The following is a 72,089-nucleotide window of genomic DNA, read 5'->3' as shown; positions in this document are numbered from 1 at the left end:
GTGATACAGTGAATTATAAGTGAAAATAATCTGTCTGTAAACAATTGTTGGAAAAATTACTTATGTCATGCACAAAGTAGATGTTCTAACTGACTTGCCAAAACTATAGTTTGTTAACAAGAAATTTGTGGAGTGGTTGAAAAATGAGTTTTAATGACTCCAACCTAAGTGTATGTAAACTTCCGACTTCAACTGTATACCCAAAATACACGTAAATCTATGTAAGGAATGGATTAAGAATATATATACATATATGTCAGAGCGGCATTGAACTAAAATACAGTGGCATAGTATAGAGTACAGTATACACATATGAGATGAGTAATGTTAGATACGGAACATTTTTAATTTGGCTAGTGTTCCATTTCCTTAAAGTGGCCAGTGATTCCTAATCTATGTCTAGGCAGCAGCCTCTGATGTGCTGGAGATGACTGTTGTCAGTGGTGTAGTATAGAATACAATACAGTATATACATATGAAATGGGTGATGCAACATGTAAACACAATTTAAAAGTGACCAAGATACTGTAGAATAGTGTGGAGTGCAGTTTATACACATGAGATGAGTAACGCTAGATACGGAACATTTTTAATGTGGCTAGTGATCCATTTCCTTAAAGTGGCCAGTAATTCCTAATCTTTGTCTATACAGTACGCAGTAGGAACACACGTGACACACCTCTACCTCCCTCACCTCACCGATGCCATCACCGTCTCATACATCAGCCAAGGACATGAGAGAAATTAATGTGATTCCTTTTAAGGCTTTTATGTGCCCTGTGTTTTCCATGTAACATACGTATGAGCACACATGCAGCTCCTAAGTGCCCCTGTCATATTAATCACAGTTATTGACTTGCAGGTGGCACGTATAACCTTTATTCATCTCATCCATCTCCAAGGCCTGGTAAAGTCAGACACATATCATGAATACAAAGAGTAGCGGAATGTACACACACAAGCACACACACACACACCTGCATGCACAAATGCAGACACACAGAGGCATAGGCAGGGCCGTGGACACTGACATGTACAGTATCAGCTCATATAAATACACAGACATTTCACACATATTCTCCCTTTTAAATCAACCTATATGCAATCATCTGAGTTGAGGGCGGGTGACACTTCTCTTTAATTATATTCTCTTTCTCTCTCATCAGCAATGCCTATTCAACATGACCAAACTAACATGTCTTCAGCGTTTGCAAAAGTATATCCTAGGAGTATGGGGGGAAATCATTATCACAGCAGTGAGATAGATGACAGCACAGGCCAAGGGTCCAGGTCCAATTCTCCAGTCTACCTCACCTGATCCTGCATCAAACCACCTTATGGCTTCATGTCCATCCTGCATTATCACTCTAATCAATACCCCAATGTGTGGGGTGTGTCTTGAGAACAAATACTCCATAGGCAATTAATGCATATAGTGCCTGTTCTGTGTGATGCCAATTGTAGGCTCGTCATAACTTTGAAAAACAATTCATTGCACAAATGCTACTAGGCCTTAAACAAGGTTGATCTCTCCTGCCATCTGTGAGAGTTACTATTTTTCCAAAAAGTTATGCAATCCCTCCCCCCTCTGGCCATAGATTTATATTGCAGCCGGTGAACAATAGAGCGTCTTCTGTAAAACAATCTCAATCTAACTCTGTGTTGCTTGAGACATTTTTTTAGCTCACTTTGAATGTACAACAATTTTACTGAGTAACAGTTCATATAAGGAAATCAGTCAATTTAAATAAACCAGGCCCTAATCTATGGATTTCACATGACTGGGAATATAGATATGCATCTGTTGGTCACAGATACCTTACAAAAAAAGGTAGGGGCGTGGATCAGAAAACCAGTCAGTATCTGGTGTGACCACCATTTGCCTCATGCATCGCGGCACATGTCCTTTGCATAGAGTTGATCAGGCTGTTGATTGTGGCCTGTGGAATGTTGTCCCAATCCTCTTCAATTGCTGTGCGAAGTTGCAGGATATTGGCAGAACTGGAACACGCTGTTGTACATGTCAATCCAGAGCATCCCAAACATGCTCAATGGGTGACATGTCTGGTGAGTACACAGGTCATGGAAGAACTGGGACATTTTCAGCTTCCAGGAATTGTGTACAGATCTTTGCGACATGGGGCTGTGCCTTATCATGCTGAAACATGAGGTGATGGCGGTGGATGAATGGCACGACAATGGGCCTCAGGATCTCATCACGGTATCTCTGTGCATTCAAATTGCAATCGATAAAATGCAATTGTGTTCATTGTCCGTAGCTTATGCCTGCCCATTCCATAACCCTGTCGCCAACATGGCATGGTTACACATGGTTACGTGGTCTGCGGTTGTGAGGCCGGTTGGACTTATTGCCAAATTCTTTAAAGGGACGTTAGTGGCAGTGACAAAATGGAACATTTTAGAGTGGCCTTTTATTGTCCCCAGCACAAGGCGCACCTGTTAATGACCATGATGTTTAATCAACTTCTTGATATGCCACACCAGTCAGGTGGATGGATTAACATGGCAAATGAAAAATGCTCACTAAAACGGATGTAAACAAATTTGAGAGAAATAAGCTTTGTGTGTATGGAACATTTCTGGGATATTTTTGTTCAGCTCATGAAACATCCTCCTTTACATGTTGCTTTTACATACAGTATATCCTCCTGAATGTGGCTAACTGGATGTGGCTCGCTGGATGTGGCTAGCTTTTTAAGTGTTCGCTAAGGATATTTGAATTATGATTGTTAGTAATTATTAGCAATCATTATAATTTTAGCATAACACAGTGTGTGAACATGGAGTACATTTAATGAGATGAAAAACAGAACAAAGCAACTACTGTAAATGTTTTCCTATAACTAGACACCCAGAATGCAGACACACACTTCCCAATGCAAGGATTGGTTTACCAGGGATCTATTTACACAAATGATAGATTTTTCAATAGAAGTACATTTATATCATCATCCAAACACTAATACATGCACATAAATTCCTTCCTTGAACATCTTATGCAAAATAGACCACTGGTGGTCAACAGCAGCAGAAGGCTGATAAGGTACACACACACACACACACACACACACACACACACACACACACACACACACACACACACACACACAATCTTATAATACTACCATATTTCTATGCTTTGTGCAATGTGATATTACATCTACACAGACTGTCAATCACTATACACACAAGCATGTAACTTTACATCCACACTAGCACATTCACACATTTATTGAAACGGTGTATGCCAATAGAGTACAATACAATATCTATAAGTCTCCTGTTGCATTAACATAGAACTTTCAATAGAAAAGAAATACAGTATATAAAAAACAAGAGAATATCAGTAATTATAAGCAAGAGCCAAGGAAAGGTCTGTTTCGGTCACATTCTAATCATTCTTAGTCAATATCATTATTCAAATGACAAACTCAAAAAAGTATTGAATTTCAAAGTAAACTACTGGTTAATAATTTCATGAAGAGAATATAAAGTTTGAATTTTAAGAGATATAATTTATTTTGCAGGTAAAAGGCTGGTTGGGGATATCAGTGAGTAGGATTAAAGCAGTGAGCTGCTTGGTAAGGATCAGGTGGTAGACAACTACAGACAGCAGTACAGGGCTGTGTCAGGTATATATGGTTGTAACATTTCCAAAAATTCCCATGTTTTCCAAAAATCCTGGTTGGAGGATATCAGATATCTTGCTTATTCCCTCCTGATTCTGTGAATCCTCCAACCGGGATTTCTGGACTACCTGTAAATGTTGGGAAAGTTACCAGAATTTTGCAACCCTTGTCAAGTATGAGGGCCAGGCAGGCAGGTCAGACAGCGTAGTGTTTGTTAAGGCGCTGTAGGGCGTCGCCCACGATGTCCAGTTCATGTCTCAGATCCTCCACCATGCTGTTGATACTGGATGTGTCCTTCAGCACGTCCACACTGTGGGTGTAAGGGTTGTACCTCACTGTAAACGGACGCTTGATGGTCTTGGCAAACTCTCTGTGTGCATAGGAACAGATGATGACAAAACATAACACAGCCCAGGTTTGGAAAGGTGAAAGAAGAGTTTATTAGCCCATTAACAGTTTATTTTCCCACAGAACAGCCAAGAATAAAACGTCATGAACAACCTACCTCATCTTGACTTTGGCCTCTTCAAAGCTCTCTGACACAAAGTAGACATCTTGGAATGTCGTGATAATGCACTCCTGCTTGCAGGTGACTTTGGGGTCAAAGGGCATGATCTTTGCATTGTCAGAGAGTGCATGCTGTATGAGGGAAAAAAGTATCTTAGGATTCTTTCTTTGCATCGGATGGTATTTTTACGCTTTAAATGGTGTTTGAATATGAATATTAAATGCTTTTTACCTTCAGCTCACTGATAGAGGAGAGAAGTCCTGCGCCGTAGGCTCTCATCTTTCCCTCCTGTTTACACAGGCCAAACTCTACTGTGAAAAAGTAACACTGTAAAACAAAAACACAGAAAGACAACAACGTTTAAATATATCAGTTAGACAAAAAAACAGTTAAATTCAAGCACAGTGTTTGGATATTGGTAACATGGAAACAGCACTTACGGTGGCCAGCGTCTGGACAGACTCATCTGAGGCCCCCAGAGAAGCCAGACCTATCTCCTGGGAGAACTGGGCAAAACTAGGCTCCGCCAGCAGAGGGACATGACCCAAAAGCTCATGACATGTGTCTCTGTAATGCACACATAAACACACACATACATACAGTATGTGGATTGTTAAGCTTGTGGGCAGATATGTGCAACTTTGTGACAGTGTAACCAAGTATTCTTCCATTTGATTTTTGAAACAATCAATGAATCGTGGACTTCAGGAAACAGCAGAGGGAGCACCCCCCTATCCACATCAACAGGACAGTAGTGGAGAAGGTGGAAAATTTTAAGTTCCTCGGCATACACATCACTGACAAACTGAAATGGTCTACTCACGCAGAGAGTGTGGCGAAGAAGGCAAAACAGTGCCTCTTCAACCTCAGGAGGCTGAAGAAATTTGTCTTGTCACCTAAAAACCTCACAAACTTTTACAGATGCACAATTACAAGCCTCCTGTCGGGCTGTAACACCACCTGGCACGGCAACTGCACCGCCCACAATTGCAGGGCTCTCCAGAGGGTAGTGCGGTCTGCACAAACATCACCGGGGGCAAACTACCTGCCTGCCCCACAGGACATCAAAAAGATCATCAAGGACAACAACCACCCGAGCCACTGCCTGTTCCCCCCGCTATCATCCAGAAGGCGAGATCAGTACAGGTGCATCAATGGTGGGACCAAGAGACTAAAAAACAGCTTCTATCTCAGGGCCATCACACTGTTAAACAGCCATCACTAGCACAGAGAGGCTGCTGCCTACATACAGACTTGAAATCAGTGGACACTCTGATAAATGGAACACTAGTCACTTTAATAATACCACTTTAATAATGTTTACATATCTTGCATTACTCATCTCATATGTATATGCTGTATTCTATACTATCTATTCCATCTTAGCCTATGCCTCTCTGTCATTGCTCATCCATATATTTATATATTTTTGTTCCATTCCATTCCGTATTCCATTAGGTATTTGATATGGAATTGTCAGATATTACTTGTTGGATATTGCTGCACTGTCAGAACTAGCAGCACAAGCATATCACTACACTCACAATAACATCTGCTAACCATGTGTATGTGACCAATAAAATGGGATTTGATTTGAATGATTATGTAGCTGTGGATAATGTCCTTTTGAGTTGCAATCAGCCAGAAGAGTTAAGTTTGCTTAGGGATGTGACAGACCAGGCTTGTTCAATCAAATACAGACTCTTTATATGAAATGATACTCTATGATCCTTTATGATGATTTTTGGTATGGTGACATACTGCTATGTTAATGTGACTATGAACATCACACTAATATACTCAACATCAGATGGATGTGTTCAACAATGAGAAGACCAACTTCTCCTTATTAATGTAGCATGTGTCAAGGGGTACTTACGGCTCAGGTGTGTAGAGCGGGTCAGAGCTGTGGCGAACATACTGAGTGCAGTGGAAAACCCGGAAAGCCAAACCTGCCAGAAAGTCTCGTGGGGAGAGGTAACCTGCCACGGGCCGAATGATAAAGCCTGTGCGTTCTGATGAAACACGCACATAGGTTTTTACTCATGTAAAAGGCCACAAAGCATTCAGCAACATCTAATTTGATACCCCTTAATCCACACATTTTACAATAGCCTTCATTATGCTGATAAACCTGAGCATCAGACTGAATGACTGTGTGGTGTCATGTACAGAGGCAGACTCTGCCTGTCTCACCTCTGAGGAAGTGTGACACATCTTCCAGCTGGGGGATGTTGTCCTCCCTGCAGTCACAGTGCTTGGAGAGCAGTGGCAGGTTCTTCAGGTACTCCCGGCAAGCATGGGTTGGATACAGCTTATTGAGCTCCCGATAGACCACACCCCAGGTCTTCACCTCCTCCTCTGTGAACTCAATATGCGGAATCGGTTCCCCACTAAAAGAGAGGGAGAAAGAGAGAGGAAGAAAGATAATGAAAGAGAGTAGTGCTACAATGATGCTGTAGGCCATCATTGTAAATAAGAATTTGTTCTTAACTGATTTGCCTAGTTAAATAAAGGTTACCTTTTTCTTAATACAGTGGAAATGTATAATTATACCTGTGTGCATTAGGATATTGAAGTATTAAATACACATAGTGTCATAGCTTTCCAAACCAGATCTCACATAGCATAATAATATGACCTACTGTTTGTAGCTCATGGCAAGATCAGCGAAGTGTTTCCTTCTTTTGCGATAGACGTTGTCCTTGAAGCCCTGCAGACAGAAAAGATAAGTAATTGAGGTGTGACAGCAACTCATGCACTGACTTACTGAGTGGCTATTCCGTAAGTGTTCCGCTTATCACAATAGAAGTATTAGTCTAATCCTCCATCTGCCACTCTAATAGAGTCAGTGTAGTTCTAACTGGCTTTGATAGTTATACCATTGTCACAAGTTTGCCTCCTGTTTCAGTATGTCAATGAGAGTCTGTGACATAGAGATCCTATATTATGAATTATATTATTATATTATCTCATGGCCTACGGTGGTCTAAGCCGCTGACCCTGGCACACATGTATACCAGAGTCAGCATGGATTCAAATCAGGCCCACTGGCCTTTGACTCCCCCTATCTTCCCTATGTTCCCTGTCTTCTCTGTCTTCCCTGTCTTTCCAACAGTGTTCTTTCTCTTCAATAAAAGGTCTACAATTACAAAAGGAGTTATAGGATATCTATGGTCAGACAGGCTTGCAACTAGAATGGAACATAATTGACCAGAGCATATTAGAAGCTATGCCTACTGGGTGATCAGCATCCAGGTCTAAGCCATACATCAAGACACGGTTAGCACACATGTCCAGGTCCGAGATTGTCTTTGGAAACCAGGGAATATCTTCAGTGTCTGAAAAAAAAACATGGGATGATCTGAGATGGTCTTTACAGTAAATTTTAGTCATGTCCAGAGCTATCCGGGATCCTTGGGACATCCTTATCCCACTGAAGTTTATATCTAAAATGGTTAAGGTAAGGGTTAGGGTTATGGATAGGTAAGGGATATGCTTATGGTTCGGGTAAGGGTAGGGGTTAAGATTAGGGTTTGGGGTAGGGACGTCCCAAGGATTCCAGATAGCACTGACCCTTTAGTAACGTCATACAACAATCTGAAAGTCTCTCTTTCGCTACACACAGCGGTAATTAGTCTGGCAATAGGTAATAGGCCTACCCGGCTAGACTTTAGGAACTCTGAAATAATTTCAAAAGTAGCAGCTAGGCCTACCTTCTTCAGGCAGGCTGGAATTGTCAGGTTGGTCATGGTCCATATCAACTACGTTGGCGGCGTGCTTATGTAGCAGCTCAGTGAGCTCCTTGAGTTGCTCGTGGCTGCTGTCACAGTCAACAAAGATCTCAAACTCTGAGCCACGCCGCCTCGATTTTCGGGACTCGATGTGAACAAGGTTGACGTGGTTCTCCTGGTGATGATTATAATAACAAGACATTTAAAGTTATGTAATTTATGTTGATGTACATGATAATGTCTCTACCAGTGTTGGGGAAGTTACTCTGAAAAAATTGTTTACAAAGCTACAAATTACTTCACACTGGAGGAAGTTAATCTACACTAAAACTACCCTTAAGGAACATTTTGTTTAATTAACTAAAGTTACTACATCCAAACTACTTTTTGATAAATGATCATATCAACATTTGAAATGTCATAGACTACAAGTTGCATGAACAGATCACTTTGGAGTCAGATGTTATCAGAATGTGTAATTCGGCCTATTAGACACAAAAACTATGTTTCAAGTGAGAATTAGGCAAGTCCAATGCTGAAAAATTAAGGAAATGATTTCCTACTTCACTCATATTTTATTTTTTGCAACAAAAAAAATAGTCTGTAGTTCCAGTACTTAGCTACACCGCTACATGCACCAAAAAGTACTGCAAATTCTACCAAGATTTGAATTGTGGTCAACTACCACCAAACTACTGCAAAATGCAGTTAAAGTACTAGTGGAACTACATGTAGTTCATTACTTCCCAACACTGGTATCTACCATCACCCGTTTGGTATGTGATAGCCTACTTTAAAATATTCAACCTTACTTGAAAAAGTTTCAGTGCCTTAACTAGCCCGCCAACTTCATTCTTGAGCGAGAAGGCAATGGCCGTGCGACCCTTTTCTAAAGACCGACCATTCTCCCAAGATGAACTCTTGTTGTCCTTGTTCTTGTCGATCTTGCTGAATGTACATTTTTTCATCTGTTGGGAAAAGCGGGAAAATATTTATGAAAAACCAACCTCGGAGCTGGCTAGACCTTTTTGTAGAAAGTAAGGATTTAGCAGTGTTTTGGGCTATGATACACCATTTATCAAGGCTGAACAGGAAGTTAATTGTTTTGGAAAAGCACATCACCTCCGATGACAATTTGTTTGAAAGGACAAGCTGCGTTTTAGATGAACTGATAGTCATATGGATTTGTTCAATATCCTGTGCATAATAGCCGTATTTGAACAAGAGTTTGCTAGCCTCACAAAGAAAGGGCAACTAAATCAAACAATATATTTACACAACCAAAGCCCCCAAAGTGTAAATTAAGAGTAAACAATCACAGCATTCACTGCAGCTGAACGCAAACTGAATACTCCGCCTAATCAGGCTACTTCGAGATTTCAGCACTGGACAGCGACAACACTTGGCTGCGCGCAGTCGCAACTTTAAAACTGACGGCAAATAAAGTATAGGGACAAACTAATAAGATCAGCAATTAGACTAATATTGTTAGGTCTAAATATTTGCCACACACTTAATTAGCCTATAGATTGGAAGCGTTAAACTGCCGAATTTTTTTCTGGTAGGCAAAATTTATTTTGGCAATGCTGAGTTGTTTCTGTCTCATTGTAAAGAGATCTGCTGCAGTAATCGCATTTGGTGACGAATGATAGCGCTCTCCAATCCAAATCCAACTCGGGATTATAGATGGTTACTTTCAGCGCAGAAATAAATCCATCAAGGTAACATATCCTGGACGTATTCTTTTATCATCTTTAGGCGTTCAAATAGTTTATTTTTGTCGGTTTGATATCAGTTGATGCCACATGTCTTTTGGGGCCAGTCTATGTCGATCATCAGAATATTTGAAGCATTTTTGGAATAGACTAATTCATCTCAATTAAATGTACATTTACTGACAGGAAATACAATTAAAATCAACATGTTGCACACAAACTTGCAAATGCTTATCATTTACGTGCGTGGTTTTAGTGTATATGTCAATGATATGCCTAAATCAAGATGCAGTGGCTCGTTGTGAACGCAGACAAATAACTTTATTTTACCTAGTCTGATGTCTGCGAAGATCTGAGGCGTAAGCATTCTGAAAAGTTATGACTGCGAGCTCCTGTATTTCACTTTAATTTATATTACAATGACCTCCTTATTGTATTACGTAGGCTACGCATCTCATTTGTCTCCAGATTTAGGTGGCTTATGGCACACCTAAGAGAGCTAGCTAAACCGAACCAGAGGGGAGGCGAAAACTCTGATTAGAACAGAAAATAAATTAACTAATGAAGTTTAGGGTAAGATTACAGATTGGCGCAACAAAAGTAAATCCTTTATGTGTGATAATTGAGATAATTGAAGACAAAAGTAAAATGTTTCAAGTTTGATTATTCAATCATTTGTCAAAATGTTATTAATGACACCTAAATACAAGTCACAATTCAACGTAAAATAACTGTTCATTTGTATTGTTCCATGAATTTTTTCCCGTTTAGTTTAGACAGTTATTATTTACTTATAATATAAATATAACTTACCTCATTATTCAGTTGCTTTTCCTCGTAACAAGTGTGCAATGAAGAACTCATAGAGTCGAAAGACCTTCCTCTGCGCGGCCCGTCAATCTTGTTTGAATACATGTCAAAGTCCTTTGATTGAAATATTTGAGTGAGAATAAGTAAGGCAGTCCACTGCTGCGGTAGCTGCTAGGATATACCTATATACCTCTCACTCAAAGCACAAGGCGCCTCAGTATTTATGAACACTGAGTGGAAGGTGGGGGTGGTGATGTGGTGGGGGTAGGGGAGGAGGACACGAGTCAGGACGACGCGGAAAATATCACCACTATATGCCTAAATGTAACATGGTAATAGTTATACAACTAATCTCACATTAATGTCACACACTGATGATTACAACATATTCACTTTCACGAAGGGAATCAGTAGACTTTAATAATGAGGTACTGTTGGTGTAGTTGTGACTGCTGGCTAATTGCCACGAGGGAAATGTAAGCCTATCATACAGCCTACACCAACAGCAAAACATCCCAGGTCTAAGGGTTTTCATATCGATGTCATATCACATACTGAACATAGTATGTTTAACAACACAATCCCAACTACTCATCCCTATAATAATTTCAGCACGACAGCGTAATGGACAGTTCCCCCCCCTCTGGACGGTTTTGCGGCTTCCAAAATTAGAGCTCTATCTATAACGCACACACAAAACGTGACCTGTTGTAGACCTTGACATTTTCACATTTGTTTGGTATACAATTAGTCATTGTAGTCGTCCTCTTGTTGTCTGTTGAGTGGGGTTAGATAACGTTTTGAAAGACACCTGCTGAGTAAAGGCCACAGAAAAGACCAAACATGAATGTAACTAAGAGTATATTAAATAGTGGTGACAGATACTCTTGCCTCGCTTCCCATCGCAGTCTAGGCCTATACAGTCCATTCGGAAAATATTCAGACCACTTCACTTTTTCCACATGTTGTTACTTTACAGTCTTATTCTAAAAAGGATCAATCAAAAACAAATCCTCAGCAATCTACACACAATACCCCATAATAACAAAGCGAAAACAAGTTTTTAGAAATTGTTGCACATTTATAAAAAAAATATTTAAAAAATACTTAATTTACATAAGTATTCAGAACCTTTGCTATGAGATTCGAAATTGAGCTCAGGTGCATCCTGTTTCAATTGATCATCCTTGAGATGTTTCTACAACTTGATTGGAGTCCACCTGTGGTAAATTCAATTGACTGGACATGATTTGGAAAGGCACATACTTGTCTATATAAGGTCCCACAGTTGATAGTGCATGTCAGAGAAAAAACCAAGCCATGAGGTTGAAGGAATTGTCCGTAGAGCTCCGAGACAGGATTGTGTCGAGGCACAGATATGGGGAAGGGTACCAAAAAATGTCTGCAACATTGAATGTCCCCAAGAACACAGTGGCCTACCTCATTCTTAAATGGAAGAAGTTTGGAACCACCAATACTCTTCCTAGAGTGGGCCGCCCAGCCAAACTGAGCAATCGGGGGAGAAGGGCACTGGTCAGGGAGGTGACCAAGAACCCGATGGTCACTATGACAGAGCTCTAGAGTTCCTCTGTGGAAATGGGAGAACCTTCCCCGCAGCAGAAGGACAACCATCGCTGCAGCACTCCACCAATCAGGCCTTTATGGTAGAGTGGCCAGACAGAAAAAACACTCCTTAGTAAAAGACACATGACAGCCCGCTTGGAGTTTGCCAAGACCATGAGAAACAATATTCTCTGGTTTGATGAAACCAAGATTGAACTCTTTGGCCTGAATGCCAAGCTTCACGTCTGGAGGAAACCTACTGTACCACCATCCCTACGGTGAAGCATGGTGATGGCAGCATCATATTGTGGGGATGTTTTTCAGCGGCAGAGACTGGGAGACTAGTCAGGATCAAGGCAAAGATGAACGAAGCAAAGTACAGAGAGATCCTTGATGAAAACCTGCTCCAGAGCACTCAGGTCCTCGGAATGGGGCGAAGGTTCACCTTCCAACAGGACAACGACCCTAATCACACAGCCAAGACAACGCAGGAATCGCTTCCGGACAAGTCTCTGAATGTCCTTGAGTGGCCCGAGCTCGGACTTGAACCCGATAAAACATCTCTGGAGAGACCTGAAGATAGCTGTGCAGCAACACTCCCCATCCAACCTGACAGAGCTTGAGAGGATCTGCAGAGAGGAATGGGAGAACATCCACAAATACAGGTGTGCCAAGCTTGTAGCATCATATCCAAGAATATTTGAGGTTGTAATCTCTGTCAAAGATGCTTCAACAAAGTACTGAGTAAAGGGTCTGAAAACTTATGTAAACGTGATATTTCCTTTTTTATATTTAATACATATTTTTAAAATCTAAAAACCTGTTAGGTTTGTCATTATGTGGTATTGTGTGTAGATTGATGAGGAAAAAAACAACTGAATCAATTTTAGAATAAGGCTGTAATGTAACAAAATGTGGAAAAATTCAAGGGGTCTGAATACTTTCCGGATGCACTGTACTTCTTGAAAAACTCCAGGACCCAGTCGCACATGTTAGGTATGACGAACCTGCGGGAGCGGGGGCGTTATGTTCCTAAGGGAGCTTGGTACAACATCATAAATGTGTTAATGAACAGTGGTCTTATTATAATAATGATGTGGATGTTATGAGCAATTCTTGTGTTTACAAGCTCACACCGTTAGTAATTGCATTAAAAGTGCAAATAATGATGGTTTCCTTTAGGAAAATAAATGCAACACATGACTAATCTTTTATTCAGACATTCTCACGCAACCGCTCCTGCTTTATTGGTCTTTGTCTCCACCTCCACTTCTCGCTCACTAGACTGAGAGACTGACGTAGGCTAGCCATGTCTGCCGGTAAACAAGACTGACCACGCGCTGCTTTGTGCGTCTCAAATACCCATCTAATTAGACCATGTGCAAAGAGGCTACTCAGCGCCCCAATTCACTTCTACCTCCGACTGAATTGGAAAAGAGCCAGTTTTAGCCGGATTTGCGGAAAATAGTTAAATACTGATTGTGTGAAGGGTTCTGTGCAATGTAGCCTGTATACATTGTAGGCTACACACAATTTGGGTGGATTTGGGTTGATATGTGTGTGTGCCTGTGTGCTTGTATGTGTGTGTGTGTGTGTGTGTGTGTGTGTGTGTGTGTGTGTGTGTGTGTGTGTGTGTGTGTGTGTGTGTGTGTTAAATGAGAGGTCTAGGACCTCTGTAAGTGAGGGGATACAGAGACCGGAGGATCAGGCTGGGTGTCAATCTAGGAAGACCTCTGTGAGTGAGGATCAGGCTGGGTGTCTATCTAGAAATGAGGATATGGTTTCATGTGTAACCTTATTAGTATAGATTGTCTGAGGGGATGGATATGGTTTGACCTCTCTTCAGTTTGTGTGGGAAAATTGCAGTAATGAGCCCAGGAAACAAGTAATATCCCAGAAATTATTATAGTTCTAGGATATATTTGTGTGAAGCCTACTATAGTATACTGTTTACCTGATTAGGTTCTCACACAAGACAAACTCACTTGCACTTTTTTTAATAGCAAATAAATATAATAAAACAATTTACAATTTCACATTTTGCTAGCCAATAGGTTTACCATTAGCAGCCTGACATATTTGACATATATTTTGTAATGTACAGAGCACACATTTTTCTGTCAATTATCCTTAGGAAACAGCAGCCACATTCACATTCACAACATCACATCCTGTCTGTGGGAAACTCAATATGAGACCTGGCCCATTTAAATATACGTACTCACAATTCAGAGTCAAATCCATCACTATGATGTCTAATGTAGTTATGGAGCTCAGTCCCTCCACACTCCAGCCAATAGAACTATGAATCCTTGTGTGTATTCATGTTCTCTAAAGTAGCCTTGGAGCCTGAACCATCTTCATACAGTCTAATGATCAGTATCCGGTATAATGCAAGACAGCATATTCATCATTATCCCCTCATTCATGTTAATTTACGCTCGTATTGGTTTGCATCAGGTTTCATTTAGTCTTTCAATTGCATGGACCATTGTCTGGACTGGATAGATTACTGCAAGTTGATTTTGGTTCAACATTTAAGTCTATCAAAATATAAAGCCCAATGAAATAAGGGCCTATTTTGACTCCTTTATTGACAATGCAATGATGGGTCAGGGTGCAATCAGATTTAATCGTTGACGTCTTTGTGTTGGACAACAGACACCCTTGTGATAAATGCATGGTGACATTATGAGTTGACATTGAGAAGACCCAGATTTCAGACAACTGTGATGTCCTTGTTTAGCACCTTGAAGGGATGAGCCTTTTGAGATGCATTGAGATTGGAGAGCAGGATTATTGCACAGCATGAGATTTACTTAATCTGTGTCTCTCTCATCTCTTCCACATCGGCAACAACCAGGTTGAGTCGTGAGTAACCATGTCAGAGAAGCTTCCATGGCTACCATGACCTTCACACTGAAGAAGTTTAAAAGATTTGTCTGTTTGAATCTTTACCAAGCATTGAAAAATGTATTCGAAAATCTGTATATTGACTGGTTGCTTAAACCTCTCTTTTCATCTGTCAGATTTTTCTTTGAAGGGACACATTTGATGTACAATAGGTCCCCCCATCTTTAATGACCCTCTGTTAACCAGACTTTCAATCTTCAGAAAAGCTCAAGCTTGTCTAAAACCTAGCCCACGTGAGAGGTCAGTCTGAGGAGGTGAGGATGATGAGAGCGAGCCAGAGGCTGAGAGAGAGTCTCATTTTAGGAGGGGCTGCATGGGGATTACTGGACTCTGATCCTGTTCATCGCTACCCATTGACCCCCACTTTCTCCACTCTACACTCCTTCGCACCCTTTCAGTTAATTTGGCCTCAGTATATAATGACAGATGAGAATTGAATTCTAGTTTAAGGTGTGTTATTAAAATCATGCACCAATTCTCTCGCCATTTCAAATGTCTTAATGCATTTCCTTATTATGATACAACACATGAAAGAAATTGAATGAGAATAAACAGCAATGGAACATACACTCCCATATACGTATGTATTTATACAGTGAAGGTAAAACTTTTAATTTAGCTCTGTACTCCAGAATTTCGGATTTGAGATCAAATATTATATTTGAGGCGACAGTAGAAAATTATATCTTTTATTTTAGGATATTTTAATACATACAGTGTGATCCGAAATTATTGACAAAAAATATATATATAGATATATATATTTATACTATTTACACTAATACAATTGCTCAGAGAAAGGGATTTTGTTTAACAAGTCATCTTTTGTTTCTCAAAAAGGTAGGGGTCAAAATTATTGACGCCCCTGTTTTCAATATCTCACCTTACTAGAACAACGTCACTGAGCCTTTTTCTAATATGTTGGAGAACACATTGGGAAGGATCTTAGACCATTATTCCATACAGTATCTGTCAAGATCCCTGATATCTTTTGTCTGCGCCTATGGACTGCCCTCCAATTCAAACCACAGGTTTTTAATGGGATTCAAAACTGAGATGAGATTGCCATTGCAAAATGTTGATTTTGTGGAATTTGATGTGTGCTTAGTGTGAATGATGATAAATATCACACCAAATATTATGTTTTGGGGGCATGATCTTCGTGCATCTGTAACTTTCTCACTCATCATTATTCATGATGCATTCATGATTATCCATAATCATGGTAGCATCTACATTAATGTAGAAGTGTTCAAAAAAATATTGTATTCTTATTTACAATAAAAGTGACTCCAAAATGTCCTATTACATTATTTATCATTAATTTCTATTGGGCAGAAAATAATCCGAAACACAACCAAAACAAAATGCAAATGCATCCAACAAGTTCGTAGACACAAGCTTGATGTAGTCATTGCTTGCTAGGAAAATGAGACCAAATACTAAAACTTTGACTACATTTAATACACTAAAAGGGTACATTGTCCAATTTTCTTCTGATACCTTCAAATAGGAGGACTAGAGACATAAAGTGCTGTCATTTCTAAACGGGTAAACAGATACAGTGGGGCAAAAAAGTATTTAGTCAGCCACCAATTGTGCAAGTTCTCCCACTTAAAAAGATGAGAGAGGCCTGTAATTTTCATCATAGGTACAACTTCAACTATGACAGACAAAATGAGAAAAACATTTTTAGTTTAGGATTTTTAGTGAATTTATTTGCAAATGATTGTGGAAAATAAGTATTTGGTCAATAACAAAAGTTTATCTCAATACTTTGTTATATACCCTTTGTTGGCAATGACAGAGGTCAAACGTTTTCTGTAAGTCTTCACAAGGTTTTCACACACTGTTGCTGGTATTTTGGCCCATTCCTCCATGCAGATCTCCTCTAGAGCAGTGATGTTTTGGGGCTGTTGCTGGGCAACACAGACTTTCAACTCCCTCCAAAGATTTTCTATGGGGTTGAGATCTGGAGACTGGCTAGGCCACTCCAGGACCTTGAAATGCTTCTTACGAAGCCACTCCTACGTTGCCCGGGCGGTGTGTTTGGGATCATTGTCATGCTGAAAGACCCAGCCACGTTTCATCTTCAATGCCCTTGCTGATGGTAGGCTTTGTTACTTTGGTCCCAGCTCTCTGCAGGTCATTCACTAGGTCCCCCCGTGTGGTTCTGGGATTTTTGCTCACCGTTCTTGTGATCATTTTGACCCCACGGGGTGAGATCTTGCGTGGAGCCCCAGATCGAGGGAGATTATCAGTGGTCTTGTATGTCTTCCATTTCCTAATAATTGCTCCCACAGTTGATTTCTTCAAACCAAGCTGCTTACCTATTGCAGATTCAGTCTTCCCAGCCTGGTGCAGGTCTAAAATTTTGTTTCTGGTGTCCTTTGGTCTTGGCCATAGTGGAGTTTGGAGTGTGACTGTTTGAGGTTGTGGACAGGTGTCTTTTATACTAATAACAAGTTCAAACAGGTGCTATTAATACAGTTAACGAGTGGAGGACAGAGGAGCCTCTTAAAGAAGAAGTTACAGGTCTGTGAGAGCCAGAAATCTTGCTTGTTTGTAGGTGACCAAATACTTATTTTCCACCATAATTTGCAAATAAATTCATTAAAAATCCTACAATGTGATTTTCTGGATTTCTTTTCATAGTTGAAGTGTACCTATGATGAAAATTACAGGCCTCTCTCATCTTTTTAAGTGGAGAACTTGCACAATTGGTAGCTGACTAAATACTTTTTTGTCCAACTGTATGTATATAAAATACCACCAAACATTCTGTACTATCACCTCATACCTCATAAAACATTTGATCTCAAATCCAAAATGCTGGAGTGTATAGCCAAATTAAATGTTTTAGCTTCACTGTCAAGATAATTACATAGGGGAGTGTACATAGCTCTTGACTAAAACTGGGAAATACTGACCAGTGGTTCCCAAACTTTTTATAATCTCGTACCCCTTCAAACATTCAACCTCCAGCTGCGTACCACCTCTAGCACCAGGGTCAGCGCACTCGCAAATGTATTTTTTTGCCATCATTGTAAGCCTGCCTCACACACACTATACGATACATTTATTAAACATAAGAATGAGAGTGAGTTTTTGTCACAATCCAGCTCGTGGGAAGTGACAAAGAGCTCTTATTGGACCAGGGCACAAATAATAATATAATAATAATCAATCATTTTGTTCTTTATTTAACCATTTTACATGTAAAAACCTTATTTGTTTATCGAAAATTGTGAATAACTCCCCACAGGTTAATGAGAAGGGTGTGCTTGAAACTCTGCAATGTTGGGTTGTATTGGAGAGTCTCAGTCTTAAATCCTTTTTCACACGTATTTAGTTTTCATGCTAGTCAGGGCTGAGAATCCACTCTCACATAGGTACGTGGTTGCAAAGGGCATCAGTGTCTTAACAGAACGATTTGCCAAGGCAGGATACTCTGAGCGCAGCCCAATCCAGAAATCTGGTAGTGGCTTCTGATTAAATTACATTTTCATAGAACCGCTTGTTGTAATTTCGATGAGGCTCTCTAGTTCAGATATCGGTAAGTGGACTGGAGGCAGGGCATGAAAGGGAGAGCGAATCAATTTGTTTGTGTCATCCGTTTCAGGAAAGTACCTGCGTAATTGCGCACCCAACTCACTCAGGTGCTATGCAATATGACATTTGACATTGTCCGTAAGCTTGAGTTTATTTGCACACAAAAAATCATACAATGATGGAAAGACCTGTGTGTTGTCCTTGTTAATGCAGACAGAGGAGCTCCAACTTCTTAATCATAGCCTCAATTTTGTCCCGCACATTGAATATAGCTGCAGAGAGGCCCTGTAATCGTAGATTCAGATCATTCAGGTGAGAAAAAACATCATCCAGGCCAGTTGTGTGAGAAACTCATCATCGTACAAGCAGTCAGACAAGTGGAAATGATGGTCAGTAAACTTTAAGCTTGTCTCTCAATTTAAAAAAATGTGTCAATACTTTGCCCCTTGATTACCAGCATGGTCGCTGCCCATATCATTGCATAGAGCAGAAATTACCATTTCCACTGTAATGTTAACCATTTTCACTGTAGTGTCCAAAACGTCTTTCAAGCTGTCAGGCATTCCCTTGGCAGCAAGAGCTTCTCGGTGGATGCTGCAGTGTACCCAAGTGGCGTCGGGATTAGTGTTGCACATTTTGGGGAATATTCAGAGGTGGAACCTTTCCGTGGGAATTAACAGGAATATATGGGAATTAACGGAAATATATGCAAATTAATATGAATACCATTTACATGTAGATATTTTTGCATTGCATAAATTTACCATATCATATGGAGACAGAAACATAAACCTTTTACCTTATCATAAGTATACATAATTGCAAATGATTAAATACATCCAATAGAAATAAAAATCAGACTCTGTGGCCTCATCTTCACAGTCACTTTCCAACCTTGTTAAGGATGGCTCGTTGTCAGGCTCAAAAAGCCTCAGATTTGCCCGGATAGCCACCAGTTTTTCAACCCTTGTATTGTTCAGCCTGTTGCGTGCATTGGTGTGTGTGTCCCCAAACAAGGACCAGTTGTGCTCTGAGGTGGCTGATGTTGGTGGGATTTGGAGGCTGATGGAGGCAACAGGGGAAAGAGCCTCAGATCCACAAAGTCCCTTCCATCAGGTGGCTGATGAAATATGTTGGCTCGACTGCCATATTGCATCTCCATCCCAAAGCCATTGCTTGGAAGTGTACTTCGCCAGACTTCCAAGAACCTTGCCCTCATCCAGGCCAAGGTGGAGAGACGTGGTAATGATGACACCATAGGCCTTGTTGATCTCTGCACCAGACAGGATGCTCTTGCCAGCATACTTGGGGTCCAACATGTACGCTGTGGCATGTATGGGCTTCAGGCAGAAGTCTTCGTGCTTTTTGATGTATTTCAGAACTGCAGCTTCCTCTGCTTGGAGCAACAGTGAAGTGGGCAGGGCAGTACGTATTTCTTCTCTTACATCTGCAAGCAGTCTGAACATCAGACAGGATGGTATTGTCTCCCTCAATCCGTGCAATGGCTACTGCTATAAGTTTCAGGAGTTTCAGGCTGTTTACCACTCTCTCCCAAAATACATCATCCAGGAGGATCCTCTTGATGGGGCTTCCATATTGGCAGACTGTGATATGGCCGTTTCTTGGAGAGACTCCTTCCCCTCCAGGAGACTGTCAAACATGATGCCCACACCACCCCAATGGGTGTTGCTGTGCAGCTTCAATGTGGTGCTTTTATTCTTCTCACTTTGCTTGGTGAGGTAGATTGCTGCTATAACTTGATGACCCTTCACATACCTAACCATTTCCTTGGCTCACTTGTAGAGTGTATCCATTGTTTTCAGTGCCATGATGTCCTTGAGGAGCAGATTCAATGCATGAACAGCACAGCTAATGGGTGTGATGTGAGGGTAGGACTCCTCCACTTTAGACCAAGCGCCTTCATGTTCACAGCATTGTCTGTCACCAGTGCAAATATCTTCTGTGGTCCAAAGGTCATTGATGACTGCATTCAGCTCATCTGCAATGTAGAGACTGGTGTGTCTGTTGTCCCTTGTGTCTGTGCTCTTGTAAAATACTGGTTGAGGGGTGAAGATGATGTAGTTAATTATTCCTGCCCATGAACATTCGACCACCCATCAGAGATGATTGCAAATACAGCTTTCCCTATGATTTGCTTGACCTTCACTTGAACTCTGTTGAACTCTGCATCCAGCAAATCAGTAGATAAGGCATGTCTGGTTGGAGGGGTGTATGCTGGGTGAAGAACATTCAGAAATCTCTTCCAATACACATTGCTTGTGAGCATCAGAGGTGAACTAGTTGAATACACAGCTCGAGCAAGACATTCATCAACATTTCTCTGACTACGTTCCTCCATTGAGTAAAAAAAAACATATTATTCCAGGAGGACCATGAGCTGTTGCTATAGATAAGGTGTTTGATTCTCCTCAAATAGAAGTAGAGGGACTTTTGTCAGAGGTTTCTTGTTGTCAGAGCTGAGGAAATGTTATGCACTAGGCCAGATGATTATGCATCTTTGTTGCATTCTTCACATATGATTTGGCACAGTATTTGCAAATGTACACAGCTTTTCCTTCTACATTAGCTGCAGTGAAATGTCTCCACACATCAGATAGTGCTGGTGGCATTTTCCTGTAAAGATTAGAAAGAAATTAGTAAAAAAAAACTCAAATACAATTCCATGTACAGATAAATGGTTAAGCAGTTAGATTAAACAACTTCTTTGTAAGATAAATGTTTAACATGAAACATGTGTGGAAACAGGTGAATTAACACTCCTCAGTTAGCAGGCTCAAGCAAGCTAAAAACCCACATGGTATCAAAAATTAACTAGCAGAAATTGTTAACAGGTTAGAAATGATTTAAACACACTTTGCTGTAGTCTATATTTACTAGTTAACAAAAAATCATGTATGTCAAATAAAATATATTCACCCCACCCAGTATTGTACTTGAAACCTACCAGAAAGCATGTAGTCCTTGGCTCAGACAGTGTAGTAGTGTGGACTCAATAGCATCTCATTAGGGTGCAAGATCTTGAGAATCAGCTGTACATGTGATGAAAGAGTCCACTGCACATGTGATGGAAGAATGCACTGTGCATGCAGAGTTGCAATTCCATTGAATTGGGGATAGTTTAACCAAAGACCTAGAATTGCCTTATGTGTATCCCACAAAAAAGGTTCACTGTTATAAGTTAACTTTTTTTTAATGAATTTAAGCAAAAATCCCCAAATTCCAGAGTTGAACTTCCCATGGAAAATTTCCCGAAAAGTTTCCGACCATTTGCAACCCTAGCAACTGCTTGCACGCGTACGGACCGTTAGTGGAATTCCCGCGAGATAGTAACGGTTAATGTGATTGGATGTTAATTATTTGATCAGCCTACCTGTATTTGACACCGTGTTGTTATTTCGCTGAACTCTAGATGGTTTAATTTTTATTTTTGGCAGTGAAACGAGGCTACTCAGGCGAGAAAAAACCTCACCCAAATGTATAGCCTAGTTGAAAAATATAAATGGACTGTTTGAATATGTGAAGAAAAAAAATGTAAAAAATAATCACATTTTTATTTGGCATACCCCCGAAGGCATTGCACGTACCCGTACCCCAGTTTGGGAATACCATGTCGAGACGAATAGAATAATAGGAACAGACTTTGGTAAAATTATGTACATTAACCCTACTATGCAAAGGTTTGAAAATGATGTTTAATTGTAAGATATAGTACTAGATTATTTGTGCTACATTGTCAATGTTTTTTGTATACCTTGGCTTAGATTCACGTGTAGAGGAGATGTTAATTAAAAAGACTGAGTGTATGCATCTCTCTTTCAGCAGGAGAGTGTCTTTTGTCAGAGCCCTTTTTGAAGAGTCTTCTATTATGGGGGAGGAAAGCTATGCTCACCCATCTGATTATCAGAAAACCTGCTTTTCATCCTGTGCCTCTGCATCTATCACCCATGTGACAACCATAATGAAGCTTCTATTCTCCCCCTGTATCCATTGGAACCTATTTGATAAAAATTGAACACCTGTCTGTCACCTTTATATAAGATATAGACTTGTGTAAAACAAATACCTCTTACTGTAAACATCTAAAAAAAAACATGTTGGCCAACTGTCTAGATCAGATTACACAATAAGCATGCAAATCACTGTTCCAGGAACATGGTGTAATTATAGGACTGTTGACACTAGATATGCAGTATGAGCAGACTTCGTAAATTACGTGGAGGGACCTAATTGAAGTGCACTGTATTTGTCACTGATGTTGGAATGGCTGATACGGGCATGAGTCTGGGTTGATAGGTAAGGGAGGATCTCATGTACGCTACATGAATACATTTGTATTCAATAATTGACTGTCTGTATCAGTTCAACTGGACAATATTTTCCTTATTCTGTGAGAGCTGCATCTTGTCTCGCCATAACCGTTTTCCATATAAACAGTATAGCCATGGCTGAGCCACGTGAAAGCAGAAAGACAGGTTTGACGTAGGAGGGCAGCGGGCAAACATGTGCAGTCAAGAGAGTGGACATTATGAGAAAATATGAATGCATGGTTCAATGGAAATTCAGGCTGTCAGGTCCATTTTGTGCAAGACATGGATCCACAGGATGAATGACAGCTAAAGGAAAGCTCTGGGGCAACAGTGTACGGGAAGTCAAATCATATTAACTGTATGGCCATGAACCTGACGGTGGCCGTTTAATTCAGTCTCTCTTCCTTCTGTAGGCAAATAGGGGTCCATGCTTTAGGAAGAGGAACAGAGATGGGCCCTACCACTGTCTCGAATTATAAGACTGCATCATCATTCATGAAATGGTGCATGATACAACTGCCCCCAGCCCCCACCCAGAGTTTGTGTTTGCATGCAACCATACTCTATTTAACAACAAGATTTCCAAAAGTGGTGACAGCAGCACCACCATGTGAAGGACCAAGGAAACATTTTTTTCAATCTCAACATGGACACACATTTCACACATGAAACTTGTTGAAAATTCTCTCAAAATAAATACATACTGAACAGGCCTGCAAGATACAAAAAAGGGATAACTTGCACATAGATTGTAGTACCATGCAGTCAAAATGACTGAATCCACATAATAAAGTGACATGTATCTGTGTTTATCCGTCAATTTGTTGTTGTTGCTGTCTGTCTCTCTCTCTTGTCTGTCTGCTAGATTATACTAACTAAAAGTATTTCAGAAACAACATTCACCATGCATCAATAACACCAATCACTGTACTTGAAATGAGTGGCCTACTGCACCACTTTTCACGCCCTAGGAATCTTGAGTTGGCTCATTCACTCTAAAAATGCCTGTTCTCTGACGTTTACACATCCTGAGTCCGAGTCTCTACTGGGCATGTCTCCGCCTCTTTAACAGAATCCTACTCCCGAACAACTGAAATAAAGTTTATTGACTGCAGAGAATAGACTAACAAATAAATATCGCGTGGAACAAAATGCCTGCAGTCTCTAAAGGAGATGGAATGCGTGGCCTCGCTGTGTTTATATCGGACATTAGGAACTGTGAGTAGTTGATGTTGACTTGTTGATTAGCAAGCTAACGTTACAGTTCATTTGGGAGGAATGCAAGGCTAGCTATGAAACAAGCTATCCCACGTAAAGGCACACGCGCGCCATGTTTAACTAGCTTGTTACTTAATTAACACAAATAAATAACGCGTGGGTAGTTAGCTAACTACCCAGTTGCCTAGCAAATAGCTATCCTGCCAACGTCAGTTAACGGTACTGTAGCTAACAGAGTTAACAGTTAGCTTGCAAACTGACGTTAGCCATAATAGATAGCCAACGTTAGCTAGATATTGAAGCAAAAATAGCCCGCAAAGGACGGTAGCTAACTCTGTTTTCCTAAACAAACTTCCAACATGTGAAATAAAGGTAAATAGCTAGCTACAGACCGCCAAGTCAAGATTTTACTGTACTAGTTATACTTAGCTAGCTGGTTTAATGTCAAGCTAAGCTAGCTAGTTTAGCAAACTAGCCAATGGGCGTGGGTCACACAGAGTCAGGAAATAAAAAAAATGCCATTCATCATTTTGGCTGGCTAGTGTCACATCGTTGTAGATTGATAATTTACTAATTTTTGGTGCTGTAGCAAACTAGTTACCTCCTACAAATGTTGACTGACTAGCTAACTAATTAGCTACCTTTTCTCTCTAGCAACTAACATCATGCTCTGTGTATTCCTTCGACAATAACAATACTAGTCGCTGGATTGCATACACTACCATCAAAAAACTCAGCTGCAGTGCAGGGTTTTATGGTGGTGGGACTGGAAACTTTCACCTAGACTAGAGCCATTGAAGTCTAAATGTGCTCTGTGAGAAAATTAGTCTATTTAGAGCACTAGTTTCCCTGCGTAAATCCATAGCAGAGACAGTGAAGGTTACCAACTTTCTATAACTTCAATGTAGGTGTGAATGAGGCATGCTACAGAGCCATGCAGAAAAACTGATCCTAAACCATAGGTCTGGGTCTGATCCTCCTGACCCAGGTATGCTCTCCTGACATAAATCCATACCGTAATTTAGACATCTTACTACTAAGACCATTGCTCCTGAAGGGTATCCAATTTATTTCCAGACCTCACCTCCCTAGTTCATGGTGCATAGGCACATCAATACACATACTTTGCAGAAAAGAAACAATCAACAATTTAGCTCAGTCTATGAGTACTGTGGTACAGCCAAACTGTTCCATTCCACAAGTGCTGTCGTTCAGGATTGCAACTGCAGAACTTATGGCCCATACAGGTGACGTTGAACATATAACTTGTTTTATTTTCCATTTCAGGTAAAAGTAAAGAAGCAGAGATCAAGAGAATTAACAAAGAGTTGGCCAACATCCGCTCAAAATTTAAAGGTAAGTCAAGCAAAAGCCCTTAAATCTGGGTGAGAACACACTTTGGTGTCTGATGGTTCCACATAAAGTTTGTGGACACAGACACTAGTCACTTAGATTAATAGTGCCCTCACAGGAGATCACCATGCAGCTACGCTGAATGTCAGAAGTGTTTTCTACCACCTGTTCTATCTAGCCTAAAATAAGTCTGCTGTTCCAAAGTGAAAATGGATAGTGGCTTCAATAAAATCAGGTGACTTGTGTTTTGGTGGGTAGAAAACATGTAGGGCCTACCTGCAAAGTTGCTTTTGATGGGTTTATGGGCCAGCTCATTTTTATCATGAAACAACACATTTGTCTGCCTTCCAAACTGATGGAGTACTTAGACTACCACTGAGGCAGGCTATTTGGTTAAAGAATGACTACCCCTAAAAAGCAACTTCTTATTTGGAATATGTGTTCTAGTGTCAAAATGTACCACATCGTAAATAAGATAATTTTGGTCATGAAATCAGTCTTGTCCAAAACAGAGTTGCGAGATGATTAGATAGTAAAAAAAATATCTCATGGAATGAAGGGTACTGTAAGTTTTCTGTGGTTTGGGTTTATTTTAATCCTGCCCACAGCTGGCAGTACCCAAGTAGGCAAATCATAAATTTGGAGCACAACTGTACATGACCCAATCGTAACACCCATGATCAATTTGGTTTCACATTTGAAATCCCTCTGGGACATGGGACAATATTTTAAAAGGTCAATACCTCCAAATTTCAATGACATAAAATGCACCCACCAACTATAAATTGTATAAATTCATAAAATATTGTGCAATTTACATTGTATAATTTGACGGTCCCTAACTATCCCTAGAGATAGGCTATATAGGTTCAGTGAGGCAGGGAGAAGCTAAAGGGCATAGCCGGACAGGGAGAGTTGTTGAGTCAACTGTTCTGTCAGGAAACTGAGGGGGGCACAGTATGTCAGCAGGCTGGAATCCTTTCCTCTGTTTTCCAGAGGAACTTCCTGTAGAGCTCTACAGAAAATCGTTCATGCTGTTTTTCTCTCTTCTCTTTTTTTCTCTCTGTCTTTCTGTCTTTCTCTCCTTTTCTTTCTCTCTCTACACACATTCATTAAAGGTTTTATGATTGTGATGTAAACATCTTCATGTTTATCTTTCTTTGAACCAAATAATACTTAGTTTATGTGGAAAGTTCATAAACGAGAGAGAGAATTATAGCCTTATTTTAGAGAAACTAATCCTTAATGTGGAGCCCCTCCTAATCTCTCTCATGGGACAAAATCCCACACACAGTGGAGGTGGGGTTCCAGACAGGGGTGGGGGCTCCATTAAACCCCCACTTTCAGGATGCTGTTTCAGCTCTTCATGCTATAATGTGCGTTGGTCTACATGTTTCCTGTAAGCAGCATTGGACATACTTTATTTATTTGTACAACATTCTGAATCCGTCATTATTTTCATTGCACAGCTGCACTCATTTGGCCTCCCACCATTTGCCCTCTTTCACCAAGGTGAAAAAAGTGCTGCACTCAGCTTCCTGTCTTGTGGTGCTGACTCACCCTCTCCTCAACTATAGTCGGTTGTGGGATTGATTTACCTAGCAACGTGGAATGTCATACTTTTATCTATTCCTAAGTGGGTTTCACATTTTGGTTCCCTTTTATAGGAGTGGTTAGCATGTTGCTCTTTTAGAAGGGAAGAACACTAATGCTCCGTGCTCTCAAACACATGTGATCAGTCACGGTGACTTGGCTTGCTTTAAGTATTCTTTCCTTCCATTTTTTTTTGTGCTTCTAAATCTTCATAGTCATGACAATGACCTTTCTGTTTTGCTGCAGGAGACAAAGCACTAGATGGATACAGTAAGAAGAAATATGTGTGCAAGCTGCTTTTCATATTCCTTCTTGGCCATGACATTGACTTTGGCCACATGGAGGCAGTCAACCTGCTCAGTTCCAACAAGTACACAGAGAAACAAATTGTGAGTAGAGAAGTCTTTGAATTTGTTTGTATGATTGTGAGTGGATTAAGTTATGTATCTAATTCTGTTATAAACAGTGTTTTGTCCAATCTATTCTCAAGGTTTATGTTAAGCTATTATGATAACTTCCATTTAATTCCTTTCAGGTTTGATGATAAACGCTTTGTTTCTATCCAAATCCACAGGGTTACCTGTTCATCTCAGTGTTGGTCAACTCAAACAGTGACCTCATCAGCCTTATCAACAATGCTATAAAGAATGACCTGTCCAGCAGGAATCCCACTTTCATGAACCTGGCCTTGCACTGCATTGCCAATGTGGGCAGCAGGGAGATGGCTGAGGCTTTTGCAGCTGAGGTGCCCCGCATCTTGGTGGCTGGGTAAGAAAGGGTAGGGGTGTGGAGCAAACTTAGCCTAATGACCGAGGTACCCTCTCTGTCAGTTTAATGTTTGAGGCTGTAACTTTCAGTCAGGCCTTTTCATAAAAAAAAAAAAAAAAAAGCTATGTGCCAGTTAAGTGATGCTGATGTGCTGTCATAATTTGCCAGGGTTTGTCTTGCAGGGACACTATGGACAGTGTGAAGCAGAGTGCTGCCCTGTGCCTACTGCGTCTCAACAGGACCTCTCCAGACCTAGTGCTCATGGGGGAGTGGACCGCCCGGGTGGTTCATCTGCTTAATGACCAGCACCTGGTATGGACTGCCATGGGGCCAGGGGTTATTGTGCGAGGACTATGGACCTTTGGTTTTAGTGAGGGAGATTTGGATCGGTGTGGAGGAGAGGATTCTTTCACCATGTCTTTCTGTCTTCATTGTTAGGGCTATGTTTGAGCTAAATTAATAGTTTGTAGGTGTGTTGTAGGAGTGTTTGTATATAGTGTAATATTAATGATTAGCTGTTTGTGTGTAATGGCACTTGTATTACTTCCCTTTTGCGCAGGGTGTGGTGACCGCTGCCACCAGCCTGATTACCACACTGGCACAGAAGAGCCCAGAGGACTTCAAAACATCTGTCTCCTTGGCTGTAGCCAGACTCAGCAGGGTAATCATATGGCTGTGTGCAGGACTTTTCTTTCTTCTTCTTTCATCAATATGTCACTTTTTATTTCAGGTTTTGTACTTTTGACCATTGAATATCATTATTAACCTTAGATATTAGTCAGTTGTTTGCTTGAGGCTTAATGTGTTAGTCATGTCTCATGTCCTCCTGTTCTCTAGATCGTCTCTTCGGCCTCCACTGACCTGCAGGACTACACCTACTATTTTGTTGCAGCTCCCTGGCTTTCTGTCAAGCTCCTGCGTCTCCTACAGTGCTATCCTCCGCCTGGTAAGAAGCTGTGTGAGCATGATGGCATGCGTGTTGAGTGTTTGACTGTATGAACATAATATTACTCAGAAAACGGCTGTAGTGTTAACGGGATGAACATAGTTGTGCTTTCATCTGTGATCCCCTTCCTTTCCTGCCCCCTCAGAGGATGGTGCGATCCGGGGCCGTCTGACCGAGTGTCTGGAAACCATCCTGAACAAGGCCCAGGAGCCTCCCAAGTCGAAGAAGGTGCAGCACTCCAACGCTAAGAACGCTGTGCTGTTTGAGGCCATCAGTCTAATAATCCACCATGACAGGTCAGTCCCTCTCCCAGTTGCAGCAGCTACAGAGGACCAATGTATTCAAGAAATGCAGTTTGTATGTGTTGAGTTGAACTGTCTTGGTGACAATGGCACCAATGTCTTTCTCCCAACAGCGAGCCCACTCTGCTGGTGCGGGCCTGTAACCAGCTGGGCCAGTTCCTCCAGCACCGGGAGACTAACCTGCGCTACCTGGCCCTGGAGAGCATGTGCACCCTAGCCAGCTCCGAGTTCTCCCATGAGGCCGTTAAGACACACATTGAGACGGTCATAAATGCCCTCAAAGTACGCTAACACACTTGTACCAGCATTCACAAGCTACATATGCCAATCCTAGTACTCACAGTGTCTTCTTGAGTACATTGTGTATGTATGCCTGTGTCTGTTTTTGTTCCTGTTAATGTGAATGCTTTAGTCCTGATGTTCGTGTTTGACCTGGTTGAATCCTGCAGTCAGAGAGAGATGTCAGTGTGCGTCAGCGTGCTGTGGACCTGCTCTATGCAATGTGTGACCGCAGCAACGCCAAACAGATTGTAGCAGAGATGCTCAGCTACCTGGAGACGGCAGACTACTCCATCAGAGAGGAGATAGTGAGTTCTAACCCAGTATCTAACCATTTCTCTAATAATTTCACCACCCAAAAGTTTATGATAGCTTCATGTTTTAAATGCCACTGAGGTAATTTGGAAGAATACGTTCCACAGAACTAAATAAAAACATGAATGCCATCGTTCTTTGATCTGTTAAGACTACCTCTCACCACAGGTGCTAAAGGTGGCCATCCTGGCAGAGAAGTATGCAGTTGACTACACCTGGTATGTTGACACCATCCTCAACCTGATCCGCTTCGCTGGGGACTATGTCAGTGACGAGGTCTGGTACCGCGTCATCCAGATCGTCATCAACAGAGATGAAGTGCAAGGTTATGCTGCCAAGACAGTGTTCGAGGTGCTTATTTTATTTTTGTGAATAATCTGTCTTTAACCGAGCCATGGGGGAACATCTACCTAACTAATTTTAACCTAATGTTTGTCTGTCTGGATTGACTAATGGTGCTTCTGTTCTGATGTAGGTGCGTTTCCTTAATCATATTAGTTTTAAGCAGTTCACTTCCGTTGCTCATCACAGGCGCTGCCTGTCTGGATGTGACCTGTGAGGTCGGGGATGGAGAGCGTCATTCACTATTCACCACTAAAACTGTCTTTGTCTTCTCAGGGAGGAAACTATGAGCCCGCCTTGTGCTTTGGTACAGCAATATGAGATGACTTAATTCTCTCTTCAGTCTCTCTGCTTGTGTCTGTCTCACTGCCTCTCACTGGTAGGTCACTGTAAGATCCTAAAACAGACACATGCAGACTGCTGCTCCATCCCTCCATCCCAGTTTTGTGGAAGTGTAGTCTTGAGCCCTCCCTCCTCTTCAGTGTCTTTCCTCCTTCATTGCCCGTTATCTCTACCACTGCATCCTCTGACATCAGATACATTGATGTCTACTGCAGATATACATCCTTTCAGAACCAGTGAGACGCCTTCCCACTTTTCCTTTCACCATAGTTTCAGCTGTGTTTTGTTTTAGTTACATTTGTCCCCATGTTCAGACTTGCTACCCCACATACTGGTCTGCCCAGATTGAATCTCAACTTCATGACATACCCATCATGGAAATGCCCTCATGTGCATGTTAAGATCTGCTGACTGATATGTTCTCAGCCCTGTATCCTTCCACTCTGGTAGGGGTTTGTGTGGGATTCGCTTGATACTGTTTTGTTGTGTTGCTCCGAAATCCCCAACCACCCACACACTCCAATCCATTATCCTATTTCATACATAAAGTTGCAGTCAGAAGTTTACATACACCTTAGCCAAATTCATTTAAACTAAGTTTTTGACAATTCCTGACATTTAATCCTAGTAAAAATTCCATGTTTTAGGTCAGTTAGGATCACCACTTTATTTTAAGAATGTGAAATGTCAGAATAATACTAGAGAATAATTTCATTTCAGCTTTTATTTCTTTAATCACATTCCTAGTGGGTCAGAAGTTTACATACACTCACTTAGTATTTGATAGCATTGCCTTTTAACTTGGGTCAAATGTTTTGGGTAGCCTTCCACAAGCTTCCCACAATAAGTTGGGAGAATTTTGGCCCATACCTCCTGACAGAGCTGGTGTAACTGAGTCACGTTTGTAGGCCTCCTTGCTCGCACACGCTTTTTCAGTTCTGCCCACAAACTTTCTATAGGATTGAGATCAGAGCTTTGTGATGGCCACTCCAATACCTTGACTTTTTTGTCCTTAAGCCATTTTGCCATAACTTTGGAAGTATGCTTGGGGTCATTGTCCATTTGGAAGACCCATTTGCGACCAAGCTTTAACTTCCTGACTGATGTTGCTTCAATATATCCACAGAATTTTCCTGCCTCATGATGCCATCTATTTTGTGAAGTGCACCAGTCCCTCCTGCAGCAAAAGACCCCCACTACATGATGCTGCCACCCCTGTGCTTCACGGTTGGGATGGTGTTCTTCGGCTTGCAAGCCTCCCCTTTTTCCTCCAAACATAGCAATGGTCATTATGGCCAAGCAGTTCCATTTTTGTTTCATCAGACCAGAGGACATTTCCCCAAAAAGTACGATCTTTGACTCCATGTGCAGTTGCAAACTGTTGTCTGGCTTTTTTATGACGGTTTTGGAGCAGTGGCTTCTTCTTTGCTGAGTGGCCTTTCAGGTTATGTCGATATAGGACTCGTTTTACTGTGGATATAGATACTTTTGTACCCGTTTCCTCCAGCATCTTCACAAGGTCCTAATGCTGTTCTGGGATTGATTTTCGCACCAAAGAACGTTCATCTCTAGGAGACAGAAGGCGTCTCCTTCCTTAGCGGTATGGCGGCTGTGTGGTCCCATGGTGTTTATACTTGCGTACTATTGTTTGTACAGATGCACGTGGTACCTTCGGGCATTTGGAAATTGCTCCCAAGGATGAACCAGACCTGTGGAGGTCTACAATTGCTTTCCTGAGGTCTTTGCTGATTTCTTTTGATTTTCCCATAATGTCAAGCAAAGACTCATTGAGTATGAAGGTAGGCCTTGAAATACATCCACAGGTACACCTCCAATTGATTCAAATGATGTCAATTAGGTTATCAGAAGCTTCTAAAGCCATGACATCATTTTCTGGAATTTTCCAAGCTGTTTAAATGCACAGTCAACATAGTGTGTGTAAACTTCTGACCCACTGGATTTGTGATACAGTAAGTGAAATAATCTGTCTGTAAACAATCGTTGGAAAAATGACTTGTGTCATGCACAAAGTAGATGTCCTAACCAACTTGCCAAAACTATAGTTTGTTAACAAGACATTTGTGGAGTGGTTGAAAAATGAGTTTTAATGACTCCATCCTAAGTGTATGTAAACTTCCGACTTCAACTGTATACCCAAACTACACGTAAATCTATGTAAGGAATGGATTAAGAATATATACAGTGGGGCAAAGAAGTATTTAGTCAGCCACCAATTGGGCAAGTTCTCCCACTTAAAAAGATGAGAGGCCTGTAATTTTCATCATATGTACACTTCAACTATGACAGACAAAATGAGAAAAGAAAATCACATTGTAGGTTTTTTAATGAATTTATTTGCAAATTATGGTGGAAAATATGTATTTGGTCACCTACAAACAAGCAAGATTTTTGTCTCTCACAGACCTGTAACTTCTTTAAGAGGCTCCTCTGTCCTCCACTCATTACCTGTATTAATGGCACCTGTTTGAACTAGTTATCAGTATAAAAGACACCTGTCCACAACCTCAAACAGTCACACTCCAAACTCCACTATGGCCAAGACCAAAGAGCTGTCAAAGGACACCAGAAACATAATTGTAGACCTGCACCAGGCTGGGAAGACTGAATCTGCAATAGGTAAGCAGCTTGGTTTGAAGAAATCAACTGTGGGAGCAATTATTAGCAATCATCTTTTTAAGTGGGAGAACTTGCACAATTGGTGGCTGACTAAATACTTTTTTGCCCCACTGTATGCATACAGTGCCTTGCGAAAGTATTCGGCCCCCTTGAACTTTGCGACCTTTTGCCACATTTCAGGCTTCAAACATAAAGATATAAAACTGTATTTTTTTTGTGAAGAATCAACAACAAGTGGGACACAATCATGAAGTGGAACGACATTTATTGGATATTTCAAACTTTTTTAACAAATAGAAAACTGAAAAATTGGGCATGCAAAATTATTCAGCCCCTTTACTTTCAGTGCAGCAAACTCTCTCCAGAAGTTCAGTGAGGATCTCTGAATGATCCAATGTTGACCTAAATGACTAATGATGATAAATACAATCCACCTGTGTGTAATCAAGTCTCCGTATAAATGCACCTGCACTGTGATAGTCTCAGAGGTCCGTTAAAAGCGCAGAGAGCATCATGAAGAACAAGGAACACACCAGGCAGGTCCGAGATACTGTTGTGAAGAAGTTTAAAGCTGGATTTGGATACAAAAAGATTTCCCAAGCTTTAAACATCCCAAGGAGCACTGTGCAAGCGATAATATTGAAATGGAAGGAGTATCAGACCACTGCAAATCTACCAAGACCTGGCCGTCCCTCTAAACTTTCAGCTCATACAAGGAGAAGACTGATCAGAGATGCAGCCAGGAGGCCCATGATCACTCTGGATGAACTGCAGAGATCTACAGCTGAGGTGGGAGACTCTGTCCATAGGACAACAATCAGTCTTATATTGCACAAATCTGGCCCTTATGGAAGAGTGGCAAGAAGAAAGCCATTTCTTAAAGATATCCATAAAAAGTGTCATTTAAAGTTTGCCACAAGCCACCTGGGAGACACACCAAACATGTGGAAGAAGGTGCTCTGGTCAAAATTGAACTTTTTGGCAACAATGCAAAATGTTATGTTTGGCGTAAAAGCAACACAGCTCATCACCCTGAACATACCATCCCCACTGTCAAACATGGTGGTGGCAGCATCATGGTTTGGGCCTGCTTTTCTTCAGCAGGGACAGGGAAGATGGTTAAAATTGATGGGAAGATGGATGGAGCCAAATACAGGACCATTCTGGAAGAAAACCTGATGGAGTCTGCAAAAGACCTGAGACTGGGACGGAGATTTGTCTTCCAACAAGACAATGATCCAAAACATAAAGCAAAATCTACAATGGAATGGTTCAAAAATAAACATATCCAGGTGTTAGAATGGCCAAGTCAAAGTCCAGACCTGAATCCAATCGAGAATCTGTGGAAAGAACTGAAAACTGCTGTTCACAAATGCTCTCCATCCAACCTCACTGAGCTCGAGCTGTTTTGCAAGGAGGAATGGGAAAAAATGTCAGTCTCTCGATGTGCAAAACTAATAGAGACATACCCCAAGCGACTTACAGCTGTAATCGCAGCAAAAGGTGGCGCTACCAAGTATTAACTTAAGGGGGCTGAATAATTTTGCACGCCCAATTTTTCAGTTTTTAATTTGTTAAAAAAGTTTGAAATATCCAATTAATGTTGTTCCACTTCATTATTGTGTCCCACTTGTTGTTGATTCTTCACAAAAAAATACAGTTTTATATCTTTATGTTTGAAGCCTGAAATGTGGCAAAAGGTCGCAAAGTTCAAGGGGGCCGAATACTTTCGCAAGGCACTGTATATGTCAGAGCGGCATTGAACTAAGATACAGTGGCATAGTATAGAGTACAGTATACACATTTGAGATGAGTAATGCAAGATACAGAGACATTATTAAAGTGGCTAATGTTTCATTTCCTTAAAGTGGCCAGTGATTCCTAATCTATGTCTATAGGCAGCAGCCTCTGATGTGCTGGAGATGGCTGTTGTCAGTGGTGTAGTATAGAATACACTTAGGTTGTATATACTGTATTGTATGTAAACTTCTGACTTCAACTGTAACTCTGACTCTCTTTCATTTCCACAGGCACTCCAGGCCCCAGCCTGCCATGAGAACCTGGTAAAGGTCGGAGGGTACATTCTAGGGGAGTTTGGGAACTTGATAGCAGGAGATTCAAGGTCAAGGTTAGTAACCAATCAATGCCATATATTTCAGTGATCTACTGTTATTCTCAGTTGGAGACAGTGGAGGCTGCTGAGGGGAGGACGGCTCATAATAATGGCTGGAATGGTATCAAATGCATGGTTCCATGTGGTTTATTCCATTACATTGTCTCCATTCCAGCAATTACGTACCGTCCTACCCTCAGCAACCTCCAGTGGTTGGAGAAATGTACAGTCAATAATATCCTTTGGAGTAGAGGTCGACCGATTTAATCGGAATGGCTGATTAACTAGGGCCGATTTCAAGGTTTCATAACAATCGGTAATCGGCATTATTGTGCACCGATCATGGCCGATTTACATTGCACTCCACGAGGAGACTGCGTGGCAGGCTGACTACCTGTTATGCGAGTGCAGCAAGGAGCCAAGGTAAGGTGCTAGCTAGCATTAAACGTACCTTTATAAAAAACAATCTATCTTAACATAATCACTAGTTAACTACACATTGTTGATGATATTACTAGTTTATCTAGCTTGTCCTGCATTGCAAATAATCGTTGCGTTGTCTGTTCATTTATCATTGAATCATAGCCTGCTTCACCAAACAGTGATTTAACAAGCGCATTCGCGAAAAAAGCACTGTCGTTGCACCAATGTGTACCTAACCATAAACATCAACGCCTTTCTTAAAATCAATACACAAGTATATATTTTTAAACCTGCATATTTAGTTAATATTGCCTGCTAACATGAATTTCTTTTAAGTAGGGAAATTGTGTCACTTCTCTTGCGTTCTGGGTAACAGAGTCAGGGTATATGCAGCAGTTTGGGCCGCCTGGCTCGTTGCGAACTGTGAATACTATTTCTTCCTAACAAAGACGGCCAACTTCGCCAAAAGGGGGATGATTTTACAAAGCGCATTTGCGGAAAAAAACTATCGTTGCACGAATGTACCTAACCATAAACATCAATGCCTTTTCTTAATATCAATCAAATATTTTTAAACCTGCATATTTAGTTAAAAGAAATTCATGTTAGCAGGCAATATTAAACTATGGAAATTGTGTCACTTCTCTTGTGTTCATTGCACACACAGTCAGGGTATATGCAACAGTTTGGGCCACCTGGCTTGTTGCGAACTAATTTGCATTCATTCCAACAGCACTTTCCTGCGTTTGCCAGCAGCTCTTCGTAATGCTTCAAGCATTGCGCTGTTTATGACTTCAAGCCTATCAACTCCTGAGATTAGGCTGGTGTAACCGATGTGAAATGGCTAGCTAGTTAGCGGGGTGCGCGTTAATAGCGTTTCAAACATCACTCCCTCTGAGACTTGGAGTAATTGTTCCCTTTCCCCGTGCCTTTTGTGGAGAGATGGGTAACGATGCTTCGAGGGTGGCTGTTGTCGATGTGTTCCTGGTTCAAGCCCAGGTAGGGGCGAGGAAAGGGAAGGAAGCTATACTGTTACACTGGCAATACTAAAGTGCCTATAAGAACATCCAATAGTCAAATGTATATGAAATGCAAATGGTATATAGAGAAATAGTCCTATAATTCCTATAATAACCTAAAACTTCTTACCTGGGAATATTGAAGACTCATGTTAAAAGGAACCACCAGCTTTCATATGTTCTCATGTTCTGAGCAAGGAACTTAAACGTTAGCTTTTTTACATGGCACACATTGCACTTTTACTTTCTTCTCCAACACTTTGTTTTTGCATTATTTAAACCAAATTGAACATGTTTCATTATTTATTTGAGGCTAAATTGATTTGATTGATGTAATATATTAAGTTAAAATAAGTGTTCATTCAGTATTGTTGTAATTGTCGTCATTACCAATAAATACAAAAAAAAAAATTTAATCGTCCGATTAATCGGTATCGGCTTCTTTTTTTGGTCCGCCAATAATCGGTCTTCGGTGTTGAAAAATCACCATCAGTCGGCCTCTACTTTGGAGCTGAGAACAGACGTCACTCACTGTGTGTCATCCACTGTTCCTTCTTGCTCTAACTCCTTAGTCCACTCATCCAGTTTGACCTGCTCCACTCCAAGTTTCACCTGTGCTCGGTGCCCACCCGGGCTTTGCTGCTCTCAGCCTACATCAAGTTCATCAACCTGTTCCCTGAGGTGAAGGGCACCATCCAGGAGGTGTTGCGCTCAGACAGCCAGCTCCGCAACGCAGACGTTGAGCTACAGCAGCGTGCTGTGGAGTACCTGCGCCTCAGCTCTATCGCCAGCACTGACATACTGGTCGGTGACATTCCACCCTGCCTTTGTGCCATTATAAGCCTGATTGATTGCATTTATTAGATCATTAAAAGTAGTATTATGCTCTGCTGGAGACATTGCATGCATAAAAAAATTAAGCCTGACTTCTTATTTCCATTGTGGTCCTCTGGCAGCAAGCTAGCAGTTGGGCAAGATTGACACTTTTACTTTTAATGTATTTAAAAACAGTTTTATATTACACTTAGCTGTTTAGCGTTTAATTGTTCAGAATACATCCCACAAAAAATCTTTGTTGGTAGATAGACTGTAATTCAGAAAAGGACACTGTAGAGCCTCCAGTTCCTCCACCTCAGGTCATGCTCTTCATTCCCCATTTATTCTGTGCTCCCCTCAAGGCCACGGTGTTGGAAGAGATGCCTCCCTTCCCTGAGAGGGAGTCATCTATACTGGCCAAACTCAAGAGGAAGAAGGGACCAGGAAACCTGCATCCCGATTTGGATGAGAACCGCAAAGAACGCAGTGCCAATGGGGGTACTGCAGACCATAGCAGCACTACCTCAAATGCTAAGGTATTACTGTTGTCATGTGTTGTTTACTTATTAGAGCCTCCTATTTCTGTCCTTTCAGTCTGTACATTTCCTATTTTTCTGTCCTGGTGTTTTCTGCTCTTTTCCGTAACTGTCCTCAGCTCTCTCGTTCTGTCCTGCCTTCACTGTTTCTTCCTCTGTTCATTAGAGCTCTCCTCTCTCGTTTGTTGGGGATCTTCTGGCCCCCGCCTCGACCGCACCCCCCACCAACCGGCCACGTCCGGTCTCTTCTTCCTACCTCCTGCAGGCCCCCCTCACCCCCATTCCCCCCCAGGCCTCTGCTGTCCCTGTGCTGCTTTCTGCTGGGCCCCTCTTTCAGGTTCTGGATGCTCATGCTGGGTTTTTCACTTGTCACTTCCCTAACCTTAGTACACTGTCCTAACAACATCATGTAATCTGATCTGCTCACAGAATAAAGACAATTCCAGATGCTAAGATGACGCATTGCTTTTGTGTGAGCTTGATAACTTAAGAGTATATACTGCTAGGTATTTACAGATCATTTTTATTTTTGAATCCTAATTATAGATTCTCCCACAGAGGTTTGTTTTGTTTTGCATGGTGTGTGTGTGTTGCACTGCTCTGTACTTTCATCAACGTAAGACCAATTGGGGCGGTTGATTGGTTCAGATCTTGAACTTCCGGAGTGAAGTAATTGTGACCGTTACCTCTCCTAAGGTGGCCGCGTCCCCCACTCCCTCCACAGACCTGCTTGGCCTGGGCAGCACCATCACCACTCAAAATTCTGCCCCTCCTGCCTCCAAGGGGACAAGCCTGCTGGTGGATGTCTTCTCTGAAAACATAGCAGCCTTTCCTGTAGAGACACCAGTGGCAGTGGGGCCTGTTGCAGATGAGAACTTCTCCAGGTAAGAGGAAGAGGGGGTCAAATATCAGAGGGAGGGAGGGGCTTTTTAACTGCATTGATCCGTCATGGAGCTTACTAAAAACCTGGTGTGAATGTGCTCCTCTTGCCCTTTACATTCTCGCTGTGCATCTCACTCTTGGCTTCAGTTTCCTGCCGAATACTCCACAAGTAGCATATGCCAACGCTACTCTGCCCATTGCAGAGGAACCTGAAGACAAGTAAGAGACGTGATCAGTGGAGTTTGTTCAAAACACTTGCATGCTCACAGCAGATTGCACTGGTGAAAGGGACATTAGTTACATCCCTACTGTACACTGGGGGACTCTTGGCATATTTGTTGGAATCCAATCCTGGCAGTCAATACAGTTCATTAACCCCAAGATACCAGATATGAGATGCTTACCACTTGCGCCATTCCCTTCCAGGTTTGTTTGCAAGAACAATGGTGTCCTATACGAGAACCAGCTCCTCCAGATTGGCCTGAAGTCTGAATTTAGACAGAATTTGGGTGAGTAGGCCTCAGCAAAAATACATATGCACCTAAGTGTGATTATGGTCAGGTTTTGACCATTAGATCTTAGGGTTTATTTAATTATCTTTTTTTTTTCAACGTACAGGTCGGATGTATGTGTTCTTTGGTAACAAGACATCAACCCAGTTCATGAATTTCGCTGCCTCTGTGGTCTGCCAAGATACTCTGCAGGCTCATATCCTTTACTAGAAGCTGTTATGTCGTTTTCATCAATCATTTCCGAATGCTGTTTTAATAAATCCCTCCCAGTTTATATTATGTATTGTTTAGGGGTGGCCATTTACTGCTCCCTATTGTGCCTTTTTCTTAACTGTTTCCCTACAACTGAATGTCCATGCCAAGCCTGCAGACCCCACTGTGGATGGGGGTGCACAACTCCAGCAGATACTCAACATTGAGTGTATGTCTGACTTTGTGGATGCACCTGTGCTCAACATTCAGTTTAGGTAAGAACTTATTTTCTTCCTTTTATATGCTTTTATAATACATTGCATATTGGAGTTTGTTTCAGGGTGCAACTATTTGCTAGATTGGTGATAAATGTTTGCATGAATGTTGTTGGAAATGCTACGTTATTGAGTGTTTTACTCTTGTTTCTACCCACAGGTACGGGGGAACTCTCCAGAACGTTGCTGTTAAACTGCCTATTACGTTAAACAAGTTTTTCCAGCCTACAGAGATGACATCGCAGGACTTCTTTCAGCGCTGGAAACAACTTGGAGCGTAAGGAGACCTATCTCTGCTATATGCTTGGTCATATATGACATGTTTTTCTCTTTTGATATGCACACAGTATTCCCTCTGACAATGTGCCAGTCTACTCTTCCTCATATTCCGAGGACACAAAAGGGTTCGTTCATTCAGATTGGCCTGCATGTGTAAATATTGATATAAATAGTGTGTATTGTCTCCTACTGTATATTTAAATATGAAGGAAATGCCAACAGAATAGGTACACAGTGTCTTGTGAAATTATTCCATTATAGCTTGAGCAACATTGCCAAGAGAAATAGATCAATGTTTCCCTAGGAGTGTGCAGTCTGTGGCGACTATTAAACAATTCACTGGTATTCCAGAAAGCGCTTCTTCCAAATATTGATTTATGTAGGTGGTATAGGTCAGTGAAATACATCTTAGTCTAATGCATTTTAATTAAATGCAACTAAATGTGAAAATTGTGCAACAACGTCAAAACGTTCACATGGAAATACATTGATCTATTTTCCATCATTCAGCAACAAGGTGAAAACCTAGTGTAGTTACACATCCTTAACAGCTGAGGGTGAAACTGCCAGAGGTATGTGACTGACTTTCTCTACCCACAGCCCTCAGCAAGAGGTACAAAAGATTTTCAAAGCAAAGCATTCCATGGATACAGAGGTTACCAAAGCCAAGGTGAGATCCCTTTATGATTAGAATTGCTATGGAGATTTTGTCTTGACTTGTGTTTTTGTTGTTGATAGAAATGAAAGACGGAAGTGAAGAAACTGAATGAAGGTCACCCTGACTTCACTAGCAATACTGTGTAACATGCTGACCACACTTCCTGCGTGGCATGGACTCTACAAGGTGTTGAGCGTTGCAAAATTAAAAAAATTTGGGGGGTGTAGTAGCCATTTGACTAGCTGTTCAGGAGTGTTATGGCTTGGGGGTTGAAGCTGTTTAGAAGCCTCTTGGACCTGGACTTGACACTCCGGCACCGCTTGCCGTGCGGTAGCAGAGAGAACAGTCTATGACTAGGGTCGCTGGAGTCTTTGACAATTTTTAGGGCCTTCCTCTAACACCGCCTGGTATAGAGGTCCTGGATGGCAGGAAGCTTGGCCCCGGTGATGTACCGGGCTGCACGCACTACCCTCTGTAGTGCCTTGTGGTCGGAGGCTTAGCAGTTGCCATACCAGGCGGTGATACAACCCATCAGGATGCTCTCGTTGTTGCAGCTGTTGTCGGAGTAGAGAACACACAATTTTGTGTGACTCAAAATTCTACAAAGATCCAGGAAGAAAATAACCTTCTGCATTTCATGTAAAATAACAACCCAATGTTTATATCCCAGGACAAATTAGCTAGCAACAGCAAGCTAGCTAAATGTCCATGAATGTTTCATGTGTTTCGACCTGTCCCCAAATTAATATAGTTGATTCAGAGTTTGTTTTGATATTTCAACATGCGTGTCCTGATCGCATCTGGTGTGAGTTGACAAAATCAATATGCGCGTGATGACGCACGCGTGCCCGGTCTAGTCAGCATGTTGGGCTGTGTTGTCGATAGTCTTAACCTTGATTTGGTGTCTGTTTTTGTTTTCCAGATAATGGGGTTTGGTGCTGCTTTGCTGGACGGGGTAGATCCAAACCCCTCCAACTTTGTGGGCGCTGGTGTCATCCATACAAAGACCACCCAGGTTGGCTGCCTCTTGAGACTGGAGCCTAATACTCAAGCACAGGTATGTAGACCTCACCTCCCTCCAGTGAGAATTACTCTCCACCCCAGTACCCTGTCACCAACTCTTTCCTCAAACAACTCTTTTTCAATATCCAGACAAGGTATTTGACCCACCTATTTCAAATCAAATTGTATTTGTCACATGCGCCGAATACAACAGCTGTAGACCTTACAGTGAAATGCTTACTTACAAGCCCTTAACCAATAATGCTGTTTTAAGTTAAAAAAATAATCATTAAAGAGCAGACGTAAAATAACAATAGCGAGGCTATATACAGCGGGTACCGGTACAGAGTCAATGTGTGGGGGCACCGGTTAGTTGTGGTAATATGTACATGTAGGTAGCGTACCGCTTGCCGTGCGGTAGCAGAGAGAACAGTCTATGACTGGGGTGGCTGGAGTCGTTGACAATTTTTAGGGCCTTCCTCTGACACCGACTTGTATAAAGGTCCTGGATGGCAGGAAGCTTGGCCGCAGTGATGTACTGGACCGTACGCACTAACCTCTGTAGTGCCTTGCGGTCGGAGGCCAAGCATACCAGGCAGTGATGCATCCAGTCAGGATGCTCTCAATGGTGCAGCTGTATCATTTCTTTTGAGGATCTGAGGACCCATCCCAAATCTTTTCAGTCTCCTGAGTATAGGCTTTGTTGTACCCTCTTCACGACTGTCTTGGTGTGTTTGGACCATGATAGTTTGTTGGTGATGTGGACACCAAGGAACTTGAAGCCCTCAACTTGCTCCACTACAGCCCCATTGATGAGAATGGAGGTGTGCTCGGTCCTCCTTTTCCTCTAGTCAGCAATCATCTCCTTGAAGGAGAGGTTGTTTTCATGGCACCACATGGCCAGGTCTCTGATCTCAGCCTATAGGGAGGTCTCAACATTGTCGGTGATCAGACCTACCACTGTTTTGTCATCGGCAAACTTAATGATGGTGTTGTAATGATGGTGTTGGAGTCGTGCCTGTCCATGCAGTCATGAGTGAACAGGGAGTACAGGATAGGACTGAGCATGAACCCCTGAGGGGCCTCTGTGCTGAGGATCAGCGTGGCTGTTGTGTTGCTACCTACCCTCACCACCTGGGTGCGATCCGTCAGGAAGTCCAGGATCTAGTTGCAGAGGAAGGTATTTAGTCCCAGGGTCCTTAGCTTAGTGATGAGCTTTGAGGGAACTATGGTGTTGAACGCTGAGCTGTAGTCAATGAACAACCTTCTCACCTATTTAACCCCTCTCTCTCTTATTTTTTCAGATGTACCGCTTAACACTAAGGACAAGCAGAGATACTGTGTCGCAGCGCCTGTGTGATCTGCTCTCAGAACAATTCTGAACTGCTTTCAGATCAGGTCTTCTTAACTGATATACTACAGAGCTGTACAAGCTCCCCCTGCCACTTGTGAAGACACCACATGGTTCATTACAAACAGGTCACACTTATCCTTCCCGTCTGTCTCATTTAAATTGGAATTGATACAGTGTACAGTGTAAATTCTTTTTTATATTTGACTTATTATAAATGTACATCAAATGACTTTCACTCACTACTAATATTTCACTGAGTTAAATCTGCCTTATGTCCATGTGCGCACAGAATATTTACGGCTTTGCTTTTGTTGTGGAAAAAGCTTAGTCCTCTCCCTGTTCTTTTAAAGACATATTGACTGGAAGAATTGGAGTTCATGGGAGTTCACTGGCAAGAAAATGCCTTAATTGTCTGACCCTCTTTTCCAACTGAGCAATTATTGTGTCCATAGATGTTCCTATTTTGTGTTTCAGATCCAGGGTTACAGTTACACAAGCATACATGAAAAGATGTCGTCTTATTTAGTTCTAAGGATGAAAGCTGTCTTCTCTTACCTGAAAACAAGCCCTGTCCCTGAACACGTCATGACCCTATTGCAAACCCTAGCCATTGTGTATGATTTTTTTGTGTATGGGGATAAGATTTTAAATTGCAGCGGTCATTATGTAGATATTAAGGGACTGTTATGAGAAATTATCTTCTTGCTAGTAATGTGTGTGTGTGTGTGTGTGCTTATGTTCAAAAACAAACCACTAAGGAATTAAGTGGTGGCATTATATTCAAATATGCATACAATTGTGTGTCCAACCAAAGTTGTTCTCTGTCCCAAATCAGGGGGTTATTCGTATCTAAATATGTCTCTCGGACATGTTTTGTATCGAATTAAATATATATTTTTTAAAGATAGGCCATTTAATAGAGCACTGAATAACTATACGTGTACACAACGCCCAATTTACAACAGGGTTTCTTGATGCCTGTGGCCTTTGCAGTCGTATGGCTGTTGGCTGTCTAGTTTAACTTGTAGGTACATACTGAATCACTTCCTGTCCTCCCAGTGCCTAAGTTATATGGGTTAAAAACTATATATGTATCAACGGCCAAGGCTTCTCTGCTCCCAATGATATTACATGTGTTGCCAATTAAAGTTGATTATGTCACTTTTACTCTTTTGACCTAGATATGTCCTATTGTTGAAGTGCTAATGCACGAGGAGCCAGTGTTTGGAGGATATATTGGCACAGGTGTTGTTAGGTCCGAGGCGAAGTCGAGGGCTGGCAAACCGTGCCAATATCCTCCAAACACCGGCTTCGAGGGCATTATCACTTTTATACAACAGGTTAACAACATTTTCAAATAATGATTGACATATTTTGATTAAAAAGGTTATTTTTATGAATTTATTCATACTATTTCATCCTTCCACAAAATATACACTGCTCAAAAAAAATAAAGGGAACACTTAAATAACACAGCCTAGATCTGAATGAATGAAATATTCTAATTAAATACTTTTTTCTTTACATAGTTGAATGTTCTGACAACAAAATCACACAAATTATCAATGGAAATCAAATTTATCAACCCATGGAGGTCTGGATTTGGAGTCACACTCAAAATTAAAGTGGAAAACCACACTACAGGCTGATCCAACTTTGATGCCTTATGTCCATGTGCGCACAGAATTTTTACGGCTTTGCTTTTGTTGTGGAAAAAGCTTAGTCCTCTCCCTGTTCTTTTAAAGACAAGTCAAAATGAGGCTCAGTAGTGTGTGTGTGGCCTCCCTACAATGCCTGGGCATGCTCCTGATGAGGTGGCGGGTGGTCTCCTGAGGGATCTCCTCCCAGACCTGGACTAAAGCATCTGCCAACTCCTGGACAGTCTGTGGTGCAACGTGGCGTTGGTGGATGGAGCGAGACATGATGTCCCAGATGTGCTCAATTGGATTCAGGTCTGGGGAACGGGCGGGCCAGTCCATAGCATCAATGCCTTCCTCTTGCAGGAACTGCTGACACACTCCAGCCACATGAGGTCTAGCATTGTCTTGCATTAGGAGGAACCCAGGGCCAACCGCACCAGCATATGGTCTCACAAGGGGTCTGAGGATCTCATCTCGGTACCTAATGGCAGTCAGGCTACCTCTGGCGAGCACATGGAGGGCTGTGCGTCCCCCCCAAAGAAATGCCACCGCCAAACCGGTCATGCTGGAGGATGTTGCAGGCAGCAGAACGTTCTCCACGGCGTCTCCAGACTCTGTCACGTCTGTCACATGTGCTCAGTGTAAACCTGCTTTCATCTGTGAAGAGCACAGGGCGCCAGTGGCGAATTTGCCAATCTTGGTGTTCTCTGGCAATTGCCAAACGCCCTGCACGGTGTTGGGCTGTAAGCCCAACCCCCACCTGTGGACGTCGGGCCCTCATACCACCCTCATGGAGTCTGTTTCTGACCGTTTGAGCAGACACATGCACATTTGTGGCCTGCTGGAGGTAATTTTGCAGGGTTCTGGCAGTGCTCCTCCTGCTCCTCCTTGCACAAAGGCAGAGGTAGCGGTCCTGCTGCTGGGTTGTTGCCCTCCTACGGCCTCCTCCACGTCTCCTGATGTACTGGCCTGTCTCCTGGTAGCGCCTCCATGCTCTGGACACTACGCTGACAGACACAGCAAACCTTCTTGCCACAGCTCGCATTGATGTGCCATCCTGGATGAGCTGCACTACCTGAGCCACTTGTGTGGGTTGTAGACTCCATCTCATGCTACCACTAGAGTGAAAGCACCGCCAGCATTCAAAAGTGACCAAAACATCAGCCAGGAAGCATAGGATCTGAGAAGTGGTCTGTGGTCACCACCTGCAGAACCACTCCTTTATTGGGGGTGTCTTGCTAATTGCCTATAATTTCCACCTGTTGTCTATTCCATTTGCACAACAGCATGTGAAATGTATTGTCAATCAGTGTTGCTTCCTAAGTGGACAGTTTGATTTCACAGAAGAGTGATTGACTTGAAGTTCCATTGTGTTGTTTAAGTGTTCCCTTTATTTTTTTTGAGCAGTGTAGTTACATCACAAATCTAGGGTTGCTACCTAAGCCGGCTGGTCGTTAGTTCTATCGGTTTGGTTGCCAGACCCAGTTCAGTCGTTTTGTTCTGTATCTATGGACGTGACCCAGTTGTTCGTTCTAAATGTTCCATTGCAATACTGGCTGGCAACGTTCTTCTCCTTTGCTTGCTACCTAGCCAACTACGGCTAACTTACTGTCACGTCAAAAAGTGCTGCCAGATTAACATTTGTTTTCAAATCAAATTTTATTTGTCACATACACATGGTTAGCAGATGTTAATGCGAGTGTTTTACCTTTAAAGGTCAGTTAAGAACAAATTCTTATTTTCAATGATGGCCTAGGAACAGTGGGTTAACTGCCTGTTCAGGGGCAGAACGACAGATTTGTACCTTGTCAGCTCAGGGATTTGAACTTGCAACCTTCCGGTTACTAGCCCAATGCTCTAACCACTAGGCTACCCTGCCGCCCCGAGTGTAGCGAAATGCTTGTGCTTCTATTTCCGACAATGCAGTAATAACCAACGAGTAATCTAACCTAACAATTCCACAACAACTACCTTCTACACACAAGTGTAAAGGGATGAAGAATATGTACATAAAAATATATGAATGAGTGATGGTACAGAACGGCATAGGCAAGATGCAGTAGATGGTACAGAGTACAGTATATACATATGCGATGAGTAATGTAGGGTATGTAAACATTAAATTAAGTGGCATTGTTTCAAGTGGCTAGTGATACATGTATTACATAAAGATGGCAAGATGCAGTAGATGGTATAAGGTACAGTATGAGATGAGTAATGTAGGGTATGTAAACATTAAATTAAGTGGCATTGTTTCAAGTGGCTAGTGATACATTTTTACATCAATCTTTCCATTATTAAAGTGGCTGGAGTTGAGTCAGTATGTTGGCAGCAGCCACTCAATGTTAGTGGTGGCTGTTTAACAGTCTGATGGCCTTGAGATAGAAGCTGTTTTTCAGTCTCTCGGTCCCTGCTTTAATGCACCTGTACTGACCTCACCTTCTGGATGATAGCGGGGTAAACAGGCAGTGGCTCGGGTGGTTGTTGTCCTTGATGATCTTTATGGCCTTCCTGTGACATCGGGTGGTTTAGGTGTCCTGGAGGGCAGGTAGTTTTCCCCCAGTGATGCGTTGTGCAGACCTCACTACCCTCTGGAGAGCCTTACGGTTGTGGGCGGAGCAGTTGCCGTACCAGGCGGTGATACAGCCCGACAGGATGCTCTCGATTGTGCATCTGTAAAAGTTTGGGAGTGCTTTTGGTGACAAGCCAAATTTCTTCAGCCCCTGAGGTTGAAGAGGCGCTGCTGCACCTTCTTCACCACGCTGTCTGTGTGGGTGGACCAATTCAGTTTGTCCCTGATGTGTACGCCGAGGAACTTAAAACTTACTACCCTCTCCACTACTGTCCTGTTGATGTGGATAGGGGGGTGCTCCCTCTGCTGTTTCCTGAAGTCCACGATCATCTCCTTTGTTTTGTTGACGTTGAGTGTGAGGTTATTTTCCTGACACCACACTCCGAGGGCCCTCACCTCCTCCGTGTAGGCCTTCTCGTCGTCGTTGGTAATCAAGCCTACCACTGTAGTGTCATCTGCAAACTTGATTATTGAGTTGGAGGCGTGCATGGCCACGCAGTCATGGGTGAACAGGGAGTACAGGAGAGGGCTCAGAACGCACCCTTGTGGGGCCCCAGTGTTGAGGATCAGCGGGGTTGAGGAGATGTTACCTACCCTCACCACCTGGGGGCGGCCCGTCAGGAAGTCCAGTACCCAGTTGCACAGGACGGGGTCGAGACCCAGGGTCTCGAGCTTGATGGTGAGTTTTGGTTGTACTATGGTGTTAAATGCTGAGCTGTATTTGATGAACAGCATTCTCACATAGGTATTCCTCTTGTCCAGATGGGTTAGGGCAGTGTGCAGTATATAGGTATTCCTCTTGTCCAGATGGGTTAGGGCAGTGTGGTTGCGATTGCATCGTCTGTGGACCTATTGGGGCGGTAAGCAAATTGGAGTGGGTCTAGGATGTAAGGTAGGGTGGAGGTGATATGGTCCTTGACTAGTCTCTCAAAGCACTTCATGACGACGGAAGTAGTCAAATTAGCTCAGTTACCTTAGCTTTCTTAGGAACAGGAACAATGGTGGCTCTCTTGATGCATGTGGGAACAGCAGACTGGGATAAGGATTGACTGAATATGTCTGTAAACACCAGCCAGCCAGCTGGTCTGCACATGCTCTGAGGATGCAGCTGGGTATGCCGTCTGGGCCTACAGCCTTGCGAGGGTTAACACGTTTAAATGTTTTACTCACGTTGGCTGCAGTGAAGGAGAGTCCACAGGTTTTGGCAGCGGGCCGTGTCAGGGGCACTGTATTGTCCTCAAAGCGGGCAAAGAAGTTGTTTTGTCTGTCTGGGAGCAAGACATCCTGGTCCGCGACGGGGCTGGTTTTCTTTTTGTAATCCGTGATTGACTGTAGACCCTGCCACATACCTCTTATGTCTGAGCCATTGAATTGAGACTCTACTTTGTCTGTATACTAACGCTTAGCTTGTTTGATTGCCTTGCGGAGGGAATAGCTACACTGTTTTGTATTCGGTCATGTTTCCGGTCACCTTGCCCTGGCTAAAAGCAGTGGTTCGCGCTTCAGTTTTGTGCGAATGCTGCCATTAGTCCACGGTTTCTGGTTTGGGAATGTTTTAATAGTTGCTGTGGGTACGACGTCGCTGATGCACTTGCTAATAAACTCGCTCACCGAATCAGCGTATTCGTCAATGTTGTTTGACGCAGTGCGGAACATAACCCAATCCACGTGATCAAAGCAATCTTGAAGTGTGGAATCAGATTGATCGGACCAGCGTTGAACAGACCTGAGCGCGGGAGCTTCCTGTTTTAGTTTCTGTCTATAGGCTGGGAGCAACAAAATGGAGTCGTGGTCAGCTTTTCCAAAAGGAGGGCGGGGGAGGGCCTTATATGCATTGCGGAAGTTAGAATAACAATGATCCAGGGTTTTACCAGCCCTGGTAGCACAATCAATATGCTGATAGAATTTAGGGAGTCTTGTTTTCAGGTTAGCCTTGTTAAAATCCCCAGCTACAATGAATGCAGCCTCAGGATATGTGGTTTCCAGAGTCAAATAAAGTTTGTTCAGGGCCGTCGATGTGTCTGCTTGGGGGGGAATATATGCGGCTGTGATTATAATCGAAGAGAATTCTCTTGGTAGATAATGCGGTTGACATTTGATTGGGAGGAATTCTAAGTCAGGTGAACAGAAGGACTTGAGTTCCTGTATGTTTTTATGATCACACCACATCTCGTTAATCATAAGGCATACCCCCCCGCCCCTCTTCTTACCTGAAAGATGCCTGTTTCTGTCGCCGTGATGCGTGAAGAAACCAGCTGGCTGTACCGACTCCGATAGCGTGTCTCGAGTGAGCCATGTTTCCGTGAAGCAAAGAACGTTAGTCTCTTATGTCACTCTGGAATGCTACCCTTGCTTGGATTTCATCAACCTTGTTGTCAAGAGACTGGACATTGGCGAGTAGTATGCTCGGGAGCGGTGCCCGATATGCCCGTCTCCGGATTCTGACCAGAAGACCGCTTCGTCTGCCCCTTTTACAGCGACGTTGTTTTGGTTCGCCGGCTGGGATCCGATCCATTGTCCTGGGTAGTGGTCAAAACACAGGATCCGCTTCGGGAAAGTTGTGTTCCTGGTCGTAATGATGGTGAGTTGATGTTGCTCTTATATCCAGTAGTTCCTCCCGACTGTATGTAATAAAACCTAAGATTACCTGGGGTACCAATGTAAGAAATAACACGTAAAAAAAAACAAAATACTGCATAGTTTCCTAGGAACGCGAAGCGAGGCGGCCGTCTCTGTCGGCGCCGGAAGGTTTCTAGTGACATATATTTGGATACATCCATAACAATGAGCTAATCAGGCGTGATTTTGCCTGGCTTTGAAAACATGCTCACTCGTCAGGACACTTGTTCAGAGGAGCTAGCCAACACAATCACTTCAAACTGAAGCTGGAAAGACTGCAATCTAGCTGCACTTCGTTTCGTTTGACCTGTTTTCAATTGACATTTCTTTGTATATATCCATAAAAATTGATGCCAGCTGATTCATGATTTCGATTGGCTGAGGAATGCTGCCTCTGTCTCGTCCCAACATGTTCATTTCTATGGGACAGCTGGAGAATGTTTCAATATTCAGAATGTTTCAATATTCAAAATGTTGCAGATGTCGGAGAGACAGCAAGTTTTATTAAAATCTCTGCTGTTGAAAACTAAATATTAGTCTTAAAAGAAATGAGAATGTCTAGATGCTTTTTTTGTGGAGATCAAGTTTATTAAGTGCCTGGCTGGGCTGATGAGACAGTGGATTGCACAGTCAGATGGAACAGAGTAAAATAGGCATTTTAATGTCATAGATTTAGCCGGTGGGAATTTGTGGAATAGACACTGGCTGGAATGCGGTTTTAACCAATCAGCATTCAGGATTAGACCCACCTGTTGTATAATCATAGAGATTACACAACCACACCAGGATCTGTCACCACTACGGAACCTTGCTAAACAAAGGCTGGAACTCTTCTATGTATTATTTATTTAATAGGGCAATAGGCTATTTACACAGTTGGCAAAGGTTTTAGGTTGTTGATAGTGTACCATCAGAATATTCACCAGATTATTATTTTTTCAATTGAAATGGTAGAATGCAATATACAATGTATATGTAATACATGCAGCCATTAGGTTTGCGTATCCCAGTTAGTCCTATATGCCAGAGAGAGCACCTTTTTATGCTCATAAAATAGGTAGTTGTTGTGTCTGAAAGTGTTCAACTTAAATAAGACATTCAATTACAAACTTTGGACATGTTGATGGTTTTGATGATTATCAGAATTACGAATGTGTTCTTGGTTTTGGTAAGCGGGGTATAGGACCCTTAACTTATCCGTGATGGCAAAACAGACATGTTTCCTGCAGCACATAGTGGTAAATTATCTCTTGGCCTCTAGAGAGTACTCTTCACACAGCAGTTTAATGATGTTTCAGGAAAGAGTTTCAGGGTTAGCCCTATGCTTGTACACTTGTAAAATGTTGAATGAAACTTGACTAATAGTGGAATATGTGACGGCCAAAATTTAGTTCCGTGATTTGTAGGGAGGAGCTGTTTAATTTTATGCATAGATATTTACCCTGAATAATATAATTCAGATTAAATTACGGGGTAACTGGGCAAAATGTCTCCATGTTATTAGCACATAATCTCGTCCTGGAATGTAAAAACGCTACTGAAATGTTATGTTTCGTATGTTTCACCATTATATTTCACATGGGATCTATAGTACTGGTATTTGGTTATACTGTAGCAAATGCAATGTAATATTGAAGGAAACATTTTTTTAAAGATTAAGGAATTTTCACATCTGGGAGGTATACTACAAAGCAGGCTCAATGAGTTGGCCAAGCTAACTTTGATAAAACAACTTAAATTACTATTAAATAACTATTGAAAGCTAAGATTAAATATGTGTTTTTGGTTTTTAATCAATTAGACCATGCCCTTGTCAAGCTTATCTTTCCAAAAAACAAGTAGGTAGTTCAGAATATTTTGGCTGGCTAACTCATTGATCCTGCTTTGTAGTATACCCCTCAGGATATCTTGTCAAGAGTCCATTAAGCCCCAACCGGACCTAGGCTTTAAGCCACACCCATCTGTGGTTTGTGGTTCCTCCCTGGTCCCCATTTACTCAATAGCACCACTCCTGTTTGTTAAACAGTGCTCACCCAATAGCACAATGCCAAAAGTTGGATAGCCATCAGCTACCTCTGATAAACTTTGATACAAACTGATATACTTTATTAATCTGTCTGTTCTATCACAGCTGTAGAATCAAATAGGAGGGGAAGCCCACATGAACATGCACAATTTCAGACACATCCACTACATGTGTTTCTCAATAGCACATGATATGATCCCCAAGCACGTGTGGAAATTCAGTATAGGCTTACTTGCACACAATCTTATATTTGCTTCCATAAAAACATACATTAAAGGCCCAGTGCAGTCAAAAATGCGATTTCCTGTATTTTAAATACACTTAAGTGTTCAAAATATTTGTAATATAAAATATATAGCCTCAATTTGTCAGGGCATGGACTCTACAAGGTGTCGAAGGCGGTCCACAGGAATGCTGGCCGATGTTGACTCAAATACTTCCCACAGGTGTCAATTTGCCTGTGAAAAACCCAGCAGCGTTGCAGTTCTTAACACAAACCGGTGTGCTTGGCACCTATAACCATACCCCGGTTAAAAGGACTTAAATCTTTTGTCTTGCCAATTCACCCTCTGAATGGCACACATTCACAATCCATGTCTCAAGGTGTAAAAATCCTTCTACATTGATTTAAAGAGGATTTTAGCAAGTGACCCCAATAAGGGATCAAAGTTTTCTCCTGGATTCACTTGGTCACTCTGTCATGGAACGAACAGGTGTCTTTAATATTTTGTACACTCTGTATATTTCCAGACAATGAGGTTGGAATAACACTGAAATTGTACGAATTATAATGCCCTTTGAGAGCGGTTTGAAAAGACAACCTGAAATTTCAGCCTGTTTTGGTGGGATGGAGTTTTGGCGTTTGATGGTGATATCATCATGCGGTAAATTACACTGAACAAACATGCAACAATTTCAGATTTATTTCAGATTTTACTGAGATACAGTTCATATAAAGAAATCAGGCAATTGAAATAAATTCATTAGACACTGATCTATGGATTTCACATGACTGGGAATAGAGAGATGCATCTGTTTTTGGTCACTGATACCTTAAATTTTTTTTTTAAAAAGTAGTGCATGGATCAGAAAACCAGTCAGTATCTGGAGTGAACACCATTTTCCTCTTGCAGCGCGACACATCTCTTTCTCATAGAGATGATCAGGCTGTTGGTTGTGGCCTGTGGAATATTGTCCCACTCCTCTTCAATGGCTGTGCAAAGTGCGGGATATTGACGGGAACTGGAATATGCTGTGGTACACGTCGATCCAGAGCCTCCCAAACGTGTTCAATGGGCCGTGCATTATCATGCTGCAACATGAGCTCATGGCGGCGGATGAATGGCAGGACAATAGGCCTCAGGATCTCATCATGGTATCTCTATGCATTCAAATTGCCATTGATAACATGCAATTGTGTTTATTGTCTGTACCTTATGTCTTCCCATACCATAACCCCACCGCCACCATGGGGCACTCTGTTCACAACGTTGACATCAACAAACCACTCCCCCACACAATGTCTGCTATCTGCCCGGAACAGTTGAAACTGGGATTCATCTGTGAAGAGCACACGTCTTCAGTGTACCAGTGGCCATCGAAGGTGAGCATTTGCCTACTGACATCGGTTACGACGCTGAACTGCAGTCAGGTCAAGACCCTGGTTACAGGGGTTTGCGGGTGTGAGGCCGGTTGGATGTATTGCCAAATTCTCTAAAATGATGTTGGAGGTGGCTTATTGAAATGAACATTCAATTCTCTGGCAACAGCTCTGGTGGACATCCCTGCAGTCAGCATGCCAATTGCACACTCCCTCAACATGAGACATCTGTGGCGTTGTGTGACAAAACTGCACATTTCCATGTGACTTTTTATTGTCCCCAGCACAAGGTATACTTCTTGATATGCCACACCTGTAAGGTAGTTGGATTATCTTGGCAAAGGATAAATGCTCACTAACGGATGTAAACAAATTTGTGCCTATATTTTGAATGAAATAAGCTTTTTGTGCGTATGGAACATTTCTGGAATATTTAATTCAGCTGATGAAACATAGGACCAAGACTTGTTGCGTTTATGTGTTACGTTTATGTTTTTGTTCAGTATAGGTAATCCACCAACGTTTAGAACGCTTTTAGAACATGGGAGCCAAATGCTGAAACTATGGATACAACTTTTTTTGCCAGTGGGGGAGGCTGCCATGCAGATTATATTTGTTTTGCCCTCCTACAGACATCTATATTTGTCTGCTAATACAGGACTAGTAAAGGCCCAGTGCACTACTTTGTGAAAAAAATGTAAACTAAATGTATTTGTTTATGAGTGGTTACCAGCATTTGGAGGCATGCAGAGGTCATATTGAGCTTCTTACTGCATTAATGTGGCAACCCAAATTTTGTTGCAATGTGGAGGGCTCCGTATAGAAATGATTGGTTGATGGTAGGTAGAGGCGGGAGGTCCAGTATAAATACAAACTCACTTCCTTGACAACAGCTCTGACTTCTGCAGAGGCCGTATCCCAGTAAATGCTGTACGGCCACTGCAGACATCGGATTGACCACCTTTTATTCAGAGAAACATAAAACGTAGTGAGTGGATACTTTTTCGTACTGATGCCCCGTGGGAGTCGAACCGAAACCCATAGCATTGCAAGCACCATGCTCTACCAACTGAGCCACATCATCACAAACCACTTGATGTGTCAATGTACTCAATTACTGTATTGTGCATTGTTCTTCTTCATGCTGATGGAAAGTCTACAGGGACAAACCTAGATGACCAACCTATGTACTATACAGTAATGTACATTTACATTAAGTGAGTTGTAAGGATGGTAAATTAATAATGCACATAAAGTGGTTGTTTTCCATGTTATTTGATCAAGAACAAATATTTGATGTGGATGTTTTGGGTCTTTGCCATAACCTTGCACCTTTTGATGTACATTTTTGAGGACAGGGTTTTGTTCTTTCTGGATTCCATTAGAATGATGATCGCAGAGAAACGGAGAGAGCAACAACTCTTACAAATCCGACTATTGAATCCTGCAAGATACTGTTCTTAATTGTACATCTGCCTTTTTTTTTACCAAAGCGGAGATGCTGATTAAAAATAAATCTATGCTACAGACGTGTATATCACTCAGCTAATACCGGACTAGTAATATATTTTTAATTCCGATTTTTCAGGGGGTACTGCAGCACCCTCAGCACACCTACTTCCAGCGGCTATGTGTGCGCCACTAGAAATCCCTGTATTAGCATGTTTCTGTGAGCTGATACATCATGACAAAATACACACCATATTACTGTCCTGTCCTGCTAATGTGACCTTGTAGGCTAACTGATCCAAATGGTTTCCCAATAAGGCAGACAAGATGCAGTTATTTAGAAATTAATATGCATTCAAAACGCCAGGCTTTTGAGCTAAATGTTTTTTTTACATTTTTTAAATTTAACTCTTATTTTACCAGGTAAATTGACTGAGAATACATTCTCATTTACAGCAGTGACCTGGGAAATAGTTACAGGGGAGAGGATGGGGGATGAATGAGTCAATTGTAAACTGGGGATGATCAGGTGACAGTGATGGTATGAGTGCCAGATTGGGAATTTAGCCAGGACACCGGGGTCTTACGATAAGTGCTATGGGATCATTAGTGATCACAGAGAATCAGGACACCCATTTAACATCCTATCCGAAAGACGGCAACTTACACAAGGCAATGTCCCCAATCAAATCAAATCAAACCCAGACAGGATGACCACATCAATGAATCAACCCACTCAGGTGACGCACCCCCTCCAGGGACGGTATGAGAGAGCCCCAGTAAGCCAGTGACTCAGCCCCCGTAATAGGGTTAGAGGCAGAGAATCCCAGTGGAAAGAGGGGAACCGGCCAGGTAGAGACAGCAAGGGCGGTTCGTTGCTCCAGAGCCTTTCCGTTCACCTTCCCACTCCTTGGCCAGACTACACTCAATCATATGACCCACTGAAGAGATGAGCCTTCAGTAAGGACTTAAAGGTTGAGACCGAGTTTGCGTCTCTGACATGGGTAGGCAGACCGTTCCATAAAAATGGAGCTCTATAGGAGAAAGCCCTGCCTCCAGCTGTTTGCTTAGAAATTCTAGGGACAATTAGGAGGCCTGCGTCTTGTGACCGTAGCGTACGTGTAGGTATGTACGGCAGGACCAAATCAGAGAGATAGGTAGGAGCAAGCCCATGTAATGCTTTGTAGATTAGCAGAAAAACCTTGAAATCAGCCCTTGCTTTGACAGGAAGCCAGTGTAGGGAGGCTAGCACTGGAGTAATATGATCAAATTTTTGGGTTCTAGTCAGGATTCTAGCAGCCGTATTTAACACTAACTGAACTTTATTTATTGCTTTATCCGGGTAGCCGGAAAGTAGAGCATTGCAGTAGTCTAACCTAGAAGTGACAAAAGCATGGATTAATTTTTCTGCATCATTTTTGGACAGAAAGTTTCTGATTTTTGCAATGTTACGTAGATGGAAAAAAGCGGTCCTTGAAATGGTCTTGATATGTTCTTCAAAAGAGAGATCAGGGTCCAGAGTAACGCCGAGGTCCTTCACAGTTTTATTTGAGACGACTGTACAACCATTCAGATTAATTGTCAGATTCAACAGAAGATCTCTTTGTTTCTTGGGACCTAGAACAAGCATCTCTGTTTTGTCCGAGTTTAAAAGTAAAAAGTTTGCAGCCATCCACTTCCTTATGTCTGAAACACATGCTTCTAGCGAGGGCAATTTTGGGGCTTCACCATGTTTCATTGAAATGTACAGCTGTGTGTCATCCGCATAGCAGTGAAAGTTAACATTATGTTTTCGAATGACATCCCCAAAAGGTCAAATATATAGTGAAAACAATAGTGGTCCTAAAACGGAACCTTGAGGAACACCGAAATTTACAGTTGATTTGTCAGAGGACAAACCATTCACAGAGAAACTGATATCTTTCCGACAGATAAGATCTAAACCAGGCCAGAACTTGTCCGTGTAGACCAATTTGGGTTTCCAATCTCTCCAAAAGAATGTGGTGATCGATGGTATCAAAAGCAGCACTAAGGTCTAGGAGCACGAGGACAGATGCAGAGCCTCGGCCTGATGCCATTAAAAGGTCATTTACCACCTTCACAAGTGCAGTCTCAGTGCTATGATGGGGTCTAAAACCAGACTGAAGCATTTCATATACATTGTTTGTCTTCAGGAAGGCAGTGAGTTGCTGTGCAACAGCCTTTTCAAAAAAATTTGAGAGGAATGGAAGATTCGATATAGGCCAGTTTTTTATATTTTCTGGGTCAAGGTTTGGCTTTTTCAAGAGAGGCTTTATTACTGCCACTTTTAGTGAGTTTGGTACACATCCGGTGGATAGAGAGCCGTTTATTATGTTCAACATAGGAGGGCCAAGCACAGGAAGCAGCTCTTTCAGTAGTTTAGTTGGAATAGGGGCCAGTATGCAGCTTGAAGGTTTAGAGGCCATGATTATTTTCATCATTGTGTCAAGAGATATAGTACTAAAACACTTGAGCGTCTCTCTTGATCCTAGGTCCTGGCAGAGTTGTGCAGACTCAGGACAACTGAGCTTTGAAGGAATACGCAGATTTAAAGAGGAGTCCGTAATTTGCTTTCGAATAATCATGATCTTTTCCTCAAAGAAGTTCATGAATTTATCACTGCTAAAGTGAAAGCCATCCTCTCTTGGGGAATGCTGCTTTTTAGTTAGCTTTGCGACAGTATCAAAAAGGAATTTCGGATTGTTCTTATTTTCCTCAACTAAGTTAGAAAAATAGGATGATCGAGCAGCAGTAAGGGCTCTTCGGTACTGCATGGTAGTGTCTTTCCAAGCTAGTCGGAAGACTTCCAGTTTGGTGTGGCGCCATTTCCGTTCCAATTTTCTGGAAGCTTGCTTCAGAGCTCGAGTTTCTGTAAGGCACTTTGTGACATCTGCTGACGTAATAAGGGCTTTATAAATAAATGTGATTGATTGAGTGAATATATCCAGTCAATTTACACGGCGAAAGAAAAAATAGGTTTATCACGTAACGACATAGGGAGCCTAAACTTTGTGCGCTGTCGAGGTTGAGCTAATTGCGCTCATTCCCAGTCCCCGGTACACAGATGGAAAAGCTACTTTATTGTTTTATTTTTTTAGGGACAAGAAATGTATCCTACCTAGGCTACAACAACACAATGTAATAAAGAACGTTATTGTTTTCAAGTGAGCACAAAACTCTAGTCTAGGCTATAAACTGCAGTGAATGTGTGAGTGGCTATTCAAATTAGCCTACATCAGTTTACAATAATTATTCACTCGATAACAATAATACATTCCTCATTGCACTTTGTTGTTGTAGCCCAGGTTTAATAATTTTATTTTCTAAAAAAGTAAGCCTAGGCCTAATCAATTGTGAAGCTTTGAGCGCAGCCTGGAGGAACGCCCTACAAATTTGTAATTTCATAATCTGTTAACTGTTATTTTTCTTGGACTTTGACAGGTAAATGTTTAGCCTATAGCCCTAATATTTAGTTAACGAATAGCCTAATATCTAGATCATATTTAGCTTCTTACTTCGGCTACACATCTCTAGCCACTCTCCTCCAACTGTTCCCGTGTCCAACAGGCTATAGGCCATGCAAGCCTTTCCAATAGGCATTCCTCTTCTCGTGAAATCCCAGGAAAAGCTATAGGCTGCAAAAGCTACAGGACATTTATTTTGATATTTTTTTAATACTAGGCCTAATAGCCTATTTGGGGAAAGAAGCAGGCTTGCTCTTGCGAATTGCTGAATGTGGCCGCAGCATAGAACATGTATGTTGGGGAAAGTTAAGGAGAGAACGTGTATTGGTGTGATCACTTTTGTCAGGTTATGATAACATTGTTTTTTTTTATAAAGGGGTGGATCAACTTAATATTGCGGAAAGAATGTTGCTTCCAATGTAATTGTCTGCATCATTTCCAATCCCCCATATTTTTTGGGTAAATATATATATCCATATACACATGCATACATATACACATATACACATACCTATATAGACATACATACATACTTTTTAAAATAATATACCTTTATTATTATTATTCCCCACAAACCCTACCGCCGATCCCCTAATTGGAGTAAACTAATAAACACTTTTACCTTCAATGTCTACATCTTATACACATTTTACAGACACAGTCTACTTTACAATAGTTCTCTCGTTTGTTCTTAGTCCTTCCTCTATTTCTGATGTCCATCCAGTTTGATTTCTATTTGTAACTATGCTATTTCACAAAAGTCCCGAACCTATATACATTTTACAGATCCCGTATGCTTTACATTGTTTATCTTGTTATTAGTATATTTTTCAACTGTGCTGTGATGCTTCACAAAAGAATTGAACCTTCCTATTCTCATAGCTTCTACAGATTGTAAATTAAAAATAAACATTTTTGCTAAAATAATTATATTATTGATTGATTGACTATGGCTTTTCAAATCACCCAGTATTGCTATCTGTAGCGTTAGTTCTAGGCCAATGTTGCAATTCTTCAGCCATTCCTGGACCTGTGACTGAAAACGAGCTACATATGGACAATACCAAAATAAATGATCTAATGACTCTGCCTCCTCACAGCAGAATCTGCAGAGCTGGGAAGATTGTATCCCCCATATATATAACATTCTATTAGTTGCAAGAATTTTGTATAGTAATTTAAATTGAAAAACTCGAAGTTTTGAATCCGGCGTTGTTTTGCGTATCAATTCATAAACCATGTGCCATGGAATGGGTACATCGAAAATCTCTTATATGACACAGCTGTCAGTTTTTTGGTCCTTAAATTAAATTGGTATATGTTTTTATTTATCACATTTCTTTAACCATTTATGTTCTTTAATACAGGGCCGACATACAAGTTCCTTACTTTTTCCCCCTTCTATGATAACATTGTTGCACTGATGCATTGCAAATATTCTGAACAAAAATATAAACACAAGTTTTGGTCCTATGGTTCATGAGCTGAAATAAAAGATCCCAGAAATTGAGCATTTCTCCTTTGTCAAGATAATCCATCCACCTGACAGGTGTGGCATATCAAGAAGCTGATTAAATAATCCTTACACAGGTGCACCTTGTGCCAGGGCCAATAAAAGGCCTACCTAAAACATGCCGTTTTGTCAGACAACACAATGCCACAGATGTCTCAAGTTTTGAGGGAGCCTGAAATTGGCATGCTGACTGCAGGAATGTCCACCAGAGCTGTTGGCAGTGAATTGAATGTTGAGTTCTCTACCAAAAGCTGCCTCCAATGTTATTTTAGAGAATTTGGCAGTACGTCCAACCGGCCTCACAACCACAGACTACAAGTAACCACGCCAGCCCAGGACCTCCACATGAAGCATCTTCATCTGTGAGATCATCTATGATCAGCCACCGCTGATAGCTGATGGAACTGTGGATTTGCACAACCGAAGAATTTCTGCACAAACTGTCAGAAACCGTCTCATGGAAGCTCATCTGTGTGCTCGATGTCCTCACCAGGGTCTTGACCTGACTTCAGTTCGGCGTCGTAGCCGACTTCAGTGGACAAACGCTCACCTTCGAGGGCCACTGGTACACATTGGAGAAGTGTGCTCTTCACAAATAAATCCATTTATTGCCTTACATACCTTATCCTACCTCATTTGCACATGCTGTATATAGACTTCTACTGTATTATTGACTGTATGTTTGTTTATTCCATGTGTAACTCTGTGTTGTTGTATGCGTCAAACTGCTTTGCTTTATCTTGGCCAGGTCGCAGTTGCAAATGAGAGCTTGTTCTCAACTAGCCTACCTGTTTAAATACAGGTTAAATAAAAAAAATTAAATCCCAGTGTCAACTGTTCAGGGCAGATGGCAACAGATGGCAGACAGTGTAAATGGCGTTGTGTGGGAGAGCGGTTTGCTGATGTTGTAAACAGAGTACCTTATGGTATGGGCAGGCATAAGCTACGGACAACAAGCACAATTGCAGGTTATCGATAGCAATTTGAATGCACAGAGATACCGTGATGAGTTTCTGATGCCCATTGTCGTGCCATTCATCCCCCGCCATCACCTCATGTTTCAGCATGATAATGCACAGACCCATGTTGCAAGGATCTGTACACAATTCCTGGAAGCTGAAAATGTGGCCTGCATACTCAACAGAAATCAAATCAAATGTTATTTGTCAAATGCGCCGAATACAACCTTACAGTGAAATGCTAACTTACAAGCCCTTAACCAACAATGCAGTTTTAAGAAAATACCCCCAAAAAATAAGAGATAAGAATAAGAGTACAGAGTCTATGTGTGGGGGCACCAGTGTAGAGATAATTGATGTAATATGTACATGTAGGTAGAGTTATTTAAGTGACTGTGCATAGATAATAACAGAGGGTAGCAGCAGCGTTCCAGAGGGGGTGGCAATGCAAATAGTCTGGGTAGCCATTTGATTAGCTGTTCAGGAGTTTTATGGCTTGGGGGTAGAAGCTATTTAGGAGCCTCTTGGACCTAGACTTGGAGCTCCGGTACCGCTTGCCGTGCGGTAGGGAGAGATCAGGAGCACCCCCCATCAACATCAACGGGGCAGTAGTGGAGAAAGTGGAAAGTTTTAAGTTCCTCAGCGTACACATCACGGACAAACTGAAAATGGTCCACCCACACAGATAGCGTGGTGAAGAAGGCGCAACTGGGACCGAGAGACTAAAAAACAGCTTCTATCTCAAGGCCATCTGACTGTTAAACAGCCAACATTAACATAGAGAGGCTGCTGCCAACATACAGACTTAAATCTCTGGCCACTTTAAGACATGGATTTAATTAAGGTATAACTAGTCACTTTAAATAATGCTACTTTAATCATGTTTACATATCCTCCATTACTCATCTCATATGTATACCATCTACTGCATCTTGCCTATGCCACACAGCCATCGCTCATCCATATATTTATGTGTACATATTCTTAATCATCCCAATACATTTGTGTGTATAAGGTAGTCGTTGTGAATATGATAGATATTACTGCAATGTCGGAACTAGAAGCATAATCATTTCGCTCCACTCGCATTAACATCCGCTAACCATGTGTATGTGACCAATCAAATTTGATTTGATTCGATGACTAGGGTGGCTGGAGTCTTTGACAATTTTTAGGGCCTTCCTCTGACACCACCTGGTATAGAGATCCTGGATGGCAGGAAGCTTGGCCCGGTGATGTACTGGGCCATACGCACTACCCTCTGTAGTGCCTTGCGGTCGGAGGCTGGGCAGTTGCCATACCAGGCAGTGATGTAACCAATCGATGTAACCAACCAATCGATGGTGCAGCTGTAAAACCTTTCTAGGATCTGAGGATCCATGCCAAATATTTTCAGTCTCCTGAGGGGGAATAGGTTTTGTCATGCCCTCTTCACGACTGTCTTGGAGTGTTTGGACCATGTTAGTTTGTTGGTGATGTGGACGCCAAGGAACTTGAAGCTCTCCACACGCTCCACTACAGCCACGTCGATGAGAATGGTGGAGTGCTCGGTCCTCCTTCTCCTGTAGTCCACAATCCTCTCCTTGTCTTGATCACGTTGAGGGAGAGGTTGTCGTTACTGCACCACACGGTCAGGTCTCTGATCACTTCCCTATAGGCTGTCTCATCATTGTCGTTGATCAGGCCTACCACTGTTGTGTCATCAGCAAACTTAATGATGGTGTTGGAGTCGTGCCTGGCCGTGCAGTCATGAGGGAACAGAGAGTACAGGAGGGGCTGAGGATGCACAGCTGAGGAGCCCCTGTGTTGAGGATCAGCGTGGCGTATGTGTTGTTACCTATCCTTAACACCTGGGGGTCAGGAAGTCCAGGATCTAGTTGCAGAGGGAGGTGTTAGCTTAGTGATGAGCTTTGAGGGCAATATGGTGTTGAACACTGAGCTGTAGTCAATGATCAGCATTCTCACTTAGGTGATGCTTTTGTCCAGGTGTGAAAGGGCAGTGTGGAGTGCAATAGAGATTGCATCATCTGTGGATCTGTTGGTGTGGTATGCAAATTGGAGTAGGTCGAGGGTTTCTGGGATAATGGGGTTGATGTGAGCCATGACCATCCTTTCAAAGCAGTTCATGGCTACAGACGTGAATGCTACGGGTCTGTAGTCATTTAGGCAGGTTACCTTACTGTTCTTGGGCACAGGGACTATGGTGGTCTGCTTGAAACATGTTGGTATTACAGACTCAGACAGGGAGAGGTTGAAAATGTCAGTGAAGACACTTGCCAGTTGGTTAGCGCATGCTCAGAATATACGGCCTGGTAATCAGTCTGGCCCTGCGACCTTGTGAATGTTGACCTGTTTGAAGGTCTTACTCACATCGGCTGCGTGATCACACAGTCGTCCGCAACAGCTGAGCCTCTCAAGCATGTTTCAGTGTTACTTGCCTTCGAAAGCGAGCATAAAAGGGATTTAGCTCGTCTGGTAGGCTCGCGTCACTGGGCAGCTCGTGTCAGGGTTTCCCTTTGTAGTCCGTAATAGTTTTCAAGCCCTGTCACATTCGACGAGCGTCAGAGCCGGTGTATTTTGATTCAATCTAATCCTGTATTGATGCTTTGCTTGTTTGATGGTTCGTCTGAGGGCATAGTGGGATTTCTTATAAGCATCCAGATTAGTCTCTCGCTCCTTGAAAGCGGCAGCTCTAGCCTTTAGCTCGATGTGGATGTTGCCTGTAATCCATGGCTTCTGGTTGGAATATGTACGTACAGTCACCGTGGAGACGACGTCCTCGATGCACTTATTGATAAAGCCAGTGACTGATGCAGTGTACTCCTCAATGCCATCAGTAGAATCCCAGAACATCTTCCAGTCTGTGCTAGCAAAGCAGTCTTGTAGTTTAGCATCTGCTTCATCTGACCTCTTTTTTAATGACCGAGTCACTGGTGCTTCCTGCTTTAATTTTTGCTTGGAAGCAGGAATCAGGAGGATAGAATTATGGTCAGATTTGCCAAACGGAGAGCAGGGGAGAGCTTTATACGTGTCTCTGTGTGTGGTGTAAAGGTGTTCTAGAGTTTTTTTTCTTCTCTGGTTACACATTTATCATGCTGATAGAAATGAGGCAAAACTGATTTAAGTTTCCCTGTGTTAAAGTCCCTGGCCACTAGGAGCTGTGTGGTCTACAGCTTATCATGAGATACTCTACCTCAGGCGAGCAAAACATAGATATCGTGCACCAGTTGTTGTTCACAGGAAGGAAGGCAGGGGCAGATTAGCCACCCGTCACCTGATCCTCGCAAGGCACCCTGATCTTTACCCAGTACATCACAGTTTCCTTCTCCAGGGAATCACAGGGATCTGGGCCTGGTCGGGTATCTGTAGTAGTATATCCCTCCCGTCCGACTCATTGAAGAAGAACTCGTCGTCCAGTTTGAGGTGAGCAATCGCAGTTCTGATGTCTAGAAGCTCTTTTCGGTCATAAGAGATGTTCCATGTCACCCATTAAGCATGCTTTGAGCATGCTTGCTCTGGAACAACGTGTACGACAGCGTGTTCCAGTTTCTGCCAATATCCAGCAACTTCGCACAGCCGTTGAAGAGGAGTGTCACATCTACTCCCGCTCCGGCACTCGACGTCGCCGGTTAACTAACCACCAGTACTGTTAACTCATCATTACGGACACCTGGCAACCATAATTACGCACACCTGCGTCCCATCATTAGGCACGTTGGACTTTATTCATACCCTGATCTCTCCCCCTTTATTTAGCCCTCAGTTGTCCTCAATCCTTAGATGTTATTGGTTTTCTCTCACGTTCAGCACACTTCCCATGTTTGTTCTTTTGTATCTGTTCAGTTTTGAACTCACCTTCTGCACCTTCTTTCTGACTCCCGGTGTATACGTTATACCTACCTTTTTTTAAGGTATCTGTGACCAACAGATGCATATCTGTATTCCCAGTCATGTGAAATCCATAGATTAGGGCCTAATGATTTATTTTAGTTGCTTAAATTTCCTTATATGAACTGTAACTCAGTAAAATCTTTGAAATTGTTACTTGTTGCTTTTACATTTTTCTTCAGTCTATAATTTCCCATGTCCAATATCACTTGTTTGAAGGAGTTTATCATTGTCCCAACTGAGCTTGAGAGAGAAATCCCAGCAACATGCAAAATCCACATTTCCAAGCATCATGGGTGGGGCAAAACAGTGGGGCAAAAAAGTATTTAGTCAGCCACCAATTGTGCAAGTTCTCCCACTTAAAAATATGAGAGAGACCTGTAATTTTCATCATAGGTACAATTCAACTATGACAGACAAAATGAGAAAAAAAACAGAAAATCACATTGTAGGATTTTTAATGAATTTATTTGCAAATTATGGTGAAAAATAAGTATTTGGTCAATGACAAAAGTTTATCTCAATACTTTGTTATATACCCTTTGTTGGCAATGACAGAGGTCAAACGTTTTCTGTAAGTCTTCACAAGGTTTTCACACACTGTTGCTGGTATTTTGGCCCATTCCTCCATGCAGATCTCCTCTAGAGCAGTGATGTTTTGGGGCTGTTGCTGGGCAACACGGACTTTCAACTCCCTCCAAAGATTTTCTATGGGGTTGAGATCTGGAGACTGGCTAAGCCACTCCAGGACCTTGAAATGCTTCTTACGAAGCCACTCCTTCGTTGCCCGGGCGGTGTGTTTGGGATCATTGTCATGCTGAAAGACCCGGCCACGTTTCATCTTCAATGCCCTTGCTGATGGAAGGAGGTTTCCACTCAAAATCTCACGATACATGGCCCCATTTATGCTTTCCTTTACACGGATCAGTCGTCCTGGTCCCTTGGCAGAAAAACAGCCCCAAAGCATGATGTTTCCACCCCCATGCTTCACAGTAGGTATGGTGTTCTTTGGATGCAACTCAGCATTCTTTGTCCTCCAAACACGACAAGTTTAATTTTTACCAAAAAGTTATATTTTGGTTTCATCTGACCATGTGACATTCTCCCAATCTTCTTCTGGATCATCCAAATGCTCTCTAGCAAACTTCAGATGGGCCTGGACATGTACTGGCTTAAACAGGGGGACACGTCTGGCACTGCAGGATTTGAGTCCCTGGCGGCGTAGTGTGTTACTGATGGTAGGCTTTGTTACTTTGGTCCCAGCTCTCTGCAGGTCATTCACTAGGTCCCCCCGTGTGGTTCTGGGATTTTTGCTCACTGTTCTTGTTATCATTTTGACCCCACGGGGTGAGATCTTGCGTGGAGCACCAGATCGAGGGAGATTATCAGTGGTCTTGTATGTCTTCCATTTCCTAATAATTGCTCCCACAGTTGATTTCTTCAAACCAAGCTGCTTACCAATTGCAAATTCAGTCTTCCCAGCCTGGTGCAGGCCTACAATTTTGTTTCTGGTGTCCTTTGACAGCGCTTTGGTCTTGGCCATAGTGGAGTTTGGAGTGTGACTGTTTGAGGTTGTGGACAGGTGTCTTTTATACTGAGAACATGTTCAAACAGGTGCCATTAATACAGGTAACGAGTGGAGGACAGAGGAGCCTCTTAAAGAAGAATGTGATTTTCTGGATTTTTTTTCTAATTTTGTCTGTCATAGTTGAAGTGTACCTATGATGAAAATTATAGGCCATCTTTTTAAGTGGGAGAACTTGCAAAATTGGTGGCTGACCAAATACTTTTTTTGCCCCACTGTATGATAAGTCAAGGTAGTATTGGGTTCATTGCAACAATGAGACCTATTTTATGTTTTTTTTTCAACATTAGACTGTTGTTGTAGAGTATGTATATGTAAAAGCAGCCACATACAATTGAGGAAGCGGGGTTTCGACCTTCATTGTGTGAGGTCCTAGCCACATGACCCTTGCCCTGACTCCCACAATGCTCCAGGGATGAGATCTGTCTGTTGGTCGGACGGTCTATCCAGCTGTCCAGTTGTTACAAATTATGTACATGTTTAAAAAAAAATGTTTTAAAGATAATGTTGGACTGTAATTTTGGCAAAGTGGTGTATACTAATATTAGTGTGAGAGATTGGAAGTTTTTTTTGTCTCACCAAGTGTAATTCATGTGTATCTTGGAGGGTACCAATGAGCTACAAATATTTGCAGAAGAAAAGGGCTGACAAATATTGAAGTATGGACACCCAGCGGAGACTGTGTAATTGCATACGCAAACAGACGTATATGTTAAGTGTTTCACCACATAAAGTCTAATGTCCAGAACTGTTGCAACAAATCTGAGTCACTGCTTCCTGACGCTCCCTGCGGGCAGCCACTCCACCCGTGTATCTAGAGGTAGGTAGAACCAGTACCTTGTCATTAGTGACAGAAGCCAAAGTACGAACTTATGCTCGAACATTCCACAATTCCTCAAACAATTTGAGGTTTCTAAATTCTTTATAGCTACGTGTAAGTATGTATAGCAAAAACTAACGTTTGAAGAATATTGTTACTTCTTGGGAGATTAACAAAGCCTTGCATATTATTACTATTACTAATTAATTTTCTGCATACTAATTTAGGTAACAGCAATTATATCTAAAGTGGGAATGAAAAGCTCCCACTTGTAAAGTTAAGATACTTTTTCAGTTGTGAACACCATAACTGGGAACATCATAACATCATAACATCACACCAAATGTAGCGTATGTAGCTACCACACTTTGTTTAGTTATGGCTACATATTGTTTTGTCTGCTTGGTTACAATAAAGACGTAGACAAACGCCCAGGTTTGTCTGGCTCTCGGTGACACGCAATGTACACTGACAATCTCCTCCCAGAAAGCAATCCCCACTCCACCCATGTAGTTCTAACCACAGACCTATGGGTTCTAACTGTAAAATGAAAAGCTCTGCGTGCAAAATATCGGAGAGAGGGACACATTGCTAATCATTTCTAAACTGTAAAATAAATATGTATGAAAATACCCTCAAATAAAAGGTGACATTCTGTACTATTGCATCTTGTAAAACATTTGATCTCAAATCCAGAATGCTGGAGTATAGAGCCAAATTAAAAAATGTAGCTTCACTGTACAAATACATACAAAGGGGAGTGTAAATACACTACCAGTCAAAAGTTTTAGAACACCTACTCATTCAAGGGATTATCTTTTTTGGTTACTACATGATTCCATTTGTGTTATTTCATAGTTTTGATGTCTTCACTATTATTCTACAATGTAGAAAATAGTAAAAATAAAGAAAAAACCTTGAGTAAGTAGGTGTTCGTAAACATTTGACTGGTAGTGTATTTATTTTTTGCTTTACAGCAGAATTGATTAAATAATTCTCCTTTGCACTGCTCTTGAGAAATTGTTGTTCTAATAACTCATGGCTAAATATAAGGCCTACTGACCTACATATAAGGGAGGTCTCCCATCAAATTATTAATTTCAAATTATAATTATATCACATAAATGACATTAACTACAGCTTTATTACGTATTAAATGGACATGTATTCATGAGTGCCAGGATCCAGATCCTGTTCTTGGAAACGTAATGCTTACACGTTCTGGCACCGCAACCATTGCTATGGCCAGCGTAAATATTTACCCTGGTGAGTCTGAGTGCCAGTGAATGAAGTGGGAATGACCATTTAATGGCCATTTCTTCAGGTGATTAATGAGCTATGGGATGATTAGATTGCTACACCTTTCAATTAAGAGGTTAGGGCGTCAGTGCAGAGTCCAAATTCTCTTGTCTTACATGGCTAGATGGGCTGACATTTCCTCCTATTGATTAAATTAAAATGTTGATATAATTTCAAGATTAATTGAAAGCTGCAATACAGTACATACAGCAAGACATAAAGTTGTTAGATGATTCCTCATCCAAATAGTAGTCTGTGGGCCAGGAGAAACTGTAATCCATTCTCTAAACAGCCACTGTAAATGTCAGCTAACTTTAGCCACTGCTTGCAAAAAAATGATGGAACTGGTGGGTGCATGTGTGCAATTGTCAAAATGTCACAGTCAAATAAACAGAAATAATCATCATATTTGGTTTGATGTTAATAAAAGGGGATTTGGGTCATATTGAGGCTCAAACCCAGGACATCTGCCCTGTGAACCTCCTGAAATGTGAACCTCCTGAAATGCATTACCGTGCAACTGAGGACACTTTAGGCTGAGGAGTAAGTTTCACACAACCCCATGTGCCTTACACATGTCTCTTCCATTGATTGTTAGTTAGTGGTGGCTAATGTTAGCTGAAGTTTGTAGTGGCTGTTTAAAGAAAACCGAAGCATGAAATACATTTTCTCCTGGCCCATAGACTACTTCCAGGGTGAGCAACCATCTAACATCAAATTGTTGTAAATTACCGAATTTCCAATGTGAGGTTAGGGCAAGCCTAGTTTGCACTATTGGGACTATTCCATTTGTTCCATTATAACAGGCAAGTTACTCTAATGCAACTCAAGTATTTGATGTATGTATTTGACCCAGCTCTGGTATTTGACCGAACTAACTTTGATGTATGGTATATGTACCATCCTGGATATCTGTACCGATGACCCAAAATAATTATTAAGTTCATTATTGGCCATAGGGATATACAGCATAGAGCTCTCTGGCTGTTGTGTCCAGGTGTTTATGGCCCTTCTAGTGTGTCGTCTCCATGGCACTGTGCGCAAATGACTGAAACCAATTATTTTGCTAAATGTTATGGGTTAATTACGCATTATTCTTCTTGTTGCGTTAAACATGAATACTGGTATAATGTACAAACTGATTTATTTGGTGACACTTTACTTTAAGGTAGGCTACACATACAGTATGAACCACGTATTTGTAGTATATAAGTGTGTATATACAGTCGAAGTCGGACGTTTACATACACCTTGGCCAAATACATTTAACTCAGTTTTTCACAAATCCTGACATTTAATCCTAGTAAAATGCCCTGTTTAGGTCAGTTAGGATCACCACTTTATTTTAGGAATGTGAAATGTCAGAATAATTGTAGAGAGAAGGATTTATTTCAGCTTTTATTTCTTTCATCACATTCCCAGTGGGTCAGAAGTTTACATACACTCAATTAGTATTTGGTGGCATTGCCTTTAAATTGTTTAACTTGGGTCAAACGTTTTGGGTTGACTTCCACAAGCTTCCCACAATAAGTTGGGTGAATTTTGGCCCATTCCTCCTGACAGAGTTGGTGTAACTGAGTCTGGTTTGTCGGCCTCCTTGCTCACACACGCATTTTCAGCCCACAAATGTTCTAATGGATTGAGCTCGGGGCTTCGTGATGGCCACTCCAATACCTTGACTTTGTTGTCAAAGTATTGTTTAGCAATTCTGCCATAACTTTGGAAGTATGCTTGGGGTCATTGTCCATTTGGAAGACCCATTTACGAACAAGCTTTAACTTCCTGACTGATGTCTTGAGATGTTGCTTCAATATATCCACATACTTTTACTGCCTCATGACGCCATCTATTATGTGAAGTGCACCAGTCCCTCCTGCAGCAAAGCACCCCCACAACATGATTCTGCCACCCCTGTGCTTCACGGTTGGGATGGTGTTCTTTGACTTGCAAGCCTCCCCTTTTTCCTCCAAACATAGCAATGGTCATTATGGCCAAACAGTTCCATTTTTGTTTCATCAGACCAGAGGACATTTCTCCAAAAAGTATGATCTTTGTCCCCATTTGCAGTTGCAAACCGTAGTCTAGCTTTTTTTATGGCGATTTTGGAGCAGTGGCTTCTTCCTTGCTGAGCTGCCTTTCAGGTTATGTCGATATAGGACTAATTTTACTGTGGATATAATACTTTTGTAGCTGTTTCCTCCAGCATCTTCACAAGGTCCTTTGCTGTTGTTCTGGGATTGATTTGCACTTTCGCACCAAAGTACATTCATCTCTAGGAGACAGAACGTGTCTCCTTCCTGAGCAGTATGATGGCTGTGTGGTCGCACTGTGCTTATACTTGTTTGTACAGATGAAAGTGGTACCTTCAGGAGTTTGGAAATTGGAAGAACCAGACTTGTGGAGGTCTACCATTTCTTTTCTGAGTTCTCTGCTGATTTCTTTTGATTTTCCTATGATGTCAAGCAAAGAGACACTGAGTTTGAAGGTAGGTCTTGAAATACATCCACAGGTACACCTCCAATTGAGTCAAGTAATGTCAATGAACCTATCAGAAGCTTCTAAAGCCATGACATAATATTTTGGAATTTTCTAAGCTTTTTAACTACATGGGTTGGTCTTCCAACACCTAACCATTACATATTGGCATTTACCTCAGCTCATTGGCTATCTACCCAGCTAGATTTCAAGACGATCAGTGGTCATTGGGTTAAAATATAGTCAATCAAAGAAACAGCGGTCATATCATTGGTGCACAATGATGTCATTACTTGTTGTCTTCAAATCGGTTTCTTTCAGTCAATACGTCCCGCGAAATGACCCATCAAGTTTGGTTGTGTTACAAACAAACCAGTTGATTGCAATGAAACCAAACATGACTGGAAAAGTCACGTTTAGTGTGTGTATTTACATCGAATGTGTCGTTGAAAATTGAATGAGACGGAATTCAAGACACAAGCGGTTCACAAAATGTTTCGTGTTAGGCTATAAAATGGATTTTATCGAACAAAAGACCATTCATTGTGTAACAATGAGCATTGGGATTGCAAACAGAGGAAGATCGTCAAAGGTAAACAAGTTATTTTATTGCCATTTGTGATTTTGTTACGCCTGTGCTGGTTGAAATAGTTTATTTTTAGGTGGCTCTGTCCTCAGATAATCGCATCGTATGCTTTCGCAGTAAATCCTTTTTTAAATCTGACAACGCAGTTGGATTAGCAAGATCCTAGGCTTTCGAAACATGTGAGACACTTGTATTTTCATGAATGTGTAATATTACTAATTATGTAGCGATCACCGTATGTTGTTGAATTTAATCCCTCTAACGGGTTCGGTGCGCAGAGGTTAACAAGAAATTTGTGGAGTGGTTGAAAATGAGTTTTAATGACTCCAACCTACGTGTATGTAAACTTCCAACTTCAACTGTATATACTGTATTCTATACCATCTATAAGAGAGACTGGGAAAAGCAGGAGCTGAGACACAAAAACGCTGGTTGACTTGACAAACAAGACGAACTGGCAACAGACCCAACAGAGAACACAGGTATAAATACACAGGGGAAGACGGGTGACATCTGGAAGGGGGTGTCGACAATCCCAAAGTCAGGTAAAACAGATCAGGGTGTGACAGAGACAGCCTACAGGGAGGAGGTGAGGGTACTCAGAGTGTTGTCTCAGGAAAACAACCTCTCATTCAATGTCAATG

At 41.8% G+C, this 72,089-nt stretch overlaps 2 protein-coding genes across 5 annotated transcripts; one reads left to right on the top strand and one right to left on the bottom strand.

Annotated features, from left to right (window-relative positions):
• Positions 1-2,794: 2,794 nt before the first annotated feature.
• On the bottom strand, positions 2,795-10,626 carry LOC112236633 (tryptophan 5-hydroxylase 1-like). Its single transcript, XM_024405219.2, has 11 exons — positions 10,421-10,626; positions 8,705-8,860; positions 7,875-8,067; positions 7,399-7,499; positions 6,804-6,871; positions 6,355-6,551; positions 6,038-6,173; positions 4,599-4,725; positions 4,390-4,485; positions 4,156-4,289; positions 2,795-4,020 (listed from the first exon to the last, which is right to left on the bottom strand). The coding sequence occupies exons 1-11, from the start codon at positions 10,520-10,522 to the stop codon at positions 3,846-3,848; spliced, it is 1,485 nt and encodes a 494-aa protein (XP_024260987.1). The 5' UTR covers positions 10,523-10,626; the 3' UTR covers positions 2,795-3,845.
• A 13,174-nt stretch (positions 10,627-23,800) lies between these two features.
• Positions 23,801-44,096, top strand: LOC112236639 (AP-2 complex subunit alpha-2). 4 transcript variants are annotated; one of them, XM_024405225.2, is made up of 24 exons: positions 23,801-23,991; positions 25,279-25,347; positions 27,184-27,326; positions 27,512-27,705; positions 27,888-28,017; positions 28,265-28,366; positions 28,543-28,651; positions 28,797-28,947; positions 29,067-29,235; positions 29,403-29,540; positions 29,716-29,898; positions 34,899-34,996; positions 36,996-37,227; positions 37,602-37,775; positions 37,942-38,112; positions 38,472-38,659; positions 38,805-38,876; positions 39,084-39,166; positions 39,276-39,365; positions 39,513-39,636; positions 39,797-39,913; positions 40,516-40,585; positions 41,496-41,630; positions 42,880-44,096. In XM_024405225.2, the coding sequence occupies exons 1-24, from the start codon at positions 23,925-23,927 to the stop codon at positions 42,955-42,957; spliced, it is 3,087 nt and encodes a 1,028-aa protein (XP_024260993.1). In that variant the 5' UTR covers positions 23,801-23,924; the 3' UTR covers positions 42,958-44,096. The 4 variants fall into 4 exon arrangements, with proteins under 4 accessions (XP_024260993.1, XP_024260994.1, XP_024260995.1 ...); XM_024405226.2 differs by lacking the exon at positions 38,805-38,876; XM_024405227.2 differs by lacking the exon at positions 37,942-38,112 and having other exon boundaries at positions 23,802-23,991.
• The last annotated feature ends 27,993 nt before the right edge of the window (positions 44,097-72,089 follow it).

Source organism: Oncorhynchus tshawytscha, linkage group LG12 (assembly GCF_018296145.1).
Source record: "Oncorhynchus tshawytscha isolate Ot180627B linkage group LG12, Otsh_v2.0, whole genome shotgun sequence".
In the NCBI taxonomy this organism is placed as follows: Eukaryota; Metazoa; Chordata; class Actinopteri; order Salmoniformes; family Salmonidae; genus Oncorhynchus; species Oncorhynchus tshawytscha.
Note: the sequence above shows the minus strand (reverse complement) of the source record. Positions and strands in the feature narration are given on the sequence as shown.

Coding starts and splice junctions, on each gene's coding strand:
- LOC112236633 (XM_024405219.2), bottom strand. CDS start 10,522: ATGTATTCAAACAAGATTGACGGGCCGCGCAGAGGAAGGTCTTTCGAC. Junction 6,872..7,398: donor ACCTGGATGCTGATCACCCA/GTAGGCATAGCT, acceptor TTCTGTCTGCAG/GGCTTCAAGGACAACGTCTA. Junction 6,174..6,354: donor TGTGTCACACTTCCTCAGAG/GTGAGACAGGCA, acceptor GTGTTTCATCAG/AACGCACAGGCTTTATCATT.
- LOC112236639 (XM_024405225.2), top strand. CDS start 23,925: ATGCCTGCAGTCTCTAAAGGAGATGGAATGCGTGGCCTCGCTGTGTTT. Junction 27,327..27,511: donor AGTACACAGAGAAACAAATT/GTGAGTAGAGAA, acceptor CCAAATCCACAG/GGTTACCTGTTCATCTCAGT. Junction 41,631..42,879: donor AGCCTAATACTCAAGCACAG/GTATGTAGACCT, acceptor TTATTTTTTCAG/ATGTACCGCTTAACACTAAG.